Genomic DNA, 66,725 nt, shown 5'->3' with positions numbered 1-66,725 from the left:
GGTCTCCCACTGGGGCTGGGGACACGGCGAGTCCGGGGACAGGGGTCCCCTGCTGGGGCTGGGGACACGGCGAGTCCGGGGACAGGGGTCCCCCGCTGGGGCTGGGGACACGGCGAGTCCGGGGGATGGGGTCTCCCGCTGTTTCTTTGCTGAGACGCACATTTCTCACTCACCCTTTGCTCTGCCAAAGAATCGCCGCGTAAGCAAGCGGCTAGGCCATTTGACTGTGTTGGCATCTGGCTGAGGCCCTGTGTCTCCGAGGGACTGGCTTGGGCCTGCTTTCTGTGCGTGGAAGGGGCCTCAGTAATGTCACATACCAGAACCTTACAACTTGGTGTGCGATGTCACCAGGCGTATTTCCCCAGGACAATGATGATCAGCAGATTATGGGTTTTCGGATGGTCCCTCACAAGGCATTCTTGGTACAAAATCCGTCATAGTCTCATCAAACAGATGAGCTTACGGGCCAGACTACCACAGTGGGCTGCTGAAGGCAAGACGCTCGCCCAGGGGAGATCCTGGCAGTCCGAGGCTGGGGTCCACTAGTGCGGGGAGGGATGGAGATCAAAGCAACCCCAGGCTCCGATTCAGGGATTTTCTCACTGCGGGCAGGGAAATGTCTGTGCTGGGCCTGGAGAGCCCAGGGCCCCTCCCCACGGTCACAGCGCCCGGCCTCGGTCTTTGTCCTCTCACTTCCCCGAGTCACAATGAGGCCCCCACTTCCCACGGCTCCCCGGGGGGGAGGGGTTGCACGGTTGGTCTCTGCAAACTGAGTGCTGGGCGGGTGCGATGGAAGGAATCCCGGGGGGGGGGGGGCCAAGCAAAGGGAGTCGGTCCTGCGAGATGCGGGCGGGGGGGGGCTCTGAGCTGAGTGGGGGGGCAAATGCATTCGCGGGGAGGAAAGGCCCCAGGCAGGGTTGACCAGGCAGGAAGGGGGGCAGCCCTGAGCTGGCGGGGGGGTTACTCCCCTAGGCATAGAGCCGGGTGGGGGCCCAGCCCACGGGGGGGGGGATGCAGCTAGATGTCCTGGGAGCGCGCAGCCCCCCCCCCCCCCCGCCCTGCAGTGCACAGGGTGGGGATGGGTCGGGAACCTGGGTCCCAACCCAAACTGGGACCTGGGTCCCGAGCACGGGGCAGGGAGGGCTGGGTTGGGTGGGGGTAAGAGCATGCCAAGGTGACGGGCACAGGCAGGGGGAGGCTCCAGGCTGGGGGGCGAGGGGGCTGGATGTTTGCCCCTGGGGCCGGCCCTGCAGTGCAGCCCTGCTGGCCTTTGGCCACGGCCAGGCACACCCGGCCGGCTGGAGCGTGGGGAGGGGGGTGCACTGCTGGGCCAGCCCCAGTTCCCTCACCAGACACGAGGGGGAACTTCTGAGAGCAGCCGCATCCTTCGTCCCCCGGCCCAGAGCGACCGGCCCAGACTCGCCCAGGGAGCTAAAGTCCAAGCAGATATAACCCCCCCCCGCCCCAGCCTTTCACCCCTGCACTGACCACTAGCCAGCGCTGCCTCCGCCAGCCCAGTGACCTCACCTGACGGCTCTGGTGCCCACCACAGGGAAGGGGCCCCGGGGTGCTCTGCAGATGCTGGTCGGATGGACGGGCTGGACGCTGGTTCTCAGGACAGATGTTATGCAGCTGTTCAGACTGTCAGGACACGGGCTGAAAGTCCCAGCCAATGGGAGCACAGAGAGGCTGCACAGAATGCAGACCCCTACCCTCATTGGCTACCACACAGTGACCCCCCCTCCGGTGTCAGTAGCGCAGGTCTGGGGGACACCCGAAAACAGAAGCGGTGCACACGCAGCCGGTGCAGGACACAGCCCGGATCTGGCGGCTTCCTGTGCTCAGCTCTTATCTCGCAGCGGGGCTGTTGGACAAGGTCCAACCCCAGCTGGTTTCACTCTTACCCGTTCTCCTGGCCCATAAAACTTCCCCTTTCGGCTGCCGTCCCGGCCCGGCCTCGGCTCACCTCTCCGGAGAGAGAAACCAAAGGGCAGAGCTTGCCAAGTGGGCCGGTGTCGGGTCTCACAAGCCCTGCCCGTGTGGGCCCCCGGTGGAACCCTCAACAGTGTGACACCCCTTCCCACGGAGCCCCCTCCGGCCACGGCCCCTTCCCACGGAGCCCCCTCAACTGCCACGGCCCCCTTCCCACGGAGCCCCCTCCGGCGCCACGGCCCCGTCCCACGGAGCCCCCTCTGGCCACGGCCCCTTCCCACGGAGCCCCCTCCGGCCACGGTCCCTTCCCACGGAGCCCCCTCAACTGCCACGGCCCCTTCCCACGGAGCCCTCTGGCCACGGCCCCTTCCCACGGAGCCCCCTCCGGCCACGGTCCCTTCCCACGGAGCCCCCTCAACTGCCACGGCCCCTTCCCACGGAGCCCTCTGGCCACGGCCCCTTCCCACGGAGCCCCCTCCGGCGCCACGGCCCCTTCCCACGGAGCCCCCTCAACTGCCACGGCCCCTTCCCACGGAGTCCCTCCGGCCATGGCCCCTTCCCACAGAGCCCCCTCAACTGCCACGGCCCCTTCCCACGGAGCCCCTCCGGCCACGGCCCCTTCCCACGGAGCCCTCTCAACTGCCACGGCCCCTTCCCACGGAGCCCCATCAACTGCCACGGCCCCTTCCCACGGAACCCCTCCGGCCACGGCCCCTTCCCACGGAGCCCCCTCAACTGCCACGGCCCCTTCCCACGGAGCCCCTCCGGCCACGGCCCCTTCCCACGGAGCCCCCTCATCTGCCACGGCCCCTTCCCACGGAGCCCCTCCGGCCACGGCCCCTTCCCACGGAGCCCTCTCAACTGCCACGGCCCCTTCCCACGGAGCCCCCTCAACTGCCATGGCCCCTTCCCACGGAGCCCCTCCGGCCACAGCCCCTTCCCACGGAGCCCCCTCAACTGCCACGGCCCCTTCCCACAGAGCCCCCTCTGGCCACGGCCCTTTCCCATGGAGCCCCCTCTGGCCACGGCCCCTTCCCACGGAGCCCCCTCCAGCGCCACGGCCCCTTCCCACGGAGCCCCCTCCAGCCACGGCCCCTTCCCACGGAGCCCCCTCCGGCGCCACGGCCCCTTCCCACGGAGCCCCCTCTGGCCACGGCGCCTTCCCACGGAGCCCCCTCTGGCGCCACGGCCCCTTCCCACGGAGCCCCCTCAACTGCCATGGCCCCTTCCCATGGAGCCCCCTCCGGCGCCGCGGCCCCTTCCCACGGAGCCCCCTCCGACCACGGCCCCTTCCCACGGAGCCCCCTCCGGCGCCACGGCCCCTTCCCACGGAGCCCCCTCCGGCGCCGCGGCCCCTTCCCACGGAGCCCCCTCCGGCACCGCGGCCCCTTCCCAGGGAGTCCCCTCCGGCGCCACGGCTCCTTCCCACGGAGCCCCCTCCAGCTCCATGGCCCCTTCCCACGGAGCCCCCTCCGGCGCCGCGGCCCCTTCCCATGGAGCCCCCTCCGGCGCCATGGCCCCTTCCCAGGGAGTCCCCTCCGGTGCCACGGCCCCTTCCCACGGAGCCCCCTCCGGCGCTGCGGCCCCTTCCCAGGGAGTCCCCTCCGGTGCCACGGCCCTTCTTGGGGACCCTGCTCTCTTCTGGGCCCTGCCCCCGTCTCTTGGGCTGGGGCCCCTTGGAGACTTCAAGTATCAGAGGGGTCGCCGTGTTAGCCTGACTGCAGAAGCGGCGAGGAGTCCTGCGGCACCACAGACTAACCGAAGGGTTTGGAGCATGAGCGTCCGTGGGCAAAGCCCCACTTGGCCAGATGCACGTCCGGGTCTTTGCCCACGAAGGCGTCTGCTCCAACACTCCGGTGAGTCTCTGAGGTGCCACCGGGCTCCTCGCCGCTTTTGGAGACTTCAGCCTGCCCGTCTCTGCCATGGTCCCCTCCCTCTGGCCCCCCGGGCCCGACCCCAGAGGGGATGGTGCAGCCCCGTTCTCCAGCCCAGAGCGGCTCCCAGCCTGTACCACACAGGAGGGGCCGTGAGGCCGGCACTGGGGCGTGGCTGCTCTCCACAGACGTGACACGGAAAAGGGGCGTTCCCACGGCGAGCACGCTGGGCCAAGCGCACCAGAAAGCCCTCAGCCCTGGGGACAGGCCACGGCCCAGCCCAGCCTCGGAAAGTCCCGTGTCACTGGGTCCGACTCGGCCCCTCTGGAAACCCAGCCTGCCCCAGCTCACGCAGCCCTCCCACGGACGACCGCTCTGGAGCTGCGGGCAGTGCCGGGGGAAATGGCGCCCTCGGGGTGATTAGCCCCGGGGGTGCCGGGGTCTCCCCTCACGCAGCAGGCGCTGATCAGACACAGAGCAGGCCGGGATTCAGAGCGCGGGGCCCAGAGGTAGGGGTGCCAGATGGTTTAACCAAAAATACCAAACAGCTCCCCCCCCCAAAGAAAAACACCAGGGAAAAATTCTGTTGAGAGAAAAAAAAAGGGGGAGACCAAAGTTGTTAAGCAAAAAAGAAAGGGGGGGGGCACTTGCCTTTAAATGCCCCCACGCTCCTCAATCCCCCGCCCCAGGGGAAAATTGTCCCCACCGGGCTTCTGTCCGCGGGACACAGGAAATACCGGACATTGCACATCTCCAGTACGGTCTGTTGGTTTTTACCACACGGGGGACCCGAATACTGAACATCTGGGCGACAACCGGACACCTGGCAACCGCACCGAGTTGCTGCCTGAGTCTGCTGGAGCCACCGTGCTGCCCAGGCGCTGAAGCCGAGCTCTGCAGCCCTCGCGGCTGAAACGTCGTTCCTTGGAGAAAGGGGCGGTTCTGGGCAGACCTCGGGGGCTTTCTGAGCCCGGCTGGGAGAGGACGTGGGGCAGGACATGCAGCGCGGCCCAGCCCTGCGGGCCACATGCCCCCTTCCCACGGAGCCTGGAGCCTGCTCAGGCGCTGGGATGGCTCGAAGCCCCTCCCACCGTCTCCTTCGGACTGGGGAGGCCCTGGGAGCAGAAAGCTGTTCCTCTGTGCCCCTGGCCAGCTCCTATGGCTCCCAGCTGGGGCCGCCAGGCTGGCTCTGCCTGTAGAAGGTTCCCGTCAGAAACCCCCTGAAGAGGGCTGAAGGGGGAGCGAGGTGAACAGGAGGATGGGGGGGTGGCGTCTGGCTCCCGTGTGCTGGTGGCCTTGTCCAACCAGGCCAGGTGGTGTCCCAAAGGCTTACCTCACCGGTCTCTGTACAGCTCCTCGCAGCCCGGCATCTCTGCTGCCGTGTGGCCGGAGCTGCGCGCGTGGCCGGAGCTGCGCGCGTGGCCGGAGCTGCGCGCGTGGCCGGAGCTGCGCGCGTGGCCGGAGCTGCGCGCGTGGCCGGAGCTATGTGCGTGGCCGGAGCTGCACGCGTGGCTGGAGCTATGTGCGTGGCCGGAGCTGCGCGCGTGGCCGGAGCTGTGCGCGTGGCCGGAGCTGTGGCCGGAGCTGCGCGCGTGGCCGGAGCTGTGGCCGGAGCTGTGCGCATGGCCGGAGCTGCGCGCGTGGCCGGAGCTATGTGCGTGGCCGGAGCTGCACGCGTGGCCGGAGCTATGTGCGTGGCCGGAGCTGTGTGCGTGGCCGGAGCTGTGCGCGTGGCCGGAGCTGTGGCCGGAGCTGCGCGCGTGGCCACGGCTAACGATGGTTGCTCTCCGTCAGTGTTTCTTAAACTTTTTAAGACCAAGAAACACCAAACAATACTTTGTTTTTTATGAGGAAGGATAACCAAGGATTTTTGGTGAAGCCCAAAAAAAAGATTGGGGGAGAAGTTATTGAGCAAAAATAATAATAATAATAATAATAATAATAATGTTTGCCTGCCCCTTTAAGGGAGGCCATTTTGACATTTTGCGTTCCGTTGTCCTCCGCGGCACAGCTCCGGCTGCCTCGTGGCGCACTAAGAGACACCGTCTCCGTGGCGCCTCGGGGACTCCGTGGCCAGTCCAGGCGCCCTTCTCTTGTTGCAGTTGAGGGAGGTCACTTTGGCAGCAGGTCCCAATGTCTCCTGGTACCCCCAGTACTTCCTCTGAGCCTCCCCTCAGAGCCCCCGAGGCCCCTGTTGGCGGCGGTGAGAGTTGGGAAGGCTGAGCAGATGGCGTGGGTGAGACAGACGGGGAACCCTCCTCAGCCCCCCCCAGAAGTGCTGGGCTTGTTCCTGCCCCTTCCTCTGCCCCACCCAACAAGCACCACAAATGATGAAAGCCTAGAAAGCAAGAGCTGTGGGAAGGCTCAAGGAAATGTCTTGGAAAGGAGAAGACCTGGAGGGGACATGAGGGCGGTTTCAAGTATCTAAAAGGGCGTCACAAGGAGGAGGGAGAAAACTTGTTCATCTTGGCCTCTGAGGACAGGACAAGGAGCAATGGGCTTAAACTGCAGCAGGGGAGGTTGAGGTTGGACATTAGGAAAAAGTTCCTGCCTGCCAGGTTGGTCAAACCCTGGAATCAATTGCCTAGGGGGGTTGTGGAATCCCCATCTCTGGAGATATGGAAGAGCAGGTTGGACACACGCCTGTCAGGGATGGTCTAGATGGTGCTTGGTCTTGCCATGAGGGCAGGAACTAGACTGGGTGACTCTCGAGGTCCCTCCCAGGTCTCGTGTCCGGTGACTCCATGATTCTCTGCGCACTGGAGGGAGCGAGCGCAGGTTTGGGCTCAGAGCTGCCCTCTAGCCAGATGTGCCTGAACAGGCCGGCGAGCTGTCTGCCTCCGTTGGAAATCCGCGTGTCCCCTCTCCCAGGCTCCATCAGTCCACGGTCCGTACTGTTCAGCACAAGCTTCCTCAGTCCGGCCCCCCGAGGCCGACCTCGCCGCCGTCCCCAGAGCGAGGAAGCCAAACCCGGCTGCGTGAGGGAGTGCCCGTCCCCATCGACACAGCGAGACTTCAGCGCAAAACAGACCCTCGGCTCCTCCGGGAAACGGGCTGAGCGGAGGCCTGCTAGGCACAGACCTACGGGCCTGCGGGGCTCAGACCAGCACAGCGCCGGCAGGGCGGGAAACGGCTCTTGGGGAAGCAGAGTTGGGGCCAGAGGAGATTAGACAAGTGTGTAGGAGACGGGAAAACCCCAACGCATCGTCACACTGGCTCCACCCACGTGGCTACAAAGCAGGTTGATCCTGGAAAACGTCCTAGGAGATGTCCCCATGGGAGTGAGTCCAACTTTTCTGGGGCCCGGGGACTTGACTGGCAGGACAGCAGTTTCCTCTCCCCTTCTTGATGAAGCTCCCAAATTCACTGCCTTGGCATAAGGAGGAGCTGGGTGAAAAGGGGGAGAGGGGGAGGGACAGAAGGCAAGAAGCCAGGGGCAATTTTTAATTCTAGCCGGGTGTTTTCCCCCAAGACCTGCCCGTTTAACAACAGTCTGCAGGCAGGTGAACAGAAGGGGCAATGCCTCAAACAACAGCTCTAGGAACCCTGAGCCCTTCTACCATGTGTTGCTGCATGTACAGTTACAGCACACCCGCTCTGTACTTGAGAGCGTTTGTCTGTCTGTGTCTCCATCTCTTTGTTCCAGAGACCCTCCTAAACAATAAGAGGATCAGTCTGCAGCTTCCTCCTCTCCTAACGTACAGCGAGGGCAGGGCTTGGCTGGGCCAGGACAATGAGATGTGCCTGGAATGGGATTCATTCTCCAAACACATAAAGGGGGGGGCGCTGCTAGCAGGGATGGTTATACCATAGAGTGACCACAGGAGGGCAGCAAGGGGCCAGAGATGGAGCCTGAGACAGCTCTAACCCCGTTGGGCCAGCAGGGGGCAGGTATGGAGAAAGGGACAGCTATCTGTACATCACTGAGAGAGTTTGTCTGTCTGTCCGTCCCCCTCCTGGGGGACATAAACCTCTCCCCCGGCCCTACTGCTGGAGCTGCTGAAGCCATGGAGAGGCACTTCTTACCTGGCCCAAGCTGCTGTGGTGTGAGGCCTGGGGCTGTCCTCTCTCCCCAGGGCAGCCTACACCCTGAACCCCCCCCAGCCCCGCCCCAGAACACTGTATTCCGGGGCATGGAAATCAAGTTCCCCCTCCCCCCGGCGCGACTCCCTCGCCCTCCTGGGGCATTGCAAATCTCCCGACGCACCCTGCACTAGGTGACGAGTCACATGGAGGGATAGTGACCCCTGGGGCGTTGCTCCCTGCACTGATGGAAGCCTTGCTGGTGAGGGGATGCCCCAGGGATACCCGGAGCACAGTGCGGACACACAATAGCAGTGCAATTACTGCGGCGGCTGCAGGCCCGTGTCCCTTAGGGCGGTGTGTGTCAACCTTTTTTTATGAAGTACCCCTTTAAAAAAATTGCAAGTACCCCCAGTTCCGACAGTTTTCAGACACACAAAACATTTTTCTACCGTGGCAACACATTTGTTTAAACAACTTAATGGTGGCCAGGCGGGCGATGACCTTTTTGGGTGTAAAAAGTACAAAAATAATAAAGTGCTGCAAAACCTCACACACAAATTCAGTTTGCTCCAAATTTCAGTTGTGTTGACGTTCCGCCCCCTCCCCCCGACTTCTCCCAAGTACCCCTACGGGTGCTCGTACCACTGGTTGAGACACACTGCCCTAGGTCACCGTCATTTGGCAGTGTAGACACGGCTAGACAATCCCACCCGGTGCTTGAGATCACAGTAATAGGGCATTGGCCCCGTTGGCTAGGGCTGGTGCTGGGGTCTCAGCAAGATGGACAGGGTCTGTGTAAGGCCGAAGGGGGGGGGGTTTCTTGGCAGTCAAACCCACCAGCCTCGTCTGAGCGAGTGGAACCGCGGCGAGCGGGGATACAGCAGCGCAGCAGCGCCGCCCTGGGAACCGAGTGCACCGAGGCTCACCGCCCGGACGGAGTCAAACCAAAAGACAGGACTAGGCAGCACTTGTGTTTCAGCAAGTCCAGACCAGCACGGCCACATCTCTATGGCTATTCGACATGCAAGGGGTTAAAACCGGGACGTTTTAGCAGCACGGGCCGGCGGCAGCCCACGGCGACCGAGCACCCTCTAGCGCTGCCGGAGACAATCAGCTGTTCGTTTATGTCACAGGGTGAAGAGTTGCACAGGGGGTATTGCCAGTCGGGGCTCGCTGGGGACTCGGAGCCCTTCCGCCAGAAAAGGTTCCCGTGTCCAAGAGCAGGTTGAGGGGCTCTGATTGGAGCGGGTCAGAAACCAATTCTGGGAACTATTTGGACTTCTTGGCAACAGTAGCTCACCCCGAGATCTGCGCTGGGAGCCGAGGGCCGGACACTCCCCGCCCAGCCGGTCACCGGGGAGAGACGCCGAGGAGCAGGCGCGTCTCCGGGGGGGAGCAGACGAGGCCAGGGCCAGGGGCTGGGTGTGACGTAGTGGGGGGTAACTTGCTGGGGCTGTGGGCGACCTCTGCTGTCTATAGCAGGACCCAGCAAGGCAGGGGGGGGAGTCATTATGCAAAGGGGGCTCCAAACCTGTCTGACCAGCTACCCCCCAGGGAGAGAATCAAAGGAAGGGGGAATGCCGCCCTGGCTGGGGGGCAGGGCTGGAGGAGAGTTGGTTAGTCTCTGTCTGGTATCATGGGGGAAGCAGCCTAAGCAACAGGCTGGGGTTTAGGAGGCCAGACCCCCCCATCTCAAGGGGGGCTGAGGCATCCTAGGCCTGCCCTGGAACCAGATTCCATCTGTGCTGTATCCTGGAGGAGCAATAAACCACCTCTATTCTACTGGCTGGGGGAGTCTGTTCGTGCCACTACGGGGGTGCAGGAGACGGGGCACCCCAACGCGCCGTCACACCAGGCACGGCCCCGGCAGGCAGGGAAGCTGAGACAGGAGCCCAGGCAGACAGAGACGCAGCCGAGGTGAATCGAGCGGTTGCAGAAGCTTAAGGGCGGGCCGGCAGGTTCCGTGAGGGCGGGGAGACGGCGCCGGCCAGGCCCAGGGACGGCTGCTGGGGAGCGGCGGGTCAGCCACGGCAAACGGGGCAGGGGGCTGCCGGGAAGCCGCTGTCTGTGTGACGCTGCACCAAGGGGGGAGCGACTCTGGCCTCGGCGTAGGGAAACAGCTGCGGGGCTGTGCCCAGAAGCTGGGTGGGTGGTTGTGTGTCTCCATGTAGGTGTGTGATTGTGTCTCTCTGGGGGTGTGTCTGTCTGTCTGTGTGGTGTGTGGGCATGCGTCTCTGGGGGGGTATGTGTGGGGGTTGTCTCTGGGTGTGTGAGGGGGTGTCTCTGGGAGGGGGTTGGGGAGTCTCTGGGTGAGTGAGGGGGTATCTCTGTGGGGGTGAGGGTGGGTGTCTGTGTAGGTGTATGAGGGGGTGTGTCTATGTGTGTGGGGGTGTCTCTGTGGGGGTATAGGGGGTGTCTCTGCAGGGGGGGCTGTCTCTGTGTGTGGGGAGAGCTGTCTTGGGGGGTGTCTGTGAGGGTGCGGGGCGGGTGTCTGTGGGGGAGGTGTCGGGGGGGACAGAGCACCCTGGGAGCTGGGCAGAGCGGCGGCCGCCCAGGGGAGATTCCAGCGCCGCCCACTGACTGGCCTTGCCCCCACAGCTAGGTGGTGCACATCCCCCTGTGCCTCGGCGCACATACACATTTATTCCTCACAGGGCTGGAAAGCGTTCGCGGGGACACTGGGCGCGGCCCAGTTGTAAGGGGGTGGCCGGGCCTGGCTTCAGCTTGCTGGGGCCCAGGGCCAAAGCCCAGGCTGGAGGACTCAGGTTACCCCCCTCCCTACCCCGCGTGGGGCAGGCAGACTTCAGCCCCGCTCCTGGGGTCCCGCAGTGACTGTTGCCGGCCGGGGCCGCGGTCCTGCCCTGGGCTAACCGGTGCCGACGGCCTGTGGCAGCTTGTCTGCAAGGGGGGGAACCGCCTCGGGCGCCGGCGACTCCCCGGTGCTGCGGTTCCCCGGGGCAGAGCTCGGCCCCCTCAGCGGAGCCCCCCTTCCCCTTCCGGCGGGGACGTGCCAGCGGGCCCCTCCCCTCGGCCTCTGCGCCTTCCCCGGGACAGGGCTCCGGGCCCTGCGCCAGCTCCCTCGCTGCGTCCCCGGGGCCCCCTTTGGGAGGGCCACAGAGAGCTCGCTCTGCCGTGCCCCCCACGCGGCCTGCCCTATTGCGGGGCCAGAAGCCCTCCTGGAGGAGTGAGACATAGGGGGCCAGAGCTGTTGGCAGGACCCATTGTGCTCATTAGGCCTGCTTTCCAGGGGCGCTTTCTCCTGAACCCCTGAATTAACTGACCCCAATGAGCACCCCAAATTCAGCCGGCCCCTCCTGGCACAATGTTGGGGCCACACAGCCTGACCCCCTGGCCTGTCTAATCCTGAAATGTGCACCCAAAAGTCCATCCAGACCACAGCCATAGTGGGGGGCTGGAACCCTGACCCCAAAGTGCCCCCCATGTCCCACCCTGCGCCCCTCCCCGCAGGGCGACGCTCTGGCCGATCTGGCGCGGCGGGAGCAGTTTGAGACATGATGTGTCGGCAGAACACGGGATCCAACCGTGGCAACGCCACCACGAGGCAGGAGCCGGCTTTGGGGGCCGTAACCCCGCTTCCCCCTTTGGCGGGCAGGCTGAGGGAAAGGGGAGGGGTGCAAGGAGCACACGGACCGGACAGAGACATCTCTTAGGGCAGGGTCTATTCACAAAGCTGCTCTGTGTTCTAGCCAGGAGGAGAGGAGGGAAGGCTGGGTCCAATCGGATGAGCCAATCAAATGAAAAAGCATCTAACACATCAGGGAATGGCAGCCAGATAAATAGTGACAAATGCTTAAAGTGCTTGTACACAAATGCTAGAAGTCTAAATAGTAAAAAGGGTGAACTAGAGTGCCCCGTTTTAAAGGAGGATATTAATAGAACAGGCATCACGGAAACTTGGTGGAATGAGGACAATCAACAGGAGAGTCACACCAGGGTACAAAATCTACCAGAAGGACAGAGCAGGTCGTGTGGGTGGGGGAGGAGCCCTATATGTGAAAGAAATTGTAGACACTCAAATGAAGTAAAAATCTTAAATGAGCCAAACTGTTCCTTAGAATCTCTCTGGATAGTAAGTCCATGCTCCAGTGAGAAGAATAGAGCAGTCGGGATATACGATCGACCCCCGACCAGGACAGTGATAGTGACTATGAAATGCTAAGCGAGATTAGAGAGGCTATCAAATTAAAAAACTCAGTAACAGTGGGGGGATTTCAGCTATCCCCGTATCGACTGGGGACACGTCACCTCGGGACGGGATACAGAGAGAAACTTTCTTGATACCTTAACTGACTGCTTCTCGGAGCAGCTGGGTCTGGAACCCACAAGGGGAGAGACTGTTCTTCATTTCCTCCTAAGGGGGGAGGGGGGGGCGCAGGATCTGGTCCAAGAGGTACATATAACTGGACCGCTATGAAATAGTGCCCGTCATGTAATAAAAGGTAACATCCCTGCGGTGGGAAACACCTCAGCAGCCCAGCACTCTGGCATTTAATTTCAGAAAGGAGAACTACACCAAGGTAGGCAGTTAGTTAAACGGAAATTAAAAGGAACACTGACTAAAGTCACATCCCTGCAAACTGCATGGACACTTTTCAAAGACACCATAATAGAGACCCAACTTAAATGTAAACCCAAAATTACAAAACACAGTAAGAGAACCACAAAAGTGACACCGGGGCTTAACAACCAGGTAAAAGAAGCAGTGAGAGATAAAAAGCTATCCAGGTAAAAGAAAAAGTCAAATCCTAGTGAGGAAAATAGAAAGGACCATAAACTGTGTCAAATGAAGTGTAAAAATGTAACAAGAAAAGCCAAAAAGGAGTTTGAAGAGCAGCTAGCCAAAATCTGACAAAGTGACAGCAAAATGTTTTTAAGTACATCAGGAGCAGGAAGCCGACTAAACAACCCGCTGGGCCCTTGGACGATGGAGATGCTAAAGGAGCCCTCCAAGACGATAAAGTCATAGCGGAGAAGCTAAATGAATTCTTTGCTTCAGTCTTGACCGCTGAGGATATTGGCGAGACTCCCAAATCGGAGCCAGTCTTTTTAGGTGACAAATCTGAGGAACTGTCCCGGATTGAGGTGTCAGTAGAGGAGGTTTTGGAACAAATGGATAAACTTCACAGTAACAAGCAGGGCTCGACAAATCACCGTTTCTACACGCCCATGGCAAGTAGATTTCACCGCCATTTGTCAAGCCCTGGTAACAAGTCACCGGGACCAGCTGGCATTCGCCCAAGAGCTCTGAAAGAACTCCAATGGGACATTGCCGAACTATTACCTGTGGTCTGTAACCTGCCTTTAAATCGGCTTCTGTACCCAATGACTGGAAGGTAGCCAACGTGACCCCAATATTTAAAAAAGGCTCTAGAGGCGATCCCGGCAATTACAGACCAGTAAGTCTAACGTCAGGACCAGGCAAATTTGTTGAAACAATAGTAAAGAATAAAATTGTCAGAGATATGGATGAACATAATGAGCTGGGGGAAATGAGTTTAACTGTTAATTTGAACTAAGGGGTTTATCTCGGAATCGCGCTTCTCTGCCACTTGTAGAGGCAGGCAGTTATTCCAGGCTAGTCAATTTCCAAAATGGCGACCGGCTGGGAACATGCTAACGAAGCGCAGAATATTTAAATCCCGCGCTTCATTTGCAATTTCGGTCGCCCTCATTAGCCTCCCTAGTTCGAACTATGGGGCTAGTGTAGACGTACCCCTAGAGATCTTTGAGGGGGGTCAACAAACAGATGGACCAGGGGGATCCAGTAGATGTAGCGAACTTAGATTTCCAGAAAGCCTCTGACAAGGTCCCTCACCAAAGGCTCTTAAGCAAAGTAAGTTGTCATGGGACAAGAGGGTTGGTCCTTTTGTGGACTGATAACTGGTTACAAGACAGGAAACAAAGGGTAGGAATAAATGGGCAGTTTTCAGAGGGGAGGGAGGTAACTAGTGGGGTCCCCCAAGGGTCAGTCCTAGGACCAATCCTATTCCACTTATTCATAAACGATCTGGAGAAAGGGGTAAGCAGGGAGGTGGCAGATGAGACCAAACTGCTCAAGATAGTTAAGACCAAAGCAGACCGTGAAGAGCTTCATAAAGATCTCCCCAAACTAAGGGTCTGTCCACACTTGCACCCTAGTTCGAACTAGGGATGCAAATGCAGGCGTTCGAAATAGTCAATGAAGCGGGGATTTAAATATCCTGCACTTCATTAGCATGATCTCGCCGGCGCGTTACTCCGCTCAACAGCTGTTCCGAACGTTACGAGCAGGTTACGAGCAGCCCCCCCCCCACCACGTCACAGGTCCACCAATGGCTATTGGCCAGGCTGCGTAGGAACCGTGTCCCTGGCCTCTGTCTGTCCGGAGGTGGGCGCCAGGGGAGGGAGGAGGTGAGGCTGACCTGATGGGTTCCCCCAGGACACGGCTGGCTGGACCGTTGCTCTGACCCCGTCTGGCCGCTCTCCTGCTCTCCGGCTGGCTCTGCTTTCAAGGGCCCAGCAGGTGCACACCGGCCGGTGGCCGTGCTGCCGCGAGCATTGGCTCTCCTCCCGCCCGGGCCAGCCAAGCCGTGTGGGGCAGACCGGGCACTGGGGCAGCCACACGCTAACAAGGCAGCTTCTGTCTCCAGGTGCGGGGCGCGGTTTCAAACCAGAGGGGGAAATTCAAAGAAAAACCACAGAACAGAAACGGGACTAAAATGAACAGATACAAGACACTGCCCTGCCTCAGGGCTGGGGGGAGAACCCAGGCGTCCCGGCTCCCAGCCCCCCTGCTCTAACCACTAGACCGCATGCCCATCCCAGAGCCAAGGCAAGAACCCTGGCTCCCAGCCCCCGGCTCTAACCACTAGTCCCCCCACCCTCCAGAGGACCCAGGCATCCTGGCTCCGAGCCCCTCCTGGTCATGATGTCCCCTGGGGGTCGGTGGATCCCTGCGCGGCGGGGGCCTTCGGGGGGTCCCCGTTTCCCTGCTGAGCCCCGGACACAGTCTCTCCTCCTGGAGTCTCCTCTGGGCTCATGGGCCGATTCCGTGTGAAGAAGCCGAACTGGGAGAGAGAAGGGGGTCAGGGGGCTGCCGGGCAGAGGGGCAGGCGGGTGCCGGGGGGGGGGGGCTCACCTTGTAGAGCAGCGCGACCAGCACGGCGAGGAGCAGGACGCCCCCGAGGGAGCTGCCGATGATCACCGGGACCGGGTCGAAATGGGAGATCACCTCCACCTCCGTGGTGACCTGCGGAGACACACGCTTGGGGAGAGAGCCCGGGGGTCCTGCTCTACCCACTAGCCCCCGCTGCCTTCCCAGAGCCGGGCCGGGAGCCCACTCTAACCACTGGCCCCCACTGCCCTGCCAAAGCGGGGAGAGGCCCCTGTGCCCCGCCCCCGAGAGCCCTGCCCCGGTACCTGGCTGTACTGGAATTGCTCCGGCTGGCTCTGGAAATACTGGGTCTCGTCGATGCCGACAGTGGCCTCGCTGCGGAGCCAGAGCCGGCGGGCCTCCAGCTGCGGGACAGACGGACAGGGCGAGGGTGAGGGCAGGCTGCACCGGGGGAGCCCCCCCCCCCCCACGTCGCCGGGCCTACCTTCGCTCCGCCCTCGGCTCGGTACAGCTCCCCCGAGAAGGTGAATCCCAGGGACTCCCCGCTGCCCAGAGAGGGCACCTCACACCGCACCCGGGTGCAGACAGACGCCCCCAGGCACCCGCGCTGGAGCAAGGGAAGCAGAGTCAGGCGCCAGCCCATCCCACGTCGCAGCCACATGGCTCCTCCCCAGAAGGGTCGCATCCCAGCGCCGGCGGGGACCCCCGAGTGCCCAGCCCCCTCAACCCAGACGGGCCCCATCCCCGAGCGCCCAGACCCCCCGACCCAGACAGGCCCCGTCCCCGAGCGCCCAGCCCCCCCGACCCAGACGGGCCCCGTCCCCAAGCACCCAGCCCACCCTGACCCAGACGGGCCCCGTCCCCGAGCGCCCAGCCCCCCCCGACCCAGACGGGCCCCGTCCCCGAGCGCCCAGCCCCCCCCGACCCAGACGGGCCCCGTCCCCTGCCCCACAACCCACTGTTGTAACCGGTGCCCGCCCACCCCAGAGGTGGCTGCATCTCGGCTTGGATCTTACTGTCACGGGCTCCCTGGGGGTCTTGGCTGCAGTCCCCATTCGGAGGGTCAGGGGAGGGGAGCATGCGAACCGCTGTCCCTGCAAGGGAAGGGCGCAGGCTGTGCCACCGGAGAACCCAGGAGTCCTGCTCTCTGCCCCCCCTCGCCCCCCCGGGCCCCTCGGCCCTGCCCCAGGGACTCACCCCCTCACTGAGCTTCGCAGACACGTTCCAGACGAAGCCGAGCTCGGCCCGGATGGGGAGTTCAAAGGTCACGCTGACGGGCACAGCGGAGTGCCCCAAATTCTGCACCTGAGCCGTGGGGGACACAGGCAGAGGGAAGAGGGAAGAGGAGACCTCGGCGCCCGAATCCACCTGGCACCGAGCGCCCGGTCTCAGCCCCGTCCCCGCGCAGCCCCCTCGGGCGCCCGAATCCACCCGGCACCGAGCGCCCGGTCTCAGCCCCGTCCCTGCGCAGCCCCCTCGGGCGCCCGAATCCACCCGGCACCGAGCGCCCGGTCTCAGCCCCGTCCCTGCGCAGCCCCCTCGGGCGCCCGAATCCACCCGGCACCGAGCGCCCGGTCTCAGCCCCGTCCCCGCGCAGCCCCCTCGGGCGCCCTGCGGCTCAGCCAGGCGCAGCCGCGCTCACCTGGTAGCCGTGGGCGATGGCGTGTGGCTCCGGCCGCTCCGCGGAGACGCTGATGTAGGTGACTGAACCCAGGCTGGGGGAGACGGGGCGTCAGCGGGGGGGCGGGGGGGGGGCTGTAACCGGGCCCCCCGCGCTGCGCTGGGATTCCCGCCGACTCGCCCACGTGGGGATGGGCCCAGACACCCCGGCCCGGCCTGGGCAGGGAACAAGGCTCTTCCCGGGGAGACGCAGAGGGAGGGGGACGGACACCGGGTTGGGGGCAGGGCTGGGAGGGGCAGTTTGTGGCAGGGGGGTGGGGGATGGACCCTGCCCCAAGGGGGCTGAGGCGTCCTGGCCCCTCGCGCCTGTGCTGGGCTGTGCCCGGAGGAGCACTGAGCCCCCTTCCACTGGCCGGCGCAGTGAGCTCCGGCTGCTGCGGGTGCAGGGGCGGGGGCTCCCCCACGCGCCGTCACAGGGTCTGGGTGGAGCCCGGGGCCCCCGAAAGGGGCCGGCAGGGCACCGGGGGGGGAGAGGGACCGAGGGGGGTCGGGGGTTGCCACCCTTTCACGATGACGTCCACGGGGCGCAGAACTGGCAGCTCCCGCGTGGCTGCGTTGTCCGCCAGCGTCCCGCTCGTCCCGTTCTCGTTCTGACTGCAGGGGGGAGGGGAACAGGCTGAGCTTGGGACCCAGAGCCCCCCCTTCCCCAGAGCCCCCCCTTCCCCACAGCTACTCTGGGACAGCCCCCCCCAACCCAACAGCGCCCTGGGGCAGCCTCCCCTTCCCCACAGCCTCCATGGAGCAGGGCCCCTGTCCCTACAGCCCCCCAGGGCACCCCCCAGCAGGTGGCACATGGACAGCTGGGGGGACGGACAGGGGGTACCGGGGGGTGCTGCAGGCGGCCGGTATCGCAGCGCTGCGGGAGCAGAGCCGCCGGGCCAGGCCGTACCCCCACACAGACAGGCAGCAGCTCAGCCCGCTGGCCCTGCGGCTCGGAGGCAGGACGCGTCCCCAGCTCCGCCCTGGTCTTGCCGCCAGCACCCGCGGGCCGTCTCGGGGCCCGGCCGCACCCCAGGCCTGGGGACTCTGCTCCCGCCGGCAGCCCACCCTGCCCTGGGCACGCCCAGGGGCCCCCCAGGCACAGGGATGACGAGAGACGGACGGACGGACGCAGAGCAGAGAGCGCCGGCGGGCCCCGTGGCTCCCCCAGGCGGGACGCACCAGGCGGCTCGGAGGGTGAAGGAGGCGGGGGCCGCGGGCCAGGCGGTGAGGGACGACACGTGGAAGGCCAGTCGCAGGAACACCTGGGGGGGAGCGAAGGTGAGACGCGGCGCCAGGGGCAGACCCGGGACCCTGAGCCCCCCCCCCGCCGCCTCGCTCACCGTCGTTTGCTCCCGCAGCACCGCCGGGCTCAGCTGGCAGGAGCTGGTGGGGGCGGACAGGTCGCCCAGAGCCCCGGGCAGGCTGCAAACCAGAGAGAGGGGCCAGCGGGACTGGGGAAAGCAAGGGCCAGTTAGGGACAGCGCCCCTCGGCCCGCCCCAGCCCAGCCCCCCCGCTGGTCCCCCCACTCCTGCCCCCAGCCCTGCCAGTGCCCCTCCACCCCGCAGCCCCTGCCCCCAGCCGCCCCGCTGGTCCCCCCACTCCTGCCCCCAGCCCTGCCAGTGCCCCCTGCTCCCGCCCCACAGCCCCTGCCAGCCCAGCCCCCCCGCTGGTCCCCCCACTCCTGCCCCCAGCCCTGCCAGTGCCCCCTGCTCCCGCCCCACAGCCCCTGCCAGCCCAGCCCCCCCGCTGGTCCCCCCACTCCTGCCCCCAGCCCTGCCAGTGCCCCCTGCTCCCGCCCCACAGCCCCTGCCCCCAGCCGCCCCGCTGGTCCCCCCACTCCTGCCCCCAGCCCTGCCAGTGCCCCCTGCTCCCGCCCCACAGCCCCTGCCAGCCCAGCCCCCCCGCTGGTCCCCCCACTCCTGCCCCCAGCCCTGCCAGTGCCCCCCACCCCGCAGCCCCTGCCAGCCCTCCCCCAGCCCTGCAGGTGCTCCCCAATCCCACTCCACAGCCCCACCCCCCAGCCTCTGCCCCCCCTCACTCCCGCCCCACAGCCCCCTACCTGCAGGACAGAGCCCCCCCGGAAGGCCATCCCTGGGGGATACTGGAGGGTCAGCGCCGGCCCAAAAGCCATTTCTCCCGCGTTCTCCAGCTGCACCGTCAGGTTGAGGAGGAAGCGGGGGCTGAGCCGGAGGCCTGGGGACCTGCAAAGTGCACGCTGAGTCCGGCCCGGCCTGGCCCAGCAGGGGCGCGGGGCGGGGGCTGCCGGGGCCACTCACCCCGAGAAGTTGAAGGAGACGCGCAGGTCGGCCACGCACACCTCGTCCGCCCCGCACCGCCGCTCAAAGGGCACCTGCGGGGCAGAGAGCCGGGCGCCGGTCACAGCCCCGGGCAGCGCGGGGAGCCAAGGGCCCAGGGCCGGGCGCCGGTCACAGCCCCGGGCAGCGCGGGGAGCCAAGGGCCCAGGGCCGGGCGCCGGTCACAGCCCCGGGCAGCGCGGGGAGCCAAGGGCCCAGGGCCGGGCGCCGGTCACAGCCCCGGGCAGCGCGGGGAGCCAAGGGCCCAGGGCCGGGCGCCGGTCACAGCCCCGGGCAGCGCGGGGAGCCAAGGGCCCAGGGCCGGGCGCCGGTCACAGCCCCGGGCAGGGCGGGGAGCCAAGGGCCCAGGGCCGGGCGCCGGTCACAGCCCCGGGCAGCGCGGGGAGCCAAGGGCCCAGGGCCGGGTGCCGGTCACAGCCCCGGGCAGCGCGGGGAGCCAAGGGCCCAGGGCCGGGCGCCGGTCACAGCCCCGGGCAGCGCGGGGAGCCAAGGGCCCAGGGCCGGGTGCCGGTCACAGCCCCGGGCAGCGCGGGGAGCCAAGGGCCCAGGGCCGGGCGCCGGTCACAGCCCCGGGCAGCGCGGGGAGCCAAGGGCCCAGGGCCGGGTGCCGGTCACAGCCCCGGGCAGCGCGGGGAGCCAAGGGCCCAGGGCCGGGCGCCGGTCACAGCCCCGGGCAGCGCGGGGAGCCAAGGGCCCAGGGCCGGGTGCAGTAGCAGGAGGAGGGGAGGGGACCCAGAACCTGGGATTACAAGGTAAGGGGGCTGGAATGGAACCCAGGCATCCGGGTGGTATGGGGGGGGAGGGGATCCAGGCATCCGGGTGGTATGGGGGGGGAGGGGATCCAGGCATTCGGGTGTTATGGGGGGGGGAGGGGATCCAGGCATCCGGGTGGTATGGGGGGGAGGGGATCCAGGCATCCGGGTGGTATGGGGGGGGGAGGGGATCCAGGCATCCGGGTGGTATGGGGGGGAGGGGATCCAGGCATCCGGGTGGTATGGGGGGGAGGGGATCCAGGCATCCGGGTGGTATGGGGGGGAGGGGATCCAGGCATCCGGGTGGTATGGTGGGGGGGGGGCGGGAGTGGAGGGGAGGAGATCCAGGCATCCGGGTGGTATGGGGGGGAGGGGACCCGGGCACCCAGCTGCGTGTGGGGGCGGGGTACCTTGAGGTGAGTGGTTGTGTTGGTGTCAGGGGACAGCAGGGGTGTCAGACCCCTGGTGCCCTCGATTGGCTCCCCCTGGACTGAGAAATTCATCCGCAGCTCCACCGGGGTCAGGAAATCCTCCAGGCAGGCCTGGGGGGAAGTGAGTGCTGTGAGCTTCCCCAAAGCAGTGCCCCAGCCATGAACTCCCCCATGCTGTGAGCTTCCCCAAAGCAGTGCCCCAGCCATGAACTCCCCCGTGCTGCGAGCTGCCCCACAGCAGTGCCCCAGCCATGAACTCCCCCATGCTGCGAGCTGCCCCACAGCAGTGCCCCAGCCATGAACTCCCCCGTGCTGCGAGCTGCCCCACAGCAGTGCCCCAGCCATGAACTCCCCCATGCTGCGAGCTGCCCCACAGCAGTGCCCCAGCCATGAACTCCCCCGTGCTGCGAGCTGCCCCACAGCAGTGCCGGGGGGGGGCGGGACCTACCAGGGCGTGCAGGGTCTTGGTGGTGCACTCTGGCGCCGCGCCGACCCGCACAGAGTCCAGGAGCTGCGAGGCTCCGTCGTGCAGCACCAGGCGCGGGTTGGAGCTCCCAGGGTCCAGCCGGAGCGCGAAGGAGACGTTGGCGTGAAGGGGCGCTGGGGGGAAAGCAGAGTGGGAGCAGGGCCGGGAGCAGAGGGGGTGGGGGAGGGGGGCCACACAACGGTGCGAGAGTCCGGGAAGGGGGGGGGCTCACCTGGCCCCCTCTGGCCGATCTGGCGGAGGTTGAAGCACAGGGTCAGGTTGACCTGCCCAGCCAGCTGGCCCGCGGGCCCCGCACAGCCGGCCTCGCCCAGGGGGATCCGGGCGGGAGCCAGCGCCAGGGAGGGGGCGACGCCGATCAGCGGACGGACCCTGCCGGGGGACGGAGGCGCGGACAGTGAGGGGGGGGACAGGCGGCGTGTCGGGGCCCCCCCCACCCCCGTGCGCAGCCGGACGGGACCCCCGGGCCGCTGAGGGAGAAGGGTCGGTGCTGCTCCGAGATCCAGCGCGGACGGAGGAGCTGGGGCCGAGCCTCAGTTGCCTGGGGGGGTCACTTAGTCTGCTCCCCTCATGCTTCCCCCCCTGCAGCTCCCCTCCTGCACTGTCCTGCCCCCCCCGGGGAAGCTCTTGTCCCCTGGTCCCCAGGAGGTGAGACCCCGACACGCGCCCCAGGGTGTCCTGCCTGGCCCCCTCCGGCAGAGAGAGCGGCAAGGGGGGGGCCAGGAGGTGAGACCCCGACACGCGCCCCAGGGTGTCCTGCCTGGCCCCCTCCGGCAGAGAGAGCGGCAAGGGGGGGGCCAGGAGGTGAGACCCCGACACGCGCCCCAGGGTGTCCTGCCTGGCCCCCTCCGGCAGAGAGAGCAGCAAGGGGGGGGTTCAGGAGCGCACAGTGATTGGAACAGCCCCGACCTCCCCCCAGCCCCAGTGCTGCGAGCTTCCCACCACAGTGCCACCCGCCCCCCCTCTCCCTCACCTGAGCAGCACGGCCCGGCCCAGGGCCCCCACGGCCACGTCCGGCAGCCCGTCCCCGCTGAGATCCAGCCGCCCCCGCACAGACTGGCCGAAAAACCGCAGAGCAGGAAAGAAACACCCGCCGGAGATACGCTGCGGGGGGGGGGGGGGGAGGTTGGATAGTGCCCCTCGCTCCCGCCCCGCAGCCCCCCCAGCCCTGCCCCCAGCCCTGCCAGTGCCCCTCGCTCCCGCCCCGCAGCCCCCCCCAGCCCTGCCCCCAGCCCTGCCAGTGCCCCTCGCTCCCGCCCCGCAGCCCCCCAGCCCTGCCAGTGCCCCTCGCTCCCGCCCCGCACCCCCCCAGCCCTGCCAGTGCCCCTCACTCCCGCCCCGCAGCCCCCCCCAGCCCTGCCCCCAGCCCTGCCAGTGCCCCTCGCTCCCGCCCCGCAGCCCCCCAGCCCTGCCCCCAGCCCTGCCAGTGCCCCTCGCTCCCGCCCCGCAGCCCCCCAGCCCTGCCAGTGCCCCTCACTCCCGCCCCGCAGCCCCCCCCAGCCCTGCCCCCAGCCCTGCCAGTGCCCCTCGCTCCCACCCCGCACCCCCCCAGCCCTGCCAGTGCCCCTCGCTCCCGCCCCGCAGCCCCCCCAGCCCTGCCCCCAGCCCTGCCAGTGCCCCTCGCTCCCGCCCCGCAGCCCCCCAGCCCTGCCAGTGCCCCTCACTCCCGCCCCGCAGCCCCCCCAGCCCTGCCCCCAGCCCTGCCAGTGCCCCTCGCTCCCGCCCCGCAGCCCCCCAGCCCTGCCAGTGCCCCTCACTCCCGCCCCGCAGCCCCCCCAGCCCTGCCCCCAGCCCTGCCAGTGCCCCTCGCTCCCGCCCCGCACCCCCCAGCCCTGCCAGTGCCCCTCGCTCCCGCCCCGCACCCCCCCAGCCCTGCCAGTGCCCCTCACTCCCGCCCCGCAGCCCCCCCAGCCCTGCCCCCAGCCCTGCCAGTGCCCCTCGCTCCCGCCCCGCACCCCCCCAGCCCTGCCAGTGCCCCTCACTCCCGCCCCGCAGCCCCCCCAGCCCTGCCCCCAGCCCTGCCAGTGCCCCTCACTCCCACCCCGCACCCCCCCAGCCCTGCCAGTGCCCCTCACTCCCGCCCCGCACCCCCCCAGCCCTGCCAGTGCCCCTCACTCCCGCCCCGCAGCCCCCCCAGCCCTGCCCCCAGCCCTGCCAGTGCCCCTCACTCCCACCCCGCACCCCCCCAGCCCTGCCAGTGCCCCTCACTCCCGCCCCGCACCCCCCCAGCCCTGCCAGTGCCCCTCACTCCCGCCCCGCACCCCCCCAGCCCTGCCAGTGCCCCTCACTCCCGCCCCGCAGCCCCCCCCAGCCCTGCCCCCAGCCCTGCCAGTGCCCCTCGCTCCCGCCCCGCACCCCCCCAGCCCTGCCAGTGCCCCTCGCTCCCGCCCCGCACCCCCCCAGCCCTGCCAGTGCCCCTCGCTCCCGCCCCGCAGCCCCCCCAGCCCTGCCCCCAGCCCTGCCAGTGCCCCTCACTCCCGCCCCGCACCCCCCCAGCCCTGCCAGTGCCCCTCGCTCCTGCCCCGCACCCCCCCAGCCCTGCCAGTGCCCCTCACTCCCGCCCCGCAGCCCCCCCCAGCCCTGCCCCCAGCCCTGCCAGTGCCCCTCGCTCCCGCCCCGCAGCCCCCCAGCCCTGCCCCCAGCCCTGCCAGTGCCCCTCGCTTCCGCCCCGCAGCCCCCCAGCCCTGCCAGTGCCCCTCACTCCCGCCCCGCAGCCCCCCCAGCCCTGCCCCCAGCCCTGCCAGTGCCCCTCGCTCCCGCCCCGCACCCCCCCAGCCCTGCCAGTGCCCCTCACTCCCGCCCCGCAGCCCCCCCAGCCCTGCCCCCAGCCCTGCCAGTGCCCCTCGCTCCCACCCCGCACCCCCCCAGCCCTGCCAGTGCCCCTCACTCCCGCCCCGCAGCCCCCCCCAGCCCTGCCCCCAGCCCTGCCAGTGCCCCTCGCTCCCACCCCGCACCCCCCCAGCCCTGCCAGTGCCCCTCGCTCCCGCCCCGCAGCCCCCCCCAGCCCTGCCCCCAGCCCTGCCAGTGCCCCTCGCTCCCGCCCCGCAGCCCCCCAGCCCTGCCAGTGCCCCTCACTCCCGCCCCGCAGCCCCCCCCAGCTCTGCCCCCAGCCCTGCCAGTGCCCCTCGCTCCCGCCCCGCACCCCCCCAGCCCTGCCAGTGCCCCTCACTCCCGCCCCGCAGCCCCCCCCAGCCCTGCCCCCAGCCCTGCCAGTGCCCCTCGCTCCCACCCCGCAGCCCCCCAGCCCTGCCCCCAGCCCTGCCAGTGCCCCTCGCTCCCGCCCCGCACCCCCCCAGCCCTGCCAGTGCCCCTCACTCCTGCCCCGCAGCCCCCCCAGCCCTGCCCCCAGCCCTGCCAGTGCCCCTCGCTCCCACCCCGCACCCCCCCAGCCCTGCCAGTGCCCCTCACTCCCGCCCCGCAGCCCCCCCAGCCCTGCCCCCAGCCCTGCCAGTGCCCCTCGCTCCCGCCCCGCACCCCCCCAGCCCTGCCAGTGCCCCTCACTCCCGCCCCGCAGCCCCCCCCAGCCCTGCCCCCAGCCCTGCCAGTGCCCCTCGCTCCCGCCCCGCACCCCCCCAGCCCTGCCAGTGCCCCTCACTCCCGCCCCGCAGCCCCCCCAGCCCTGCCCCCAGCCCTGCCAGTGCCCCTCACTCCCACCCCGCAGCCCCCCAGCCCTGCCCCCAGCCCTGCCAGTGCCCCTCACTCCCGCCCCGCGGCCCCCCCAGCCCAGCCCTGCCAGTGCCCCTCACTCCCGCCCCGCAGCCCCCCCAGCCCTGCCCCCAGCCCTGCCAGTGCCCCTCACTCCCGCCCCGCGGCCCCCCCAGCCCAGCCCTGCCAGTGCCCCTCACTCCCGCCCCGCAGCCCCCCCAGCCCTGCCCCCAGCCCTGCCAGTGCCCCCTGCTCCCGCCCGCAGCCCCTGGGCATCTCACCTGGCTGTGGGAGTCTCTCAGGGCCAGTCTCTCCAGCTCCCCCAGGAAGATGTAAAGGGCCCCCAGCCCGTCGTCGTCCAGGGGGGCCCCAATGGCCACGTCCTCTCTGCCGTCCCCATTCACATCCCCCAGGGGGCCCAGCGCTGCCCCGAACCGGCCCAGCCCGTTCCCCGGGGACCCCCGCAACCTCTGGGTGCAGTTCAGAGAGCCCTGGGGCAGGGAGAGGGGGGCTCAGAGCCCCGCCCGCTGCCCCCCAGCCTGCCCCCCCACCGTCCCCCACCCCTCCTCTCCCTGCCCCCCACCTCTGCCCCCACCCCTCTCCCTGCCCCCCACCCCTCCTCTCCCTGCCCCCCACCTCTGCCCCCACCCCTCTCCCTGCCCCCCACCCCCTCCTCTCCCTGCCCCCATCACCCCAGCCCCCACCCCCTCCTCTCCCTGCCCGCATCACCCCAGCCCCCACCCACCCCTCTCCCTGCCCCCCTCACCCCAGCCCCATCCACCCCTCTCCCTGCCCCCCTCACCCCAGCCCCATCCACCCCTCTCCCTGCCCCCCTCACCCCAGCCCCATCCACCCCTCTCCCTGCCCCCCCTCACCCCAGCCCCATCCACCCCTTTCCCTGCCCCCCTCACCCCAGCCCCATCCACCCCTCTCCCTGCCCCCTCACCCCAGCCCCGTCCACCCCTCTCCCTGCCCCCATCACCGTAGCCCCATCCACCCCTTTCCCTGCCCCCATCACCCCAGCCCCATCCACCCCTCTCCCTGCCCCCTCACCCCAGCCCCATCCACCCCTCTCCCTGCCCCCATCACCGTAGCCCCATCCACCCCTTTCCCTGCCCCCCTCACCCCAGCCCCATCCACCCCTCTCCCTGCCCCCTCACCCCAGCCCCGTCCACCCCTCTCCCTGCCCCCATCACCGTAGCCCCATCCACCCCTTTCCCTGCCCCCATCACCCCAGCCCCATCCACCCCTTTCCCTGCCCCCCTCACCCCATCCCCATCCACCCCTTTCCCTGCCCCCTCACCCCAGCCCCATCCACCCCTTTCCCTGCCCCCCTCACCCCATCCCCATCCACCCCTTTCCCTGCCCCCATCACCCCAGCCCCCATCACCCCAGCCCCGTCCACCCCTCTCCCTGCCCCCTCACCCCAGCCCCCACCCCTCTCCCTGCCCCCATCACTCCAGCCCCATCCACCCCTCTCCCTGCCCCCATCACCTCAGCCCCATCCACCCCTCTCCCTGCCCCCTCACCCCAGCACCCACCACTCCAGCCCCATCCACCCCTCTCCCTGCCCCCATCATCCCAGCCCCCACCTCTCTCCCTGCCCTCACCCCTCCGCCCCCGTCTCACCCCCTCCCCGAGGGCGCAGACCCAGACCAGGCCACCCCAGTGGCGGTTCTGGTAGCCAGGGGCCCCGATCAGAACCAGATCCGTGTCGCCATCGCTGTCCAGGTCCAGGGTGCAGAGCTCGGCCCCGAAGGCGGATCCCACCTGGGGGAGAGACGGACGGACGGACAGATGCAGGGTGCTGAGGGGCTGGACAGGCAGACGGGGGGAGGGAGGGTGGGCGGACAGATGGACGGGGTGGAGGGACGGACTGACGGACAGATGGACACATGGGACATGGAGGGACGGACAGACAGACGGGCAGGGCTGAGGGCTGCCAGACAGACGGACGGGTGTTCTGGAAGGGCAGGCGAGGGTGCAAGTGGACAGACAGACGGGGAGCTGGGGACAGACGGACGGGGCCACGGCATGATGCTCACCTGCTCCCCCAGGACGCTGCCTCCGACCTGGCTGCTGTTGCTCTGGAAGACCGTGACCCGCCCGACGTGCCCAAACCGGGGGGCCCCGGCCACATACAGGTCACTACCCCCCCGGTGGGCCAGGGCCAGGGAGTAGCCTGTGGGGAGGGGAGGGAGTTAGTGTGGGGAGCGCTGGGGGAGGGAGGGAGGGAAAGGGGTGCAGAACATGGGCAAGAGGGAGGGAGGAGGGGGGAAGAGGAGGGGGAGAAGGGACAGGTGGGGGAGGGGTGGGAAAAGGGGAGTGGGGGGGAAGAAGGGACAGGTGGGGGAGGGGTGGGAAAAGAGGAATGGGGGGAAGAAGGGACAGGTGGGGGAGGGGTGGGAAAAGGAGAGTGGGGGGAAGAAGGGACAGGTGGGGGAGGGGTGGGAAAAGGGGAGTGGGGGGGAAGAAGGGACAGGTGGGGGAGGGGTGGGAAAAGAGGAATGGGGGGGAAGAAGGGACAGGTGGGGGAGGGGTGGGAAAAGGAGAGTGGGGGGAAGAAGGGACAGGTGGGGGAGGGGTGGGAAAAGGGGAGTGGGGGGAAGAAGGGACAGGTGGGGGAGGGGTGGGAAAAGAGGAATGGGGGGAAGAAGGGACAGGTGGGGGAGGGGTGGGAAAAGGAGAGTGGGGGGAAGAAGGGACAGGTGGGGGAGGGGTGGGAAAAGGGGAGTGGGGGGGAAGAAGGGACAGGTGGGGGAGGGGTGGGAAAAGGGGAGTGGGGGGGAAGTAGGGACAGGTGGGGGAGGGGTGGGAAAAGGAGAGTGGGGGGAAGAAGGGACAGGTGGGGGAGGGGTGGGAAAAGGGGAGTGGGGGGAAGAAGGGACAGGTGGGGGAAAAGGGGGGGAATAAGGGGGGGGCTGGGCCACTCACCCAGATAAGCCGCCTTTGCCTCCTCCCGCAGCAAGGACTCGTTGAAGAAGGTCGTGCGGGGGGGGTTTTCCCGCCGCTCCTCCAGCCCCCCCGCCCAGTCGTAGGCCCCCACCGCACCCACCACAATGGCCTCCTGGGGGTCGCGGGGAGACAGAGAAGGGGGGTGAGGGACCCAGGAGTCCTAGCGCCCCCCGCAGGGCTCTGCTCCCCTCCCCCAACCCGGCCCGGCGTGGGGCAGCGCCCTGTGAGCGGGCAGGGCGGCGGGGGGCGCGCGTGCTCAGAGAGGGGGACTGCTCCGAGCGATCCTGGCGGCGCTCCCGGCGGGAGGGGACCCGGCGCAGATTTCCCGGGCGAGGGCGAGGGCGGACGGCCAGGGACCCGGCACACGGACCGGCCTTAGACCCACCAGCGCCGTGGGGCATCCGTTCCCCAGAGGCCGCGAAGCGTCTGCCCTGAACTAGGGGGCTGGGACCCGGAGGAGGCCGCATCGCGGTCGCTAGAAAGGAGGAAGCCGCGGGCGGAGCCGGGCCGATAGCGATATGCCCGGGGGCTGGTCAGTAGCCAGGGGGACACCCCCGAAGGCAGCCTGGCCTGGGCAGAGCTCGCTGGCAGCCCCGCCGAATCAGCAGTGTTACTAGCACCTTGCAGACCAGAAACCACTTGGCTACGCACTGCACCCAGCGCACCCCTAGGGGGCGCCTAGCCAGGGGACTGTCTCCCCCTAGTGGTGGGACCATGCACAGCACACGGTCTGTGTCTCCAGCCCTGGGGGGGATCTGCCTCCCCCGCCCCCGAGGCGTGGCTGGAGCCCATGTGCCCAACACCCCCCTTTTCCCCCCACCGTGAGGTAAGGGGGTTCTACCCACCGGGGTGAGCAGGGCGCTGAATCCTCCTTGCGAGAGCTCCAGCTGGAGAGAGCTGGTGTTGGAAACCTGGCCTATTCCTGGGGGGAGGAAGAGAGGGGGTGAGACCCAGGCGGGGAATGGAACCCAGCATCCAGGGGGGCTCCCCGTCCCGAACCCCCAGAGACCCAGGCGGGAGACGGGGCCCAGCATCCGGGGGGGCTCCCCGTCCCGAAGCCCCAGAGACCCAGGCGGGAGACAGGGCCCAGCATCCAGGGGGGCTCCCCGTCCCGAACCCCCAGAGACCCAGGCGGGAGACAGGGCCCAGCATCCGGGGGGGCTCCCCGTCCCAGAACTCCCAGAGACCCAGGCGGGAGACAGGGCCCAGCATCCAGGGGGGCTCCCCGTCCCAGAACCCCCAGAGACCCAGGCGGGGAATGGGACCCAGCATCCAGGGGGGCTCCCCGTCCCGAACCCCCAGAGACCCAGGCGGGAGACGGGGCCCAGCATCCGGGGGGGCTCCCCGTTCCGAACCCCCAGAGACCCAGGCGGGAGACAGGGCCCAGCATCCGGGGGGGGCTCCCCGTCCTGAACCCCCAGAGACCCAGGTGGGAGACGGGGCCCAGCGTCCGGGGGGGCTCCCCGTCCCGAACCCCCAGAGACCCAGGCGGGAGACAGGGCCCAGCATCCGGGGGGGCTCCCCGTCCCGAACCCCCAGAGACCCAGGCGGGAGACAGGGCCCAGCATCCGGGGGGGCTCCCCGTCCCGAACCCCCAGAGACCCAGGCGGGAGACGGGGCCCAGCATCCGGGGGGGCTCCCCGTCCCGAACCCCCAGAGACCCAGGCGGGAGACGGGGCCCAGCATCCGGGGGGGCTCCCCGTCCCGAACCCCCAGAGACCCAGGCGGGAGACGGGGCCCAGCATCCGGGGGGGCTCCCCGTCCCGAACCCCCAGAGACCCAGGCGGGAGACGGGGCCCAGCATCCGGGGGGGCTCCCCGTCCCAAACCCCCAGAGACCCAGGCGGGAGACAGGGCCCAGCATCCGGGGGGGCTCCCCGTCCTGAACCCCCAGAGACCCAGGCGGGAGACGGGGCCCAGCGTCCGGGGGGGCTCCCCGTCCCGAACCCCCAGAGACCCAGGCAGGAGACAGGGTCCAGCATCCGGGGGGGCTCCCCGTCCCGACCCCCAGAGACCCAGGCGGGAGACGGGGCCCAGCGTCCGGGGGGGCTCCCCGTCCCGAACCCCCAGAGACCCAGGCGGGAGACGGGGCCCAGCGTCCGGGGGGGCTCCCCGTCCCGAAGCCCCAGAGACCCAGGCGGGAGACGGGGCCCAGCGTCCGGGGGGGCTCCCCGTCCCGAAGCCCCAGAGACCCAGGCGGGAGACGGGGCCCAGCGTCCGGGGGGGCTCCCCGTCCCGAACCCCCAGAGACCCAGGCGGGAGACGGGGCCCAGCATCCGGGGGGGCTCCCCGTCCCGAACCCCCAGAGACCCAGGCGGGAGACGGGGCCCAGCATCCGGGGGGGCTCCCCAACCCGAACCCCCAGAGACCCAGGCGGGAGACGGGGCCCAGCGTCCGGGCCGGGAGAGGAGCCAGGCGTCCCACCTTCGATGGCGAAGATCTTCTCGCGCAGCTGCGCCTGGATGGAGCTGAGCGCGGAGAAGTTCCCAACCTGGAAGACGTTCTCGGGCCGCGAGGCGATGGTCTGCAGCTCCTGGCGCGCCTCGGCTGAGGAGAACGCCTTGCCCACCTGGAGCCGGAGCAGAGATCTCCAGGGACGGGCTCCAGGGCCCCCGAAAGCCACTGACCCTTCTCACTAGCACGGAGCCCCCCCCCAGCGCCTCCCCACCATGCTCCAGAGCCAGCCGGATCCTCCGTGGGCCACAGACTCATCACACACCCAGCCCCCCGGCACCCTTCGGACCCCAGAGCTCTGCCCGTCCCTTCCTGCCTGCACAACCGGGGTCGGCCAGGCACCTCCCTCCCCCCCAGAGCCGCTCAGGAGCCTCTAGCTCAGGGTGGCCAGGCCAGGCCAGACCAAGAGCCACAACGGCAGTGGAGACGGCACGAGGAGCCGGGCAAAGTTGTTGAGGGACAAACAAGCAGCCCTGCCCTGGGGAAAACAGGGGCTGGTGCATCCGTCCGGGCCGGCTTCCTTTCCCCAGGGTCTTCGCAGCCCTGCCCCCGTTTGCTCTCTAACAACGTTGCCCCGGCTCTTCCCTCTGTCTCCACTGCGATTGCGGCTCCCAAAAAAAGCACCCGAAAGGGTGGAGAGGAGCAGGCTCTGGGCGGGAATTTGGGTGCTGGAGGAGGTGGAGAAGGGAGGGGGCCCCAGGCTGGGGAGCGTTGGGGTGAGCTGGGGGTTGGGGTGCTGGGCAAGCCGCAGGCTTGTGGCTGTGGGGGTGCAGGAGTTTGGGCTGGGGTGCGTGAGGGGCTCAGGGCAGGGAGGCTGGGAGTATGCCGGGCTCAGGACACAGATGTGCGGGGTGTGGACAGTGCAGGCATGTTGTGGCAGAAGACTGGGAATGTGGGGGGCAGGGGTTTGGGGATGTGGGGGGCTCAGGACAGGGGATCCAGTGCATGACGGGCTCAGGTTTGGGTTCTGGGGGATGCAGGAGTGTGATGCTGCTGTAGCAAGAAGGGGACTTGGCCCCAATTGGGGGCTTGTTGGCCTGGCTTCATTTTGAAATAAAATATGTCGTCAAACACAACATGTTTCGGCGGCGTCTTTATTTGTGAGAGGGGCGGGGAGCCTGTTCTGAGTCAGGGGTCAGCGACCCAAGAAAAGTCAGTTGGGGCCACACAAGAGAAATGCAAAAAAACCCTCCTCCAACCCCCCCAAGCCCCACTAATGTGACCCCAACTGTGCTGGTGGGGGCAGGGTGCTGGGGCAGGGTGCTGGGGCAGGGTGCTCGTCAGGGGGTCTGGCCAGGGGGAGGGGACAGAGACAGCTGGGGCCAGTACCTGGGGATCCCCAGTCTCAGAAAGTGCATTGGCTGCTCTTCCCCTCCCCTCTGCCAGGCACCCCCCTCCCCACTCTAACCCCCTCCCCTCCAGAGCCAGGCACACGCCCCCAACCCAATCCCCCCCCCAGAGCCAGGGACCAGCACCGCCCCCCTCTATACAAATCCCCCTCCCCTTCCCCCTTGCCCCCAAGCCCTACGGCCCCGCCAGACCCCCTCGGACACTGGACCCAGGGATGAGCCGGTCCCCCAAACCCTTCGGCCCCGCCAGACCCCCTCGGACACTGGACCCAGGGATGAGCCGGTCCCCCAAACCCTACGGCCCCACCAGACCCCCTCGGACACTGGACCCAGGGACGAGCCGGTCCCCCAAACCCTATAGACCCCCCAAACCTTTATGCTCTCCCCAGGACTGCTGCGAACTGGGCACTTGGCAGGACCCACCCGCCCGGCCCCGTACCCCAATGGCGTAGCGGATCAGCCCCTGGCGCTCGGCCGCCTCAATGGCCGTGTCGAAGGTGGTGTTCGTGTCCGTGGACTGCCCGTCGGTCAGCACGACCAGGAGGCGCTTGGCGCGGGGCCGGGCGCCGTGCTCGGGGGCGAAGGTCTGGTTTCTGTGGGGGGAGCAGGCGGGTCAGGACCGGGGGGCAGGGCGGCTGCCCCCCCCGCCGTGGGGTACTCACGCCACGAAGCGGATGGCCGAGGGGGTGTGTGTGTTCCCCTTCAGCTGCTGGAAATCCATCAGCTCCTCCTCCACCCCCGCCAGCCCCTTCTTGGTGTAGTCGGCAAAGCTGAACACCTGGTGGATCTCGGAGGAGAACTGGACCACGGCGAGCTGGGGGGAGGAGTCAGGGGGTAAGAGAGCAACTCGCTGCCCCCTCTCCGCCCCCCCCCACGGGCAGACGGACACAAAGACACAGCCGGGCTTGGACGGACAGACGGGGACATGGCACAGGGCCAGCCAGCCGGACACACGGCCCAGGGACGGACGGACAGACGAGGACGTGGCCCAGGGACGGACGGACAGACACACGGCCCAGGGACGGACGGACGAGGACGCGGCCCAGGGACGGACGGACGGACGAGGACGCGGCCCAAGGACGGCCGGACGGACGAGGACGCGGCCCAGGGACGGACGAGGACGCGGCCCAGGGACGGCCGGACAGACACACGGCCAAGAGACGGCCGGACAGACACACGGCCCAGGGACGGCCGGACGAGGACACAGCCCAGGGACAGCCGGACAGACACACGGCCCAGGGACGGCCGGATGAGGACACAGCCCAGGGACGGCCGGACAGACACACGGCCCAGGGACGGCCGGATGAGGACACAGCCCAGGGACGGCCGGACAGACACACGGCCCAGGGACGGCCGGACAAGGACACGGCCCAGGGACGGCCGGACAGACACACGGCCCAGGGACGGCCGGATGAGGACACAGCCCAGGGACGGCCGGACAGACACACGGCCCAGGGACGGCCGGACAGACACACAGCCCAGAGACGGCCGGACGAGGACACAGCCCAGGGACAGCCGGACAGACACACGGCCCAGGGACGGCCGGATGAGGACACAGCCCAGGGACGGCCGGACAGACACACGGCCCAGGGACGGCCGGACGAGGACACGGCCCAGAGACGGCCGGACAGACACACGGCCCAGGGACGGCCGGACAGACACACAGCCCAGGGACAGACGGACGAGGACGCGGCCCAGGGACGGACGGACGGACAGACACACGGCCCAGGGACGGCCGGACGAGGACACAGCCCAGGGACGGCCGGACAGACACACGGCCCAGGGACGGCCGGACAGACACACGGCCCAGGGACGGCCGGACAGACACACAGCCCAGGGACGGACGGACAGACACACAGCCCAGGGACGGACGGACGAGGACGCGGCCCAGGCACGGACGGACAGACACACGGCCCAGGGACGGACGGACGGACGAGGACGCGGCCCAGGGACGGACGGACAGACACACGGCCCAGGGACGGCCGGACAGACACCTGGACGCGGGGCTCCGCCAGGGCGCGCAGCAGCTCCACGATGAATCGCTTCATGAGGTGGAAGTCGTCGGGGACGATGCTCTGGGAGTCGTCGTACAAAATGGCCACGTCCACCCCCGAAATGCAGCCTGGGGGGAGGGGAGGAATCAGCCCCCCCTCCACCTCACCCCCCCCGGCGAGCGCCTCCCCCCACCTCAGCCCCCCAGCCAGCATCACCCCCACCTCACCTTCCCCCCCCAGCCAGCGCCTCCCCCCACCTCACCCCCCCAGCCAGCATCACCCCCACCTCACCTTCCCCCCCAGCCAGCGCCTCCACCCACCTCAGCCCCCCAGCCAGCATCACCCCCACCTCACCTCCCCCCCCCCGGCCAGCACCTCCCTCCACCTCACCTTCCCCCCCAGCCAGCATCACCCCCACCTCACCTTCCCCCCCCGGCCAGCACCTCCCTCCACCTCACCTCCCCCCAGGTCAGTATCACCCCCCACCTCACCTTCCCCCCAGCCAGCGCCTCCACCCACCTCAGCCCCCCAGCCAGCATCACCCCCACCTCACCTTCCCCTCCCCGGCCAGCACCTCCCTCCACCTCACCTCCCCCCAGGTCAGTATCACCCCCCACCTCACCTTCCCCCCCAGCCAGCACCTCCCCCCACCTCACCCCCCCAGCCAGCATCACCCCCACCTCACCTTCCCCCCCCAGCCAGCACCTCCCCCCACCTCACCCCCCCAGCCAGCATCACCCCCACCTCACCTTCCCCCCCGGCCAGCACCTCCCTCCACCTCACCTCCCCCCAGGTCAGTATCACCCCCCACCTCACCTTCCCCCCCCAGCCAGCACCTCCCCCCACCTCACCCCCCCAGCCAGCATCACCCCCACCTCACCTTCCCCCCCAGCCAGCGCCTCCACCCACCTCAGCCCCCCAGCCAGCATCACCCCCACCTCACCTTCCCCCCCCCCGGCCAGCACCTCCCTCCACCTCACCTCCCCCCAGGTCAGTATCACCCCCCACCTCACCTTCCCCCCCCAGCCAGCACCTCCCCCCACCTCACCCCCCCAGCCAGCATCACCCCCACCTCACCTTCCCCCCCCAGCCAGCACCTCCCCCCACCTCACCCCCCCAGCCAGCATCACCCCCACCTCACCTTCCCCCCAGCCAGCGCCTCCACCCACCTCAGCCCCCCAGACAGCATCACCCCCACCTCACCTTCCCCCCCCCCGGCCAGCACCTCCCTCCACCTCACCTCCCCCCAGGTCAGTATCACCCCCCACCTCACCTTCCCCCCCAGCCAGCACCTCCCCCCACCTCACCCCCCCAGCCAGCATCACCCCCACCTCACCTTCCCCCCCCAGCCAGCACCTCCCCCCACCTCACCCCCCCGGCCAACATCACCCCCACCTCACCTTCCCCCCTCAGCCAGCACCTCCCCCCACCTCACCTCCCCCCAGGTCAGTATCACCCCCACCTCACCTTCCCCCCCAGCCAGAACCTCCCCCCACCTCACCCCCCCAGCCAGCATCACCCCCACCTCACCTTCCCCCCCGGCCAGCACCTCCCTCCACCTCACCTCCCCCCAGGTCAGTATCACCCCCCACCTCATCTCACCCCCCCAGCCAGCACCTCCCCCCACCTCACCCCCCCAGCCAGCATCACCCCCACCTCACCTTCCCCCCCCCAGCCAGCACCTCCCCCCACCTCACCTCCCCCCCGGCCAACATCACCCCCCACCTCATCTTTCCCCCCCAGCCAGCACCTCCCCCCACCTCACCCCCCCAGCCAACATCACCCCCCACCTCACCTCCCCCCCAGCCAGCATCACCCCCCACCTCACCTCCCCCCCGGCCAGCATCACCCCCCACCTCACCTTCCCCCCTCAGCCAGCACCTCCCCACACCTCACCTCCCCCCAGGTCAGTATCACCCCCACCTCACCTTCCCCCCCAGCCAGAACCTCCCCCCACCTCTCCCCCAGCCAGCATCACCCCCTCCTCACCTTCCCCCCCCAGCCAGCACCTCCCCCCACCTCACCCCCCCAGCCAGCATCACCCCCACCTCACCTTCCCCCCCCCAGCCAGCACCTCCCCCCACCTCACCCCCCCAGCCAACATCACCCCCCACCTCACCTTCCCCCCCAGCCAGCACCTCCCCCCACCTCACCTTCCCCCCCCAGCCAGCACCTCCCCCCACCTCACCTTCCCCCCCAGCCAGCATCACCCCCACCTCACCTTCCCCCCCCAGCCAGCATCACCCCCCACTTCACCCCCCCCGGCCAGCATCACCCCGACAGATTTGCCCCACCCCCTCGCCTACCTTGGCTGGCCGGGTACAGGGCCTGGGGGGGCCGGTCCCAGCCCCCCCACAGGTAGCAGAGCCCCTGCAGATGGACGTTCTCCTCGCAGGGCTCCTGGAGCCGGGGCCCACAGGCCTGGGGAGGGAACGGGGGTCACTGGGAGGCTGGGGGTCCCCCCCCGCAGCACCACTCTGCCCCATCTCCTGTGTCGAACACCCCCTCTCCCCTCCACGCTCCCCCCATTTCCCCACCCCTCCCCCACCGCTCGCTCGGGGCACTCACGAGTATTCGGGACCCAGAGATCTCGTCGGAGGCGAGCGCCAGCCCCAGGGAGACTGGGGGGGTGTCTGGGGGGACAGAGAGTGTGAGAGACCCCGCCAGGCACCCCCAGAACCCACAGCCCCACCCCCACCCTCCGCCACTTACCAGGGAGGGGGATGGGCTGGCAGGTCCCCTCAGGGTAGGAGCAGCGATACAGGGACCCCGTCCCGTTGCCCCCCAGGGGGGCGCTCACCACGAGCCTGGGGAGAGATGGGCACAGACAGGATTGGGGGGGCTCTGATTCTGCTCCCCCCCCCCCCGGAGCTGGGATAGACCCCAGGAGTCCTGCCCCACCCTCCAGCCCCCCCTCCGGCCCCCCGCCCCGACTCTCACCAGGGGCTGCCGGACATGCGGGTGGGGACGAGCCGGTACCCGAACTGCGCGGCCGCGTCGCCCTGGAAGACGGTGGGGCGCTGGGTCTCGATGCTGAAGGCCTGGGAGGGGGCTGGACCTGGAGATCGGAGGCAGAAAGGCAGGGCACTGCTGGGGGAAGCTCACAGCTCTGGGGGCGCGGACGGAAGAGATTGGGAGCGAGGGATGGAAGGGAGATTCCCCCCCCCCCCAGAGCCGTCCCCACTGCCCAGCGCCCCCACTTTACCCCCTGGGCAGCAGCCAAATACAGACAGGACATGGGGGGGAGGGCCGGGGGGGGAGGGGCAGAGGGGCGGGGGGGAGGGGCAGAGGGGCGGGGGGGAGGGGCAGTTCTACCAAAAGTCCCCAAAGGCGCAAGAGCCCATGAGACACAACGAGATTCAACAAAAAGAGGAAACAGAGCGCGGCCCGACAGCGCGTTAACAGACATCCCGGCCCTGGGCCCCCCGGTGCCCCCCTCTCCCGCCCCTGCCCCCAGCCCCCCCGGTGCCTCCCTCTCCCGCCCCGCAGCCCCCCCGGTGCCCCCTCTCCCGCCCCACGGCCCTGCCCCCAGCCCCCCCGGTGCCCCCTCTCCCGCCCCGCAGCCCTGTCCCCAGCCCCCCCGGTGCCCCCCACTCCCACCCCGCAGCCCTGTCCCCAGCCCCGCTGGTGCCCCCCACTCCCGCCCCGCAGCCCCTGCCAGCCCAGCCCTGCCGGTGCCCCCCACTCCCGCCCCGCAGCCCTGCCCCCAGCCCCCCCGGTGCCCCCCACTCCCGCCCCGCGGCCCTGCCCCCAGCCCCCCCGGTGCCCCCCTCTCCCGCCCCACGGCCCTGCCCCCAGCCCCCCCGGTGCCCCCCTCTCCCGCCCCACGGCCCTGCCCCCAGCCCCCCCGGTGCCCCCCACTCCCGCCCCGCAGCCCCTGCCAGCCCAGCCCCGCCGGCGCCCCCCACTCCCGCCCCACAGCTCTGCCCCCAGCCCCCCCGGTGCCCCCTCTCCCGCCCCACGGCCCTGCCCCCAGCCCCCCCGGTGCCCCCTCTCCCGCCCCACGGCCCTGCCCCCAGCCCCCCCGGTGCCCCCCCCTCCCGCCCCACAGCCCTGCCCCCAGCCCCCCCGGTGCCCCCCCACTCCCGCCCCACAGCCCCTGCCAGCCCAGCCCTGCCGGTGCCCCTCACTCCCACCCCACAGCCCCTGCCAGCCCAGCCCTGCCGGTGCCCCTCACTCCCACCCCACAGCCCCTACCAGCCCAGCCCTGCCGGTGCCCCTCACTCCCGCCCCACAGCCCCTGCCAGCCCAGCCCTGCCGGTGCCCCTCACTCCCACCCCACAGCCCCTGCCAGACCAGCCCCGCCGGTGCCCCTCACTCCCACCCCACAGCCCCTGCCAGCCCAGCCCCGCCGGTGCCCCCCACTCCCGCCCCACAGCCCCTGCCAGCCCAGCCCTGCCGGTGCCCCCCACTCCCGCCCCACAGCCCCTACCAGCCCAGCCCTGCCGGTGCCCCCCACTCCCACCCCACAGCCCGGCCAGCCCAGCCCTGGGCACCTTGCAGAAGGCCCAGCGTGGCCAGAGCCAGGAGAAGCGTTTGCATTTCGGAGGCTGGCGCCATCAGTTCTCTGTCCTGCCTCGTGCTGAGTGTAACATTGCACAACCCACTTCCTTCACCTGCTTCGACCACCCCCTACCCTGACACACGATTGCTCACTGGGAGGCGCCACGGGGCCACGCAGCCACACAGCACCGGAACGGGGAGGGACCTCGCGAGGTCACCCCGTCCACCCCCTGCCCTCCCGGCAGGACCACGCGCCGTCCGGGTCATCCCTGTCAGTGTCTGTCCAACTTCTCTTAGTATCTCCAGGGAGGGAGATTCCACAACCCCCCGGGCAATTTAGTCCAGTGTTTGACCCCCCCGACGGGCAGGAACTTTTTCCTAATGTCCAACCTCAACCTCCCTTGCTGCAATTTAAGCCCCTTGCTTCTTGTTCTATCCTCAGAGGCCAAGATGAACAAGTTTTCTCCCCCCTCCTTATGACACCCTTTTAGATACCTGAAAACGGCTCTCATGTCCCCCTCAGTCTTCTCCTTTCCAAACTGAACAAGCCCAATTCCTTCAGTCTTCCCTCATAGCTCATGTTCTCTAGACCTTTAATTATTCTCGTTGCTCTTCTCTGGACCCTCTCCGATTTCTCCCCATCTTTCCTGAAATGCGATGCCCAGAACTGGACACAAAACTCCAACTGAGGCCTGACCAGCGCAGAGCAGAGCGGGAGAACGACTCCTCGTGTCTGGCTCACCACACTCCTGTTCACGCAGCCCAGAGTCACGTTTGCTTTGTTTGCCACAGTTGTCTCATGTTCAGCTTGTGGTCACTCTGGCTCCTAGATCCCTTCTGCAGGACTCCTTCCTAGACCGTCGCTTCCCATTCTGTGTGGCTGCGTCTAGACTGGCAAGTATTTCCACAAAAATGGTCGCTTTTGCAGAAGAACTCGCCAGCTGTCTACACTGGCCACTTGAATTTGCGCAAGAGCCCTGACGATCTCATGTATGACTGTCAGTGCTCTTGCGCAAATCCTAGGATGCTCCCATTCGGGAAAACGCCCTCTTGTGCAAATGTATTTGTGCAAGAGGGCCAGTGTAAACAACTAAAAACTGTTTTTCACAGAAAAGCCCCGATGCTGAAAATGGCGATCGGGGCTTTCTTGTGCAAAACCGCGTCTAGATTGGCACAGACGCTTTTCCGCAGAAAGTGCTTTTGTGCAAAAGTGTCCTGCCAATCTAGACGCTCTTTTCCGCAAATGCTTTTAATGGAAAAACGTTTCCGTTAAAAGCATTTGCTGAAAATCCTGCCCGTCTAGATGCAGCCTGTGTGTGAAACTGATTGTTCATCCCAAGTGACGTTGTGACGGGCCAGGCCGGGTCTGGGGACCGCTGAGGGCGTCGGCTCAGGGCGAATTGCTCAAAACAAGGACTCCTTACAGCCCCAGACTGGAGACCTTCCCAAATAGGCCACAAACCAGTCCCACCGAGCTCAACCCCTCAGAAACCCCAGCTCCCCCTGTGCCGCAATCAGCCCTGGACCTAACACACAGGTGAGGGGTTAGAGATCCCATCTCACCTACCCCCAACAGGTTCTCCCAGTCCCAAGAAACCAGCCACAGATCCCCAGTCAAGTTACACTCTGGATCTTACCCACAAATCACGCTGGGCCAGTCCTTTAGCATCTAACATCTACAGATTTATTAACAAAAGAAAGAAAAGCAGGAGAGTGAGGTTGTGAAGGAGAATACGTTACATGCACCGAATCCCCCAGTTCTCGAGGCAGGCTCTAGCAGAGATGTTACAGCTGCTGGCTTAGAAGTCTCTGGTTGCATCCTATGCCAGGATGGGTCCACGGTTCTTTCCGGCTCGTTGTTCCTCGCAAGACTGAATCTGGGATCAGGAGCAGAACTGAGGACAAGATGGAGATGGCCACATGGCTCTTCTACACCTCTCCTGGCATCCTCCTGGCCGGAGCAGGGCACATGGCCGAGCGACCTGTGACCTTGTGCCCTGGCTGGCTTGCAGGTATCCAGATTCCCAGACGCTCCTCAGGTGTGTACTGGCGCCTGGCGATTCATTGTCCCTGGAGCCTCGCTAATTAGCACAGACTCTGACTGACCATTCCCAGCCCCTTGCTCTGCCTCAGACGGAGAATCTCCCAGCGTCAACACAGAGTCCATGTTTCTAACCCCACACAGACATCACACACGCACATGAATCACACACACAGGATCAGTAGGACATGAGCTTCCATTGGACACCTCACATGGCTCCTTTGTACAGACTTTGGAACAACCCCCCCCCACCCATGGGTGCAGCAGTGATCTTTAGGGTCCAATACCGTGGCAGACGCACTTTGTATTTCTCCCTATGAAACTTCCTCCTGTGTCCCGCCGGCCGTTTCTCCAGACCCGTTTGAATTGTGACCCGCCCCCAGCGCACTCGCCGCCCCCGCAGCTTGGGATCCCCCGCAAGCTCACTAAGCGCCCTCTCTGGGGCAGCGTCTAAACGGGGGGTGCAGCCAGCGCAGCGACCCGGCCCCAGAACAGAGCCCTGCGGAGCCGCCTTGTTCTGCCCTCCCAGCGGGTTGAGCCGCTAATCACTCCGAGCCCGGCTCTCCAGCCCGATCCGCTCCCGCCTGCCGGCCGCCCCGCCACGGTGGGTTTGCCCAGCTGAGAGCCTGTCGAACGCCTGGTGAAGTCCAGGTGCCCCACGGCCAGCGCCCCTCCCTCAGCCACAAGGCCCCTCCCCCCGGCCGACCTGCTGCAGTGACCCACTGGCCTGTGGTCTCCATATTTCCCTTTGTGTCGCTGGGTGCTCCATCGCGCCTGTCCCCGGCCTCTCGCCCTCCCTGCAGCGCGGCCTCTGCAGGTGTGGGGCAGAGAGCAGGGCAGGGGTACTGTAGGGCAGGGAGCGGGGTGCTGTGGGGCATGGCAGGGGTGCTGTGGAGCAAGGTGCAGGGCACTGGGTACTATGGGGCATGGCAGGGGGCACCATAGGTCAATGAGCAGGGCAGGAGGTACTGTGGGGCAGGGCGCAGGGCAGTGGGTGCCATGGGGCAGGGTAGGGCAGGGGGCACTGTGGGGCAGGGCAGGGGTGCTGTGGGGCAGGGCGCAGGGCAGTGGGTGCCATGGGGCAGGGTAGGGCAGGGGGTGCCGTGGGGCAAGGCGCAGGGCAGGGGGTGATGTGGGGCAGGGCGCAGGGCAGGGGGCGCCGTGGGGCAGGGCGCAGGGCAGGGGGCACCGTGGGGCAGGGTGCAGGGCAGGGGGCGCCGTGGGGCAGGGCAGGAGGTGCCGTGGGGCAGGGCGCAGGGCAGGGGGCACTGTGGGGCAGGGCAGGGGTGCTGTGGGGCAGGGCAGGGGGTACTGTGGGGCAGGGCAGGGGGTACTGTGGGGCAGGGCGCAGGGCAGGGGGCACTGTGGGGCAGGGCAGGGGGTACTGTGGGGCAGGGCGCAGGGCAGGGGGCACTGTGGGGCAGGGCAGGGGTGCTGTGGGGCAGGGCACAGGGCAGTGGGTGCCATGGGGCAGGGTAGGGCAGGGGGTGCCGTGGGGCAAGGCGCAGGGCAGGGGGTGCTGTGGGGCAGGGCGCAGGGCAGGGGGCGCCGTGGGGCAGGGTGCAGGGCAGGGGGTGCCGTGGGGCAGGGTGCAGGGGGCGCCGTGGGGCAGGGCGCAGGGCAGGGGGTGCCCTGGGGCAGGGCAGGGGGCGCCGTGGGGCAGGGCAGGGGGTGCCGTGGGGCAGGGCGCAGGGCAGGGGGTGCCGTGGGGCAGGGCAGGGGGCGCCGTGGGGCAGGGCAGGGGGCGCCGTGGGGCAGGGCGCAGGGCAGGGGGTGCCGTGGGGCAGGGCAGGGGGTGCCATGGGGCAGGGCAGGGGGTGCCGTGGGGCAGGGCGCAGGGCAGGGGGTGCCGTGGGGCAGGGCAGGGGGTGCCATGGGGCAGGGCAGGGGGCGCCGTGGGGCAGGGCGCAGGGCAGGGGGTGCCGTGGGGCAGGGCAGGGGGTGCCGTGGGGCAGGGCGCAGGGCAGGGGGTGCCGTGGGGCAGGGCAGTGGGCGCCGTGGGGCAGGGCAGTGGGCGCCGTGGGGCAGAGGTGCGGGCAGCCGGAGGAGGAGCCCTGCGGAGCCGGCGGTGGGTTATCTGGAGGCCGCAGGCGGCTGTGGTGTCATTTCCCGGCCAGCCCCACCCAGGCTCCAGGGTTAACGCTCCGCGCCCGCCTGGCGGCTCCCTCCCCCCAGCGCTCTGGGGCGCTGCCAGGAGCAGTCACAGCTCGGGGGCCTGCTGCTGGGGGCAGCCGGGGGGTAGGAGCCAGAACATCAGAGCGGCCAGACCAGGTCAGGCCAACGGCCCGTCCAGCCCAGGGTCCGGTCGCCCACAGCGGCCAGCGCCAGGTGCCCCGGAGGGAGGGAACCGAACAGGGAATCCTCACGTGTTCCCTCCCGTCGCCCATTCCCAGCCCCAGACAAACAGGCCAGGGACCCCGCCCTGCCCCGCCCTGCCCCGCCTGGCCAACAGCCATTGACGGACCCACCCTCCATGGATCCATCTAGCTGTTACAGTCCTGGTCTCCACATCCTCCGGCGAGGAGTTCCACAGGTCGACCGCGGTGCCTGAAGAAAAACTTCCTTTGGTTTGTTTTAAACCTGCTGCCATTCAGTTCATTGGACGCTCCCTCGTTCCTGTGCTAGGAGGGAGACACGGACTCAGCCCCAACTCCTCAGCCCTGCACCGTTCCTGGGAGTTACCCCCGTCTGTGCGGGTCTCCTGGGGCGCTAAGCCCCTGGGCCCCGGAGCCTTTTCGAGCTGCACCTCGGAGCCCTCCACACGCCTGCCTCTGCCATGGGCCCCGCGGGATGCTCCTTGCTCCGGGCCCGACAGCCCACGTGGGGTCTGAGCGACCTGTCCTGGGACCAGCAGCCGGCACGCCCCCGAGCCCTCTGTGAGTCCCGGGCTGCTCCCGGGGGAGACCCCCGATTAGTGAGCCCAGCCCAGCCGGTGCCCGGCTCCGGGCCGAACGCAGCCCCTCGGGTTCCCTGGCTCCGGGGGAGACTCACTTTCCCCTTCGCCTTTCCCCGCCCACACGCATCCCACCTGGTCCGGCTGCATCACCTCACCACGGCGGGGCAGCTCCTCCTGGCTCCCCTCCTTCCGTGGGACGCTGACTTCCCAGGGCCCGGCCCCGAGCCAGGCCGGCCCCCGCTCCAGCCCTTCGGCCCCCAGCCCGGCTGCCCAGCACCTGTGAGCTCGGCCCGATCGCTCGCCCCGCGCCCCGGTCCCGGCTCCTTCCCAGGACCAGCACCGAGACCTGCCGGGGCCGTCGCTTCTGCCCCTGGGATCCTCCTGCAGAGCTCGGTCTGGAATGTAGCTGGGCTCGGGGCCGGCCCCCGGCTGTGCCTCAGTTTCCCCACCTGTGGGCAGGGCTTGGTCTGCGCCCTGCAGGCCCTGGCGCAGGGAACTCGCTCCACTCGCTGGCGGTGTCAGGGCCACGGCAAGGCAGGGACCAAGCAGGGGTGGGCCGGACAGTTCTCCTACCCACCTCGCCCCCGCATCTCCGCTGGGCACCCCAACCTCTTGGGGGCCTGAGCCCTCTCCTGCCCCCCCCCGGGCACCGAGCCCTCTCCTGCCCCCCCGTGCACCGAGCCCTCTCCTGCCCCCCCCGTGCACCGAGCCCTCTCCTGCCCCCCCCGGGCACCGAGCCCTCTCCTGCCCCCCCCGTGCACCGAGCCCTCTCCTGCCCCCCCCGTGCACCGAGCCCTCTCCTGCCCCCCCCGGGCACCGAGCCCTCTCCTGCCCCCCCCGGGCACCGAGCCCTCTCCTGCCCCCCCCGTGCACCGAGCCCTCTCCTGCCCCCCCGTGCACCGAGCCCTCTCCTGCCCCCCCCGTGCACCGAGCCCTCTCCTGCCCCCCCGTGCACCGAGCCCTCTCCTGCCCCCCCGTGCACCGAGCCCTCTCCTGCCCCCCCCGTGCACCGAGCCCTCTCCTGCCCCCCCCGTGCACCGAGCCCTCTCCTGCCCCCCCCGTGCACCGAGCCCTCTCCTGCCTCCCCTGGGCACCGAGCCCTCTCCTGCCCCCCCCCGTGCACCGAGCCCTCTCCTGCCCCCCCCCGGGCACTGAGCCCTCTCCTGCCCCCCCCCGTGCACCGAGCCCTCTCCTGCCCCCCCCCGTGCACCGAGCCCTCTCCTGCCCCCCCCCGGGCACTGAGCCCTCTCCTGCCCCCCCGGGCACCGAGCCCTCTCCTGCCCCCCCCCGGGCACCGAGCCCTCTCCTGCCCCCCCCCGGGCACCGAGCCCTCTCCTGCCCCCCCCCCGGGCACCGAGCCCTCTCCTGCCCCCCCCCGGGCACCGAGCCCTCTCCTGCCCCCCAATCTCCCGTGGGCCCGACCCCCGGGCTTGCTGGGCTTAGCCCCTCCGCGGTTACGGAGACCGGGTCACTTCCATGAGAACGTCGCAGCCGACGTGCTGCAGGGCCCCGCCGCCCCCCTTCCTGCGCCCCCCAGGATCGGGGCCCCCGGCCGGGCGAATGGCTCTCGGTCGGGGCCTCCCCGTGTCAGGCAGCGCCCCCGCCCCACCACGCCTGCGCCACACGACTCTCCCTGTCGACAGCCCTGCTGGGGGTGCTGCCCCCCTTCCCTGGCCCCTCGTGAACCCCGGGGCTGGCTGGGTGACCCCTCCCCAAGGCTGCTCTCAGCCTGGGTTACTGGTGGTCTCCCCTGGAAGGGTGAACGGGCGATGGGCCTCGTTCCGTCGGGGGTCCCTTTGCCTGCTGTGGGCCCCCCTCCCCGGGCTTTCTGGGGGCTCCTCCCCAGCCCCCGCAGTGGGGTCTCCCCACCCCCCACCTGCTGCCCAGAACCTCCCCTCCCCGGTACCCGCCCAGGCCTGTGGGCAGGTGCCCTGCGGCTGCCCCCCCCGCCCCGGAGCCGTTCTCCCAGCAGGGAGACCTGGGGCCTCCGTCCTGCCTCGGGGTCCATTCCAGCCTCAGCGGCAAAGCCCGTGTGGCCCCGTCTGGCTCCCCGCCCGGTGGCTGGTCCGTCACCAGCCTTCTCGGGGGCCGCGACGTCCCTCCCCCGCTGCACGGGAACGCGGGTCCCTGCGCACTTGGCGTCTCGGGGTCGCTCCTCACTTACCGCCGGCGACGCTCTCGGCCACCGGGGGGCAGGCTGGGTTCCCCTCCGCGCTGGGCCATGGGGGGTCCGCTCCCAGGCTCTCGCCGCACCCCGGGGCCCCGCCTGGCTCTGGAACTTGCTTCTCAACCCGCTGCCCCCCACAGCCCCCCAGCGCTCTGTCCCCACAAGGCCCCTTCCAGGGGCTGGTCATCGGCCGTTTCCGGTCCCTTCCGCTCCCCCGGCTCCAGCAGCCACTCGCGGCAGAGCCCTCTGCTCTGCAAGGGCGTCCCCGCCATCCTCGGCCACGGACTCAGCCCCACAGGCCCCCGGGCGTAACCCGGCTTCGGACGGGCCATTCGCTCGCTGGCGAGAGGCGCTTTGGCCCAACGGCCCCCAGGGACGCACCTCGGAGCCGTCGGTCACCCGGGAGCCCTGGCACGCCCATGCCCAGAGGGGCAATGCCCCCGACCCCCAGCCGCCGGGACTCGGCCAGTGACACAGGAGGGCTTGCTGTACACCTGAACCCAGCGCAGGGCCCCAGGCCTGTCGCCCCTCAGCGCCGTACCGTCCATCTGGGTCTCTCCCGCTTCCGGGGGGCTCTGGCTGCCCCCTCCGTCCAGCCGACAATCCTACAGCCCCTCCTCCAGCCTGCCGCCTTGGGCCCGTTTCTCTCCTTTGCTCCCCCACTGCCTGGAACCGACTGGCCAGGTCATCGGGGGCCTCTCTCCTCAGCCCTTTCTCCTTCCCCTGGCCAGACGCAGGTCAGCTGGGCCTCATGCGCGCCCGTCGCTGGGGTCCCTCAATCCAGGCTGTTGTATGGGTCCCAGGCAACGTCGCACCGGGTCCTCGGGACCAGCAAAGCCTCTTCCACCACCTCGTTACACACGCAGCACCCAGGGAAACCGAGGCACGCGCCCAGCACTCCCACAAAGCATGAAGGAAATCCCCCACTGTGTCCCAAGGGGTAACTAACTTTTCCTTTCTCCACACCAGTCCTGATCTTACAGACCTCTCTCTTAGCCCCCTTAGCCTCCTCTTTCCCACGCTGAAAAGTCTCCGCCCTGTTCCTCTCTCCCTCATCCAGAAGCCATTCCAAGCCCCTCTCATTTTCATCCTTTTTCCAGGGACTGAGGTAAAGCTGACTGGTCTGTAGTTCCCTGGATCGTCCTTCCCTTAAGATGGGCCCTGCATTTGCCTTTTTCCAATCATCCGGGATCTCTCCCGACCTCCACGACTTTCCAAAGCTAATGGCCAAGACTCCTCAATGACATTTGCCGACTCCCTCAGTCCCCTTGGATGCATTAAATCCAGGCCCCCAGGATTTAGCTTTGTGTATGTTTAGCTTTTCTCAATAGTTCCTAACTTGTTTTTCCCCCACTGAGGGCTGCCCACCTCCTTCCCCTACTGCGTTGCCTAGTGCAGTAGTCTGGAGGCTGACCTCGTCCGTGAAGACAGAGGCAAAGAAAACTTTGAGTGCTTCAGCTTTCCCCACATCATCTCAGTGCTATTCGGGGATAAAGTCCGTTATCCAGAGATAGCATTCTGTGTGTCTTAAGAACACGCCCGTTATTCCAAAATACATCCCAAATAACGGGCTTCTTATTCTGGCTTCCTGTAACCTCATTGCCCGGGAATTAAGGAAGACACCGGAATAGCAATTCATTTAAAAAATAGTGCTATGCAGACAGCACATTTCAAAAGAAGCTATGTCATTTGCACAGCTCAAATTGCTTAGCTTGTTTAGAGGTCTGTGCTACTGTGTAGATGTACTTTAAGGGTCCCACGCTTGCTAACATGCCTGTAGAAACCTTTCTTCTTCCCTTCACATCCCTTGCTAGCTGCAATTCCACTCGTGCTTTGGCCTTCCTGGTAAGTCCCTTGCATTCTTGAGCAATGTATTTCTACTCCTCCCTAGTCATCTGTCCACATTTCCACTTCTTGTCAGCTTCCTTTTTGTGTTGAAGTTCATCAAGAATTTCCTTGGTAAGTTACCCTGGTCGCCTGCCCTGTTTGCTTCTCTTGCTGCGCGTCGGGATGGTTTCTTCCTGGGCCTTCAATACGGCTTCTTTAAATACTGCCAGCTCTCCTGGACTCCTTCCCCCTCGTGTTAGCATCCCAGGGGGCCCTGCCCATCCGTTCTCTGAGGGAGTCAAAGGCTGCTCTTCTGAAGTCCAGGGGGTGTATTTTGCTGCTCTCCTTCCTTCCTTCAGTCAGGATCCTGAAATCGATCATCTCATGATCACTGCTTCCCGGATTGCCACCTGCATCCACTTCCGTTTGTGAGCAGCAGGTCGAGCTGCGCACGGCCCCTGGTCGGTTCCCTCAGCACTTGTACCAAGAGGTCATCCCCAACATTCCCCAAAAACTCCCTGGATTGTCTGTGTCCTGCCGTATTGGTCTCCCAACAGACGTCAGGCGATTAAAGTCCCCCACGAGAACCAGGGCCTGTGATCTGGAAGCTTCTCTCAGTTGTCTGAAGAAAGCCTCGTCTGCCCCATCCACCGGATCTGGTCTATAGCAGACACCAACCACAACCTCACCCGCTTCTTCCACCTCCACACTTGACCCAAAGGCTCAACCGGCTTTTCTCCCTCTATATCCTGGAGCTGTGAGCAATCCTACTGCTCTCTTACACACAGCGCAACTCTGCTCCTTTTCCCCCCCGCCTGGTCTTCCTGAACAGTCTATACCCTTCCGTGACAGCGCTCCACTCATGTCAGTCGTCCCACCACGTCTCCGTTATTCCAATCAAATCCTAGTTCTTCGACTGGGCCAGGGCTTCTGATTCTTCCTGTTTGTCTCCCAGGCGTCTCGCATTCGTGTACAGACACTTTACATACCCAGTTGATCGCCCGACCTTCTCCATTCGAATCAGGGGTCTTCCTTTGTTGTTCATTCCTCGTGTTTCTTCCCGGTATCCCACTTCCCCACTTACCTCTGGGCTTTGGTCACCGTCCCCCGACTAACCTAGTTTATAGATGCTCTTCCCTCTCTTGGGTAGGTGGAGCCCATCTCTTCCTAGCAACCCTTGTTCATGGAACAACATCCCATATCCAAAGCCCTCTCCCCAACACCACCTGAGCAACCACGCTTGTGCCTCCACAGTTCGATGATCCCTACCTGGATCTTTTCCTTCTACATGGAGGGTGGACGAGAACACCACTTGCACCCAGTTCCCAACACTGACGCGTACAGCACAAGCAGAGGATGTTTTCAGAGAACGATCTGCAATTACGCCAAGATCTCTCTCTCTCTCTGAGAGACTCCATCATTTTACACATTGTGCCGTAGCGGGGGCTGTCTGCTCTGTGACCCGGAGTCCCCCTGCGCTGGGATGGGAGATTCCCACTGACTCTCCCAAATGTGGATTATCCCAGACACTCAGGCTCAGCCTCCCAGGGAGAGACAAAGGGAGGGGGGCGGAGACCAGCACCTGGCTGGGGGCAGGGCTGGAAGAGAGTTTTCGTTTCTGGCTGGAATCATGGAGGAAGCAGCCTAAGCAAGGGGCTGGGATTTAGGGGCCCAGGCTCCCCCATCTCTAGGGGGGCTGAGGCCTGCCCTGGAACCAGATTACATCTGTGCTGTATCCTGAGGAAGCAATAAACTCCCTCTGTTCTACTGGCTGGTGGAGTCTGTTCGTGCCACTACGGGGGTGCAGGAGTCGGGGACCCCAACGCGCCGTCACACACGTACAGCTTTGGAAATAACCATCTTGAGCAGTTTTGTAAAAATTGCAAATGTGGCCACCTCCCTGTTTGCCCCTTTCTCCAGATCATTTCTGAATAGGTTGATTAGGATCGGTTCCCGTACGGACACCACGAGTTACCTCTCCATTTGGGAACCTCACCATTTGTTCCTGTCTTTTAACCGGTCACCAGCCCATGAGAGGACTGTCCCGCTTATGCCGTGACAGCTTACTTTGCTTAAGAGCTTCGGGGAGGGACCTTGTCAAAGGCTTTCTGGAAATCTAAGTGCACCGTATCCAGTGAATTCCCCCCGTCTGCATACCTGTTCATCCCCCTAACGAATTCTTGCAGATTACTGAGGCAGGATTTCCCTTTATAGAACCACGCTGACTCTTCCCCAACAAATCATGTTCATCTATGCGTCTGACAACGCTGTTCTCTAGTTTCAACCCATTTGCCCAGTACTGTCAGTCTCCCTTGCCTGGAACTGCCGGGATCACTTCTAGAGCCCTTTCAACAAACTGGAGCCTCCCTCATTAGGTACGGAAGCTGATTTAAAGGCAGGTTACAAACCACAGGTAGGAGTTCCAGTTTCCCATGTGAGTTCTGTCAGAGCTCTTGGGCGCATGCCATCCGGGCCCGGTGGCTTGTGACTGTGAAGCTTATCCATGTGCTCCAAGGCTTGCTCTGTGACACCTCAGTCTGGGACAATTCCTCAGATTTCTCACCTAGAAAGACTGGCTCGGGTTTGGGAGTCTCCCCAACATCCTCAGCCGTGAGAACCGATGCGAAGGATTCATTTCGTTTCTCCACAACGACCTCATCGGCCTTGAGTGCTCCTTTGCCGTCTCGATCGTCCAGGGGCCCACTGGCTCTTCAGCCGGCTTCCTGCCTCGGATGGTCTGCTCTGTTTGTGTGGATTTGGCGGGCTGCACTTCAAATTCTCCTGCGGTCCTGCCTCGCTCTCCCTGGCCCCGACTCACCAGAATACACGCTCTCCTCTGGGCCGCAGCAGAGTCCCACTTCCCCTTTCGAAAGCAGGCCGTTTGCTTCCCTCTAACTGACTTTCCCTTGGCTGTGTAGCAGGGGTGGGGGATGGGACTTAGGCTCAAATTGTAAAGATGGGGCCATTCTCACAGAAAGGTTTGAAAGTTTCCACGCGGCTACCAGTCATTCACACTTCTGCCTGCTCCTCGGCCTTTCAGTTTCACTCGCCGCCTTGTGAGTTGAGCTCCCCTTGCAGGAGTTCAGTGCTGATGTGGAGTTCCCCTCCCACCCAAGGGTGTTGCACCGAATTATATTATGTTCTCTGGGTTCTCTCCCCAGCTGTGGGAAAGGAGGGGACTCCAGAGGCCAGAGCAGAGCAGGGGGTGGGGAGGAAGGACTCCTAGATTCTCCGGCAGCCAGTCCCAGTTGGAAATGGGGCGATCAAGAGCGGAGTGGGGGGAGCTACGTGGGGAAACAGAGAGAAGGGATTCAGCAGAGAAAGGAGCCTGGGGCTGAGAGCCTAGGGGAGGCATCGGGGCAGGGCTGGTGTAAGGGGATGGTTAGGGAATGGGAATGGCTGGGGATAAGGGCGGGGTTTGGGGCTAAGGAGAGGGCTTGCAGTTTGCAGAGCGGGGTGATGGAGCTTCCGTGCCTCGGGAGAGTGGAAGGAGCCGGGACGGAGGGGAGGGGTTTAGAATCAGAACCACAGGTCCTACCATGAGGGCAGGGCCTGGACCTGACCTGTCAAGGTCCCTTCCGGTTCTCGGGTTCCCTGATTCTATTCTTCTAAGCAGAAGGAACCTCCAGAGGTCATCAAGCCCCATCGAGACCAGCCCTGGCAGGCACCTGTTCAACCTGCTCTTAAATATCTCCAGGGATGGGGATTCCACAACCCCCCGGGCAATTGAGTCCAGTGTTGAACCACCCCGACAGGCAGGAAGTTTTTCCTAATGTCCAACCTCAACCTCCCTTGCTGCAGTTGAAGCCCATTGCTCCTTGTCCTGTCCTCAGAGGCCAAGGGGAACAATTTTTCTCCCTCCATCTTGTGACACCCTTTTAGATACCTGAAAACGGCTCTCATGTCCCCTCTGTCTTCTCCTTTCCAAACTAAACAAGCCCAGTTCCTTCAGCCTCCCCTCATAGCTCATGTTCTCTAGACCTTTCATCACTTTCATAGTTTTTCTCTGGACTTTCTCGAATTTTCCCACATCTTCCTTGAAATGTGGTGCCCAGAACTGGACCCAATACTCCAACTGAGGCCTGGTCAGCACAGGGTACAGCGGAAGAATGACTTGTCGTGTCTTGCTCACAACACTCCTGACAATACATCTCAGAATGAGGTTTGCTTTTTTTGCAACAGCGTCACACTATTGACTCACATTTAGCTTGTGATCCACGATGGCCCCGATATTCATTTCTGCAATCCTCCTTCCTAGGCAGTCACTTCCCATTCTGTGTGTGTGAAACTGCTTGTTCTTTCCTCAGTGCTTAGCATTCGGCCTTATTGAAACTGATCCTATTTATCTCCGACCAATTATCCAGTTTGTCTGGATCGTTTTGAATTACATTCCCAACCTCCACAGCACTCGCAACCCCTCCCAGCTTGATACTGTCCACAAACTTAACAAGTGTCCTCTCTACGCCATCATCTAAATCATGGAGGAAGATATTGAGCAGAACCGGTCCCAGAACAGACCCATGCGGAGCCCTCTTGTTCTGCCCTTCCAGCATGACTGTGAACCGTTAATAACTCCTCTCTGGGATCAGTTATCCAGCCAGTTCTGCACCTGCCTTATAGCAGCTCCATCTAGGTTGTCTTTACCTAGTTTATTGATAGGAAGGCCATGCAAGACTGTATCAAATGCCTTACTGAAGTCTAGCTATACCACGGCCACCACTTCTCCCTCATCCACAAGGCTTGTTACCCTGTCAAAGAAAGCTGTCAGTTGGTCTGACGTGATTTGTTCTTTACAAATCCTTGCTCTTACTTATCACCTTACTATCTTTCAGATAATTGCCTTAATTATTCACTCTACAGTCCTCGCCCACAGACAACCCACCAACCTGAAGCAAATTCTCACCAGCAACTACACACCGCACCACAGTAACTCTAACTCAGGAACTCCAATCCCTGCAACAAAGCCCGGTGTCAACTCTGCCCACATATCTACACCAACGACACCATCAAAGGACCTAACCGCATCACCCACACCATCACGGGCTCGCTCACCTGCACATCTACCAATGTAATATGCAGAGCTCGCCAAGCAGCGGCAAGCCCTGTTCGCCAGCCGCGCGGAAGCACACACTGTGCATGTGCTGACCGTGCTGCGTGGCCCCGCTGGGCTAAAATCTACTTGCCACGGGCGAGTAGATTGCCTAATTTGTCGAGCCCAGGTAATATATGCCACCATGTGCCAACAATGCCCCCTGCCATGTACACTGGCCAGACTGGACAGCCCCTACGTAAAAGAATAAACAGACTCAAAACAGATACCAGGAATGGTAACATCCAAAAACCTGTAGGAGAACACTTCCATCTCCCCGGTTACACAGTAGCACATTTAAAAATAGCCATCTTGCAACAAAAAAACAGACTTCAAAGAGAAACTGCTGAGCTCCAGTTCATCTGCAAATTTGACACCATCAGCTCAGGATTAAACAAAGACTGTGACTGGCTAACCAACTACAAAAGCCGCTTCTCCTCTCTTGGTGTTCACACCTCCACAGCAGCTGCTAGAAGTGGGCCTCTTCCTCCCTGACCGAATTGACCTCGTTATCTCCAGCCTTACTCTTCATTGGGACTCTTTTCTTATGCCTGAATATTTACCCCTGCCTCTGGCGTTTCCACTGCGTGCAGCCCACGAAAGCGTCTGCGCCAATAAATCTGTTAGTCTATAAGGTGCCACAGGACTCCTCGCCGTTTATGCCCGTGTTCACTGGCACTCACTGTGTCAGGCATTCCGCCGCCACCAACCTTCCTGGTGAAAACCAAAACAAAGAAGTTTCCTACACAAAACAAAGAAGTCACTAAGTACGTCCGGCACTTCCACATTCTCTGTTGTTTTTCCCTCTTCACCGAGTAATGGGCTTCCTTGACGTTGCTCTTCCTCCTGCTTCTAACATGTGCGCAGAATGTTTCCTTGTTCCCCTCATGTCTCTAGCTAGTCTGAGCTCGTTTTGTGCCTTCGCCTTTCGAATTTGGCCCCTGCATATTTATTTATATTCATCCTTTGTCATCTGGCCTAGCTTCACCTTTTTGTAGGACTCTTGAGTTCTGGATCAGTCTGGGGGCTCAGGGGGTGAGTGTGTGCGTGTGTGTGTGCACGCCCACGTTCCATTCACGCCCCCCACACGCACGGGGGTACGGAGGAAAAAGGGAAGGTGCGAAGAGGCTGCCCTGCTCCCCACATCTGCCTGCATGTGGCCAGTTTGGGGGGAGTTCGGTTCTGCTGCCTCAGGGGCTGCATTTACAGGATGTCTTGTGTCACCCCAGGACTGCCAGGGTTGTTGTAAGGGGTCAGAGACAGCGCTCCCATGCCACGTGGGGGGCTCGGCCCAATAACTGCACCTCCAAATCTAGCCCTGCTTCCAGCACCTGCCAGGTGACATCACCCCCGTCCCCGCCCCGCATCTCTCCAGAGCCACTGAGCTCCCCATATCTCTGCCCTGGTTCCATCGTAGCTGGGGGGAATGGGGTTGGGTCAGCAGCTCCAGCAGTGGTTCCCTGGTTTGCTTCCGACTCTGGAGACAGAACAATAACCAAGTGACATACCCACTGCCCCAGATATTGGAACAACAGGCCAGGAGACCCTACAATAACAATCTGTCTCCCAGAGAGGGCCCTACAATAACAAAGCACCATGCACACAGCCTCAGACCCTTCAATCATGACATGCACACAGTCCCTGATCTTGCAACAACAGGGAAGGTAACCCTATAACAACAGAGAAGACCCTACGATAACAAACCCAGATCCTACGTTAAACCGGCAGCCATCGAGAATACAGCTATAATTAGTGAGCATGAGCGGGCCCAGATCTTGCAACAACAGACTATGAGACCCCACAACAACACAGGGGTTCCACAGAACAACAACAAAAGCACACGCAGCCTTCAGTCTCGGGACAGGCCCTACCACAACAAAGCCGCCGCGTTTGTCAGAGACTCAACAACAGCTACAGTGAAAACACACCCCCCTAGCACGTTTAAGACCCACAGAAACAAAGCTGCATTTCCACACAGTCCTCACATTTGTAAGACCCTACAGTAACAAAATGACACAAAGACAGGCCCTGGTGCTCAAGCGCTTGTGAAAGACCCTACAAAAACAAAACAGTACGCACAACAGACCCTGCAATTAAAAAGCAACACACACACAAAACCTGAGCTTTCCTGCAACCAAACCGTAACAAGCCCGCGAGCACAAGAGAGCTCACAAAACCCAAGCCACGCACAGAGCCCTGCTTCTCCCAGGAGACCCTACAAAAACAAGGTGACGGACGAGCTATGGTAATAAATCAGTCCTGCCAAGAGAGAGCCAAAACAAGCAGCCCTGCATCTCCTGAGGGACCCTACCATAACAACCCAGGCTGTGAATCCCAAACACCAAGGCCCTGATGCTCAGAGGAGAATCTCCGTCTTCCAGGCGCTGTGAGGGTCCCCTGACACACAGACACCAGCTCGCAGGGGCGGCAGCACCAGCACAGTACAAGACATAGATATATTTTAATCCAGCAAGAAAAAAAATAAAGACGAGACATCCACACCCCACAAGCCCCTCCGCCCCATATGCACCCCAACCTCCCTCCCTGGCTCTCCCAGACCCAAGTCCAGCCCCCTCGGCTCGAGGGGTCGCAGGCCAGTCGCAGATCACGTGTACAGGTCAAAATCCACCCGCTTGGAGTTGTAGAACTGGCCTTCCGAATTGTCGGCCTTGCGGCAGTAGACTCCATGCTCAAAATAGCCCTGGTTCACCCACTCCTGCAAGGGGAGAGAGAGAGGGTTACATGGGGCCCTGGGACGCGGCTCCTTGGGCAACGCAGGGGCTGGGCACCTGGGGACCCTCGCCCAGGGCTGGATACCGCCCCTCTGGGGAAGGGGTCAGACACCTGGGGAGCCAGGCCTGGCGGAGGGGGCTGGGCACCTGGGGACCCTCGCCCAGGGCTGGATACCGCCCCTCTGGGGAAGGGGTCAGACACCTGGGGAGCCAGGCCTGGCGGAGGGGGCTGGGCACATGGGGACCCTCGCCCAGGGCTGGATACCGCCCCTCTGGGGAAGGGGTCAGACACCTGGGGAGCCAGGCCTGGCGGAGGGGGCTGGGCACACGGGGTGTTGGGAACATCGCGCGCGGTGCTGGGACGTGGCCCTGCTGGGGCAGGCGGGGTACACGGGACCCCTTGCTCTGGGGCGGGGTCTCACCTGCATCTGGGTGCTGCTGAAGGGCCCATAGAGCTCTGCCCCATTCGTGTTCTCCCATTTGTACTCCCACATCACCTCCGCCAGGGGCTCGTCCCCGTCCAGGGGCTGCGTCGCTGCGTCAGCGCCCCCTGCTGGAAACAGCCGCAGGTCAGACAGCCCCTGGGTAACCCGCAGCCTCCACCAGCCCTGGCCTGCTCCACCAGCCCTCTTGCCAGTGCCCCTAGCTCCCGCCCCACAGCCCCCGCCAGCCCTGGCCTGCTCCACCAGCCCTCTTGCCAATGCCCCTCGCTCCCGCCCCACAGCCCCCGCCAGCCCTGGCCTGCTCCACCAGCCCTCTTGCCAATGCCCCTCGCTCCCGCCCCACAGCCTCCACCAGCCCTGGCCTGCTCCACCAGCCCTCTTGCCAGTGCCCCTAGCTCCTGCCCCACAGCCCCCGCCAGCCCTGGCCTGCTCCACCAGCCCTCTTGCCAGTGCCCCTAGCTCCCGCCCCACAGCCCCCGCCAGCCCTGGCCTGCTCCACCAGCCCTCTTGCCAATGCCCCTAGCTCCTGCCCCACAGCCCCCGCCAGCCCTGGCCTGCTCCACCAGCCCTCTTGCCAGTGCCCCTAGCTCCCGCCCCACAGCCCCCGCCAGCCCTGCCCTGCTCCACCAGCCCTCTTGCCAATGCCCCTCGCTCCCGCCCCACAGCCCCCACCAGCCCTGCCCTGCTCCACCAGCCCTCTTGCCAATGCCCCTCGCTCCCGCCCCACAGCCCCCGCCAGCCCTGCCCTGCTCCACCAGCCCTCTTGCCAATGCCCCTCGCTCCTGCCCCACAGCCCCCGCCAGCCCTGCCCTGCTCCACCAGCCCTCTTGCCAGTGCCCCTCGCTCCCGCCCCACAGCCCCCGCCAGCCCTGCCCTGCTCCACCAGCCCTCTTGCCAATGCCCCTCGCTCCTGCCCCACAGCCCCCGCCAGCCCTGCCCTGCTCCACCAGCCCTCTTGCCAATGCCCCCCGCTCCTGCCCTGCAGCCCCCGCCAGCCCTCTTGCCAATGCCCCTCCCTTCCACCCCACAGCCTGTCAGCCCAGCCCTGCCAGTGCCCCCCACTCCTGCCCCGCAGCCCACCAGTATCTCACCGGATGCCTGGGGTCTCAGCCTCTCCTCATCGATGTCCTCGGCAAACATGTCGAGGGCCGGGGCGGGCTGGGCAGGGGCTGGGGGCGGCTGGGTCAGCGCCCGCAGCCTGAGCGCCAGCTTCTCACGGGTCTCCTGGTAGATCTCGTACACGCCCCGCCCCACCATCTGGTCGGCCAATCCCGAGAGCCGCTCCAGCTGCTCCCGCCTCTGGGGCGACCCTGGTGCCGCCCCCTCCTCCTGTGAGGCAGGGGCGTCGGCCTTGGCACGGGTCCAGGCGCGGTGGGTGCGCGAGCCTCTGGCCCCGCCCTTGCTGCCCAGCCGCTGGATGGCCCGGGCCACAGTCTCCCCCGGTCGCACCAGCTCCACCATCCCCTCCAGCAGGGCCTGCTTGTCCAGCGGGGGGCGCCCGCCGGGGGACCCCCCATCCTCCTCCTGGCCTCCGCCGAGGGGCTGCCGGCTCCCGGGGGGCTGCTCCTTGATCCGCACCTGAGGGAGGCAGAGATCAGCCCCGGTCTGGCCGGCCCCCGCCCCCGCCCCCGCAGGACTGCCCCTCACCCAGTCGATGTTGTCCAGCCAGTTGTCCCGGATCAGCGCCTCGCGGCGCAGGAAGTAGTTCCCCTCCGAGTCGAAGTGCCCCTCCTCCATCTCCTCCTCCAGGTTGAAGGGGGTGATCCGCACCCCGTCCTCGTAGTCGATGGTGGCCGACTCCTGCCCTGCCCGGGGAGAGCCCCTGCCCGTCAGCCGCGCCACGCTCACCCCCCGCCCGTCAGCCCCGCCACGCTCACCCCCTCCCCCGCCACGCTCACCCCCCGCCCGTCAGCCCCGCCACGCTCACCCCCTACCCCCGCCACGCTCACCCCCTACCGCCGCCACGCTCACCCCCCGCCCGTCAGCCCCGCCACGCTCACCCCCCGCCCGTCAGCCCCGCCACGCTCACCCCTACCCCCGCCACGCTCACCCCCTACCCCCGCCACGCTCACCCCCCGCCCGTCAGCCCCGCCACGCTCACCCCCCGCCCGTCAGCCCCGCCACGCTCACCCCTACCCCCGCCACGCTCACCCCTACCCCCGCCACGCTCACCCCCCGCCCGTCAGCCCCGCCACGCTCACCCCCCGCCCGTCAGCCCCGCCACGCTCACCCCCTACCCCCGCCACGCTCACCCCCCGCCCGTCAGCCCCGCCACGCTCACCCCCCGCCCGTCAGCCCCGCCACGCTCACCCCCTGCCCGTCAGCCCCACCACGCTCACCCCCCGCCCGTCAGCCCCGCCACGCTCACCCCCTACCCCCGCCACGCTCACCCCCCGCCCGTCAGCCCCGCCACGCTCACCCCCCGCCCGTCAGCCCCGCCACGCTCACCCCTACCCCCGCCACGCTCACCCCCTACCCCCGCCACGCTCACCCCCCGCCCGTCAGCCCCGCCACGCTCACCCCCCGCCCGTCAGCCCCGCCACGCTCACCCCCCGCCCGTCAGCCCCGCCACACTCACCCCTACCCCCGCCACGCTCACCCCCTACCCCCGCCACGCTCACCCCCCGCCCGTCAGCCCCGCCACGCTCACCCCCCGCCCGTCAGCCCCGCCACGCTCACCCCTACCCCCGCCACGCTCACCCCCTACCCCCGCCACGCTCACCCCCCGCCCGTCAGCCCCGCCACGCTCACCCCCCGCCCGTCAGCCCCGCCACGCTCACCCCCTACCCCCGCCACGCTCACCCCCCGCCCGTCAGCCCCGCCACGCTCACCCCCCGCCCGTCAGCCCCGCCACGCTCACCCCCTGCCCGTCAGCCCCACCACGCTCACCCCCCGCCCGTCAGCCCCGCCACGCTCACCCCCTACCCCCGCCACGCTCACCCCCCGCCCGTCAGCCCCGCCACGCTCACCCCCTGCCCGTCAGCCCCGCCACGCTCACCCCTACCCCCGCCACGCTCACCCCCTACCCCCGCCACGCTCACCCCCCGCCCGTCAGCCCCGCCACGCTCACCCCCCGCCCGTCAGCCCCGCCACGCTCACCCCCTGCCCGTCAGCCCCGCCACGCTCACCCCCCGCCCGTCAGCCCCGCCACGCTCACCCCCTACCCCCGCCACGCTCACCCCCCGCCCGTCAGCCCCGCCACGCTCACCCCCTACCCCCGCCACGCTCACCCCCCGCCCGTCAGCCCCGCCACGCTCACCCCCTACCCCCGCCACGCTCACCCCCTGCCCGTCAGCCCCGCCACGCTCACCCCCCACCCGTCAGCCCCGCCACGCTCACCCCCTACCCCTGCCACGCTCACCCCCCGCCCGTCAGCCCCGCCACGCTCACCCCCTACCCCCAGCCCCGCCACGCTCACCCCCTGCCCGTCAGCCCCGCCACGCTCACCCCCTGCCCGTCAGCCCCGCCACGCTCACCCCCCGCCCGTCAGCCCCGCCACGCTCACCCCCTACCCCCGCCACGCTCACCCCCCGCCCGTCAGCCCCGCCACGCTCACCCCCTACCCCCAGCCCCGCCACGCTCACCCCCCGCCCGTCAGCCCCGCCACGCTCACCCCCTACCCCCAGCCCCGCCACGCTCACCCCCTGCCCGTCAGCCCCGCCACGCTCACCCCCCGCCCGTCAGCCCCGCCACGCTCACCCCCCGCCCGTCAGCCCCGCCACGCTCACCCCCTACCCCCAGCCCCGCCACGCTCACCCCCCGCCCGTCAGCCCCGCCACGCTCACCGCCTACCCCCAGCCCCGCCACGCTCACCCCCTGCCCGTCAGCCCCGCCACGCTCACCCCCCGCCCGTCAGCCCCGCCACGCTCACCCCCCGCCCGTCAGCCCCGCCACGCTCACCCCCCGCCCGTCAGCCCCGCCACGCTCACCCCCTACCCCCAGCATGCCACGCTAACCCCCCGCCCGTCAGCCCCGCCACGCTCACCCCCCGCCCGTCAGCCCCGCCACGCTCACCCCCTGCCCGTCAGCCCCGCCACGCTCACCCCCCGCCCGTCAGCCCCGCCACGCTCACCCCCCGCCCGTCAGCCCCGCCACGCTCACCCCCCGCCCGTCAGCCCCGCCACGCTCACCCCCCGCCCGTCAGCCCCGCCACGCTCACCCCCCGCCCGTCAGCCCCGCCACGCTCACCCCCCGCCCGTCAGCCCCGCCACGCTCACCCCCTACCCCCAGCATGCCACGCTAACCCCCCGCCCGTCAGCCCCGCCACGCTCACCCCCTGCCCGTCAGCCCCGCCACGCTCACCCCCAGCCCGTCAGCCCCGCCACGCTCACCCCCCGCCCGTCAGCCCCGCCACGCTCACTCCCCGCCCGTCAGCCCCGCCACGCTCACCCCCTGCCCCCAGCCCCGCCACGCTCACCCCCTGCCCGTCAGCCCCGCCACGCTAACCCCCCGCCCGTCAGCCCCGCCACGCTCACTCCCCGCCCGTCAGCCCCGCCACGCTCACCCCCTGCCCCCAGCCCCGCCACGCTCGCCCCCTACCCGTCAGCCCCGCCACGCTAACCCCCCGCCCGTCAGCCCCGCCACGCTCACCCCCTACCCGTCAGCCCCGCCACGCTCACCCCCTACCCCCAGCCCCGCCACGCTCACCCCCCGCCCGTCAGCCCCGCCACGCTCACCCCCTACCCCCAGCATGCCACGCTAACCCCCCGCCCGTCAGCCCCGCCACGCTCACCCCCCGCCCGTCAGCCCCACCACGCTCACCCCCTACCCGTCAGCCCCGCCACGCTCACCCCCTACCCCCAGCCCCGCCACGCTCACCCCCCGCCTGTCAGCCCCGCCACGCTCACCCCCTGCCCGTCAGCCCCGCCACGCTCACCCCCTGCCCGTCAGCCCCGCCATGCTCACCCCCTACCCCCAGCCCCGCCACGCTCACTCCCCGCCCGTCAGCCCCGCCACGCTCACCCCCCGCCCGTCAGCCCCACCACGCTCACCCTCTGCCCACCAGCCCCGCCACATTCACCCTCTGCCCACCAGCCCCGCCACGCTCACCCCCTGCCCACCAGCCCCGCCACGCTCACCCCCTGGCCACCTGTCATCCCCGCCATGGTCATCCCCCTACTCCTCAGCTCCTCCATCCACGGTTATCACCTGCCCAGTCATCAGCCCCGCCACAGTCACCTGCTGCCCACCAGCCCCGCCACAGTTTGCTCCCTCAACACTACCCCACCAGTTTCCCTGCCTCCTGCCCCTGCCTCTGGAGACCCTGTGACCTGTCAGTCCCACCACTGTCTTCCCCACTTCCTACCCCTGGGAGACCCCCCTGCCCATCAGACCTGCTGCCATTTCCCCAACTTCATTACTACCCTGTCTCCCCTGCTCTGCACAGCCCCAGATTGGTCTACCGAGGCAGGACCCCCCACTTCTCCCCACAGGAGCACTCTCCAGCCCCCATTCTCCCCTCCTTCCCCCCGGATCATACACTCACCCCTCACCTGCCTCCCATCCTTCCCTTCTTCCCACCCACTCCCCAGGGTCCCCCTCCCCAGATCTTTGCCCACTCAGCTTGGTCTCCCCTGCCGAGGGTCTCACCCTCCACGTCCTCCGATGCCAGGATGTCGTATTTACTGGCCCGGCCGTCATCGCCCTCCTCATCCTCGTCTTCCTCGTCGCTGTCCAAGGAGTGTTTGCCCTTGAAGCGGCTCCCGGGGCCGCTGGCCCCCAGGCCAGGCTCTGCCAGCTGGGGAGAGAGGGAGACTTAGATTCCCTTGGTCATCCCAAAACACAGCACCTTGATGCAACAGGCCCCCCACTCACCAGCATCATCCTGAGACACCCAGGAGAACCCTCAAATACCCCATGGTCACACCCTCTCCAGCGACCCCCTCCAACTCCCAACAGAGACCTGTACCCTTCACCAGGGTACCTCCAGAGACCTCTCTCACGTCCCCACCCGCACAACAGGCCTCCCCTTTGTATCCCTCCCCCATGCCTCACTGCCCCACAGAGATCCCTCCCCACATCCCTGCCCTCATAACTCACCTTCTTCTTGGGCATGGCCAGCTCCTCCTCGTCCCCCTCCACCTGGTCCTCAAATGTCACCTTGCGCTTGGGCATGGTGGCCCGATGCTCTGGGGAGGGAGGTGAGTAAGGAAGGGGGCGTCCGCCGCTGCAGCCCCACACGACGGGCCCCGCTGCCCCTAGCACCTGCAGCCCCACACGACGGGCCCCGCGGCCCCTAGCACCCGCAGCCCCACACGACGGGCCCCGCGGCCCCTAGCACCTGCAGCCCCACACGACGGGCCCCGCGGCCCCTAGCACCTGCAGCCCCACACGACGGGCCCGCGGCCCCTAGCACCTGCAGCCCCACACGACGGGCCCCGCGGCCCCTAGCACCTGCAGCCCCACACGACGGGCCCCGCGGCCCCAGGCACCTGCAGCCCCACACGACGGGCCCCGCTGCCCCTAGCACCCGCAGCCCCACACGACGGGCCCCGCGGCCCCAGGCACCCGCAGCCCCACACGACGGGCCCCGCGGCCCCTAGCACCCGCAGCCCCACACGACGGGCCCCGCGGCCCCTAGCACCCGCAGCCCCACACGACGGGCCCCGCTGCCCCTAGCACCCGCAGCCCCACACGACGGGCCCCGCGGCCCCTAGCACCCGCAGCCCCACACGACGGGCCCCGCTGCCCCTAGCACCCGCAGCCCCACACGACGGGCCCCGCGGCCCCAGGCACCCGCAGCCCCACACGACGGGCCCCGCGGCCCCAGGCACCTGCAGCCCCACACGACGGGCCCCGCGGCCCCAGGCACCTGCAGCCCCACACGACGGGCCCCGCGGCCCCAGGCACCTGCAGCCCCACACGACGGGCCCCGCGGCCCCAGGCACCTGCAGCCCCACAGGCCAATGACACGCCAGAGACCCGGCCTCAGGCGAGGCGCCACCGGAGCATCCTCTCTGCGCCAGGCTGCAAACCCGCCCCGGGCACAACGTGCATTTGCATATGCAAATGAGCCCCCCAGGCCCCGCCCCGCAGGGACACGGGCCCAAACTCCAGCCTCGCAGCTTCCCAATTTGCATATGCAAATGACTCGCTTCCACCGTGCTGGGCGGGCCCAAGCGCTCGGTTCAGCCCAGCCAAGGGCCCCCCTGTGATGCCTAATTTGCATATGCAAATAAGATGCAATAGTCCGGCCCGGGGGAAATGCGCAGTACGGGTCCTGCCGCCTCATTTGCATATGCAAATCAGCCCGTTCGGCTCGGGCCGGGCGCCCCGGTACCAGCGGGACCCCAAGACCCTCACAGCCCCTCATTTGCATATGCAGATCAGCGCCCCCATCGGCTGCGCCACTCACTCACCTCCGGGGCTCGCAGAGCGCCCTCGCGCGGCAGCCACTTCCGGGTCACTCTGCCCGGATGTGACGTCGCCGCAGGCCCTCGCCCCGCCTCTCGCGCCGGGTTGATCTCGTTCGGGCGAATAGCGCGATAGGTGACGTCACAATGGCACCTGAGCGAGGGCCCCCCATCGCGCAGGAGCCCAACGGCGGGTTGGCGGAGGGGCCGGAAGTGACGTTTTCTCCGGGCAGCCACCGCTAGCTGCGGCTTCATTGGCTGCCGTGCGGAGCGGGAGTCATGGCAACGCTTAAAGGGGCAGCAAGCGCCCCGCCCCCCCCCCCCCCAGCACCTCGGGTCTGACGGGACAGGCCCAGGGCATAGGCCCCTCCCCCTCCACGGGGCCACGCCCCCTGCGCCCCCCCCGGCAGGCGCACCGGCCCCCCCTGTTTTCCGGGGGGGGGGCAAGGGGCCCGGCCCCTCGTGTTTCACCGGGGGGGGGGGGCGAGTGGGGCCCTGCCCCCCCCCGCGAACCCGGGTCGCCTTAGGACCGAGCGGAGCCGGCCGCGCCCTGGCTGCCGCGAGACACTTCCGGGGGGCGGGGCCGGGAGGGAGCAGCCGCGCGGGCAGAGCCGGGCAGGAGCCAGGTAACGAGCCCGGGCGGGGAGCGGCCCCCCCCCTCCCCGAGCCCCCCCCCCCCCCGAGCTGAGCCCCCCCGCCCCCAGGCCCGGGCCCCGCCCCCCCCCCGAGCTAAGCCCCCCCGCCCCGAGCCCCGCCCCCCCGCGCTGAGCCCCCCGAGCCCCGCCCCCCCGCGCTGAGCCCTGTGCCCTGCCCTGGGCTCCCGTGCTGAGTCCCCCGCCCCGAACCCCCCGTCTCAGGCCCCGCCCCGAGCCCCGCCCCCCCTGAGCTGAGCCCCCCGCCCCGAGCCCCGCCCCCCCCCGCCCCGAGCCCCCCCCGCGCCGAGCCCCGAGCCCCCCAGGCCCGGGCCCCGCCCCCCCCGCCCCGAGCCCCGCCCCCCCGAGCTGAGCCCCGCCCTGGGCTCCCGTGCTGAGTCCCCCGCCCCGAACCCCCCGCCCTGCGCCCCGCCCCCCCCGACTTGCCCCGCCCCGAGCCCCCCTTGCTGAGCCTCCCGCCCTGGCCCCCTAGGCCCGGGCCCCGCCCTGCGCCCCGCTCCCCTTGCCCTGCCCTGGGCCCTCTGCGCTGGGCCCCCTGAGCCAGCCTTGCCCTGAACTCCGGGCCCCCAGCCCTGGGCCCCATGTCCCGTTCCCTGCCCTGGGGCTGGGGCCCTGCCCGGGAAAGGCCCCACGTCCCGTTCCCTGCCCTGGGGCCCCCTGCCCGGGAAAGGCCCCACATCCCGTTCCCTGCCCTGGGGCTGGGCCCCTGCCCGGGAAAGGCCCCATATCCCGTTCCCTGCCCTGGGGCTGGGGCTGGGGCTGGGCCCCCTGCCCGGGAAAGGCCCCACATCCCGTTCCCTGCCCTGGGGCTGGGCCCCTGCCCGGGAAAGGCCCCACATCCCGTTCCCTGCCCTGGGGCTGGGCCCCCTGCCCGGGAAAGGCCCCACATCCCGTTCCCTGCCCTGGGGCTGGGCCCCTGCCCGGGAAAGGCCCCACGTCCCGTTCCCTGCCCTGGGGCTGGGGCTGGGGCTGGGCCCCCTGCCCGGGAAAGGCCCCACGTCCCGTTCCCTGCCCTGGGGCTGGGCCCCTGCCCGGGAAAGGCCCCACGTCCCGTTCCCTGCCCTGGGGCCCTGCCCGGGAAAGGCCCCACGTCCCGTTCCCTGCCCTGGGGCTGGGCCCCTGCCCGGGAAAGGCCCCACGTCCCGTTCCCTGCCCTGGGGCCCTGCCCGGGAAAGGCCCCACGTCCCGTTCCCTGCCCTGGGGCTGGGCCCCTGCCCGGGAAAGGCCCCACGTCCCGTTCCCTGCCCTGGGGCCCTGCCCGGGAAAGGCCCCACGTCCCGTTCCCTGCCCTGGGGCTGGGCCCCTGCCCGGGAAAGGCCCCACGTCCCGTTCCCTGCCCTGGGGCCCTGCCCGGGAAAGGCCCCACGTCCCGTTCCCTGCCCTGGGGATGGGCCCCTGCCCGGGAAAGGCCCCATATCCCGTTCCCTGCCCTGGGGCTGGGGCCCTGCCCGGGAAAGGCCCCACGTCCCGTTCCCTGCCCTGGGGCTGGGCCCCTGCCCGGGAAAGGCCCCACGTCCCGTTCCCTGCCCTGGGGCTGGGGCCCTGCCCGGGAAAGGCCCCACGTCCTGTTCCCTGTCTCCCCTCTCTCAGGTCCCTGCCCACATGAAGTTGCATGAAACCGGCGTCCTGGGCTACTCCCGCGTGGCAGTGCCCCCCGACCGCCAGGGCCGGCTGTACAAGAAGAGCGAACGCAGCAGCACCTACCAGCGCCGCTGGTGCGAACTGCGAGGGAACTTGCTCTTCTACTGGGAGCGGCAGGGGGACCGGGAGCCGCTGGGGCTGATCCTGCTGGAGGGCTGCACGGTGGAGCTACAGGAATCCGCCACAGAGCCTTTCACCTTTGAAATCTCCTACCGGTCGGGCCACCGAGCTTACAAGATGGCTGCCGAAGACCAGGCCTCCATGGAGGGCTGGGTACGGGCTCTGAGCACGGCCAGCTTTGACTACCTGCGGGCTCTGGTGACTGAGCTAGAGGGACAGTACCGGGCCAATGGGGTTGCCCCGCCAAAGGAATGGGCTGTTCAGCACCGCCCAGTGGTGTCAGCGGTGGGATTGCCAGACTTTGAGGGGCTGCACCAGCAGTTTGGGAAGGAGATTGTGAAGCTGCGGGCGAAGTGGAAGGAGGCCAGGGCAGAAGGGACCCAGCCAACACAGGGAGACCTGATTGATTTGGGGTAGGACGGGAGCAGGGAAAGGAGAAGAGCCAGAGGGGGTAGGGGAGTCCTATTCCATGCCATCCAATGCAGGAGAAACATGCAGTGTGGGGGACCCAGGGTGGGCTAGCAGGGGCTGCAAGCTCAGCTCAAGGGACAGACAGAATGGGAAGGGGCCGTGTCTGGCTTGGATGGACTAGAAACCCTCCCCCCCGGGTTAAGGAGGCAGAGATGCTCCCTCTGCCTTGCGGTTCTTCGGGAAGTGGGGACCTTTCAAGGCCAAACCTTTGCACTGAGGCGATGCTTTTCCAATAATAAACGTGTTCTGTCGGGGCCTGGGCTCAGCCACGTGAATTCACTGTTTGGTCACCTCTGGCCAGCAGTGGGGGGCGCTGAGTGCAGGGGGCAGGGCAACGGCTGGGGCAGGGGAGCTCCTGGCTACTCCAGCGGGTGCTGTGCGGAACAAACGTCCTGCCTGCCCGGTGAGAGCTCCCCCCACTGCTGCACTGGGCTCAACTTGTGGGTCTGAGAAATCCCCATTCATTCAGCCAAAGGAGGCTCTCGGGCCACAGGGACAGGCAAAGCAGGAAACGCTCCATCAGGGCCCTGCCTGCGGCTCTGACCGCCTTCAACAACCGTTTCCTGCCCTAGGAGATCAGCCAGGCTCCTGCTGCCCTCACCCAACCTCCACTGGCGCAGCACACACCGTCCAGGCTTCGCCCCTCCAGCATGCAGAGCCTGGTCCCCCGTGGCCACTGCTCCGCCACTAACCCCAGTGAGCCGGGAATAGAGCCCAGGAGTCCTGGCTCTCACTAGCCTCAGAGTGGCCCTCAGGGAACTGAGGCTCATCTCAGGCCAGTGCCCCATACCCCCAAGACCAGAACCCAGTGGTGTGGATACTGGGGGTCTCCATTTCCAGGCAGGCTGCGTGATTCACCCTGTGGCGGGACAAGGGGGTGAGTCTGCAGAGACCCCCTAGCCCAGCCCGCCTCTACTAGCGTCTTGGGCCCAACCAACAGGCAGCCAGTGGTACCTGGCAACCGCTGAGCCTGCACTGGCAGGAAGCTGGCCCATTCTGACCCGCTGGAAAGCAAAGCTTGGGGCTGGGGCCCCTACCCCTGGGGCTGGGGCCCCTACCCCTGGGGCAGAGACCTAGGGGCTGGGGCTGGCTGGAACATCCTGCTTTCTACGCTGATCCAGACTGGCAGACGTCCCTGAAGGGAGCTCGCAGTGTGGAACGGGTGCTGACAGCTCTGAGGCAGGGCCCGCAGGGTGTACCCTAGGAGAGTGCCACACGAGGCAGCCTAGCCACGATCCACTCCGGGCTGCTCCAGAGCACAAAGCCTATTCATCTGGGACACCCTCACCCCTTTCAAGGGGCAGAGACCCCCCCCCCCCCAGACCAAGGACTCAAAGGCCCTCAACCCAGCGATCTTCAGAGACGCAGCACCCCAACCCATGTTCCCTCTCATCCCCCCGGGCGGAATAGGTGTTCTCTGCACTGAGACCTGTGAAACGTGCACCACCAGGAGAAGCAGGCTGCCGGCCATGGGTGCTCTGCTAATCCGCTGGGCAGCATCTGAAACCCTCCTGGGTGGCCTCCCACGCACCCAGCCACTGAGCAGCAAAGAGCCACGCTCCCCTCCCCGAGGGTTCTCAGATCTAAAGGCCAGTGGCCTTGGAAGAACAGCCCCCGACTGATGCTTCTCAGAGACCTGCAGCCCGGAGCCCCTGGAAGAGCCAGACTAGCCCCATAGTACTAGAGATGCAGCCGTGAGAGTCTGAAACACCAGCCAGGGCTGTGCGGCACTTTACAGACTAACAAGATGGTTTATTAGGTGACGCCTGCATCCTGCTTCAAAGACATTAACACCAGACTTGA

General features: G+C 67.2%; 4 protein-coding genes across 11 annotated transcripts in view; 1 reads left to right on the top strand and 3 right to left on the bottom strand.

The window, feature by feature from the left end:
- LOC112544681 (E3 ubiquitin-protein ligase TRIM50-like) overlaps window positions 1-2,118 on the bottom strand; it is a 12,711-nt gene extending 10,593 nt beyond the window's left edge. The window contains exon 1 of one of the 2 annotated variants that reach the window (XM_075928774.1): window positions 1,528-2,118. The gene's annotated coding sequence lies outside the window, so the exon portion shown is untranslated. Of the gene's footprint in view, window positions 1-173; window positions 753-1,527 lie in introns of those variants that run through there. The other variant, XM_075928775.1, reaches the window with a different exon arrangement.
- Window positions 2,119-12,310: 10,192 nt separating this feature from the next.
- On the bottom strand, window positions 12,311-52,388 carry ITGAL (integrin subunit alpha L). 6 transcript variants are annotated; one of them, XM_075928768.1, is made up of 30 exons: window positions 52,074-52,388; window positions 35,928-36,045; window positions 35,700-35,794; window positions 35,556-35,620; window positions 35,294-35,408; window positions 32,988-33,115; window positions 31,656-31,807; window positions 31,433-31,586; window positions 29,615-29,759; window positions 28,037-28,113; window positions 27,171-27,303; window positions 26,282-26,418; window positions 25,866-26,006; window positions 24,518-24,727; window positions 21,565-21,695; window positions 20,806-20,963; window positions 20,556-20,707; window positions 20,087-20,218; window positions 18,886-18,959; window positions 18,669-18,810; window positions 17,949-18,059; window positions 17,788-17,870; window positions 17,128-17,220; window positions 16,589-16,661; window positions 16,144-16,251; window positions 15,963-16,040; window positions 15,431-15,553; window positions 15,252-15,350; window positions 14,971-15,081; window positions 12,311-14,899 (listed from the first exon to the last, which is right to left on the bottom strand). In XM_075928768.1, the coding sequence occupies exons 2-30, from the start codon at window positions 35,942-35,944 to the stop codon at window positions 14,756-14,758; spliced, it is 3,381 nt and encodes a 1,126-aa protein (XP_075784883.1). In that variant the 5' UTR covers window positions 35,945-36,045; window positions 52,074-52,388; the 3' UTR covers window positions 12,311-14,755. The 6 variants fall into 6 exon arrangements, 5 of the variants coding, with proteins under 5 accessions (XP_075784883.1, XP_075784879.1, XP_075784884.1 ...); XM_075928764.1 differs by lacking the exon at window positions 52,074-52,388 and adding an exon at window positions 39,231-40,175; XM_075928769.1 differs by lacking the exon at window positions 52,074-52,388 and adding an exon at window positions 37,986-38,513.
- A 1,559-nt stretch (window positions 52,389-53,947) lies between these two features.
- On the bottom strand, window positions 53,948-62,219 carry LOC112547644 (CD2 antigen cytoplasmic tail-binding protein 2). 2 transcript variants are annotated; one of them, XM_075928772.1, is made up of 7 exons: window positions 62,044-62,219; window positions 60,725-60,813; window positions 60,275-60,422; window positions 56,333-56,490; window positions 55,777-56,263; window positions 54,665-54,795; window positions 53,948-54,226 (listed from the first exon to the last, which is right to left on the bottom strand). In XM_075928772.1, the coding sequence occupies exons 2-7, from the start codon at window positions 60,797-60,799 to the stop codon at window positions 54,116-54,118; spliced, it is 1,110 nt and encodes a 369-aa protein (XP_075784887.1). In that variant the 5' UTR covers window positions 60,800-60,813; window positions 62,044-62,219; the 3' UTR covers window positions 53,948-54,115. The 2 variants fall into 2 exon arrangements, with proteins under 2 accessions (XP_075784887.1, XP_075784886.1); XM_075928771.1 differs by lacking the exon at window positions 62,044-62,219 and having other exon boundaries at window positions 54,665-54,792.
- Window positions 62,220-62,450: 231 nt separating this feature from the next.
- Window positions 62,451-65,177, top strand: LOC102457111 (sesquipedalian-1-like). Its single transcript, XM_075928773.1, has 2 exons — window positions 62,451-62,663; window positions 64,281-65,177. The coding sequence occupies exon 2, from the start codon at window positions 64,293-64,295 to the stop codon at window positions 64,866-64,868; it is 576 nt and encodes a 191-aa protein (XP_075784888.1). The 5' UTR covers window positions 62,451-62,663; window positions 64,281-64,292; the 3' UTR covers window positions 64,869-65,177.
- The last annotated feature ends 1,548 nt before the right edge of the window (window positions 65,178-66,725 follow it).

The sequence above is a fragment of the Pelodiscus sinensis genome, chromosome 4 (assembly GCF_049634645.1).
Source record: "Pelodiscus sinensis isolate JC-2024 chromosome 4, ASM4963464v1, whole genome shotgun sequence".
In the NCBI taxonomy this organism is placed as follows: Eukaryota; Metazoa; Chordata; order Testudines; family Trionychidae; genus Pelodiscus; species Pelodiscus sinensis.
This window is presented reverse-complemented; position numbering and strand designations above follow the sequence as displayed.

Bases quoted from the DNA above. Each gene is read 5' to 3' on its own strand.
- ITGAL (XM_075928764.1), bottom strand. From the start codon at position 39,309: ATGCAACCAGAGACTTCTAAGCCAGCAGCTGTAACATCTCTGCTAGAG. The intron at 26,419-27,170 runs GTGAGTGGCCCA...CCCTCCCCACAG, and splicing joins GGCAAAGGCGGCTTATCTGG to GCTACTCCCTGGCCCTGGCC. The intron at 16,041-16,143 runs GTGAGTCCCTGG...CTTCCCTTGCAG, and splicing joins CTGCGAAGCTCAGTGAGGGG to GGACAGCGGTTCGCATGCTC.
- LOC112547644 (XM_075928772.1), bottom strand. From the start codon at position 60,799: ATGCCCAAGCGCAAGGTGACATTTGAGGACCAGGTGGAGGGGGACGAG. The intron at 60,423-60,724 runs GTGAGTTATGAG...CTCTCTCCCCAG, and splicing joins TGGCCATGCCCAAGAAGAAG to CTGGCAGAGCCTGGCCTGGG. The intron at 56,264-56,332 runs GTGAGGGGCAGT...TGCCTCCCTCAG, and splicing joins GGCTGGACAACATCGACTGG to GTGCGGATCAAGGAGCAGCC.
- LOC102457111 (XM_075928773.1), top strand. From the start codon at position 64,293: ATGAAGTTGCATGAAACCGGCGTCCTGGGCTACTCCCGCGTGGCAGTG.